At 45.0% G+C, this 53,014-nt stretch overlaps 1 protein-coding gene across 1 annotated transcript; it reads left to right on the top strand.

Moving 5' to 3' along the window:
* Positions 1-11,506: 11,506 nt before the first annotated feature.
* Positions 11,507-49,556, top strand: LOC147601451 (serine/threonine-protein kinase MARK1-like). The gene is made up of 15 exons (XM_086744670.1): positions 11,507-11,559; positions 11,713-11,812; positions 25,482-25,530; positions 26,582-26,647; positions 27,626-27,696; positions 28,722-28,778; positions 31,852-32,088; positions 32,178-32,297; positions 36,304-36,397; positions 36,977-37,095; positions 42,579-42,671; positions 43,223-43,323; positions 44,403-44,564; positions 45,368-45,622; positions 49,523-49,556. The coding sequence occupies exons 1-15, from the start codon at positions 11,507-11,509 to the stop codon at positions 49,554-49,556; spliced, it is 1,611 nt and encodes a 536-aa protein (XP_086600796.1).
* Positions 49,557-53,014: the final 3,458 nt, after the last annotated feature.

The following is a 53,014-nucleotide window of genomic DNA, read 5'->3' as shown; positions in this document are numbered from 1 at the left end:
GGTAACTACAGGCCGGTCAGCCTCACCTCTGTGCCTGGCAAGGTCATGGAGCAGATTGTCCTGGAAACCATGCTAAGGCACATGGAGAGCAAGGAGGTGGTTGGTGACAGCCAACATGGCTTCACCAAGGGCAGATCGTGCCTGACCAATTTGGTGGCCTTCTATGACGGGGTGACGGCATCGGTGGACAAGGGACGAGCAACTGACATCATCCACCTGGACTTGTGCAAAGCTTTTGACACTGTCCCGCACGACATCCTTCTCTCTAAACTAGAGAGACATGGGTTTGATGGACGGACCACTCGGTGGATAAGGAGTTGGCTGGATGGCCGCACTCAGAGAGTGGTGGTCAACGGCACAATGTCCATGTAGAGACCGGTCACGAGTGGCGTCCCGCAGGCGTCCGTGCTGGGCCCGGCCCTGTTCAACATCTTTGTCGGCGACATGGACAGTGGGATAGAGTGCACCCTCAGCAAGTTCGCCGACGACACCAAGTTGTGTGGTGCCGTTGACACGCTGGAAGGGAGGGATGCCATCCAGAGGGACCTTGACAGGCTGGAGAGGTGGGCCCATGCCAACCTCATGAAGTTCAACCAGGCCAAGTGCAAGGTCCTGCACCTGGGTCATGGCAATCCCAGGCACAAATACAGGCTGGGCAGGGAATGGATTGAGAGCAGCCCTGAGGAGAAGGACTTGGGAGTGCTGGTGGATGAGAAGCTTAACATGAACAGGCAATGCGCCCTTGCGGCCCAGAAGGCCAACTGCACATCAACAGCCTTTCATGAGCAGTTTCTCTCTCGCTCCCCCCACCCTCCGAGAGAATAGGGGGAGGAAAAACGGCTCAAGGTTTGAGATAAGGACAGGGAGAAATCCTTAAAGTTACCGTCATGGGCAAAACAGACTCGACTTGGGGAAAACTATTCATTTATTACTAAAACTAGCAGGAGAATGAGACAGGGAACAAGATAACTTCCCCCCACCCCTCCCTCTACCCGGGTTTAACGTTATCTGTACTACCTTCCCCTCCCGAGAAGCACAGGGGGGAAAAGAGAATGGGGGTCGCCGTTTCATGCCGCTGCTTCATCGTTGGCGGAAGAACTCCTCGCATTCCTCCCCTGCTCCTTCGTGGGGTCTATCCCATGGGCCACAATCCTTCGTGAAACTGCTCCGGCGTGGGTCATCTCTTCCATGGGGTGCAGTCCCTCTAGAACAGCTGCCCCAGCGGGCCCTCCACAGGTCACAGTCTCCTTCAGGCCTCCACCTGCTCCGGCGTGGGGTCCTCCACAGGCTGCAGGTGAATCTCTGCCCCTCCGTGGACTTCTATGGGCTGCAGGGGGACAACCTGCTCCACCATGGTCTTCACCACAGGTTGCAGGGGAATCTCGGCCAGGAGCCGCATTTCTCCTCCCCCTCCTTCTTCACTGACCTTGGCGTCTGCAGCCATTCCTCACAACAGGCTGGCAGATGCCTCTCAGCATCCTTTTTACATCTTATTCACTTCTCATCTCCTCTCCACTTCTTGCAGCCGGGCCGGGCAGAGTCGGGCCCAGTCGGCCACCTGGCAAGAGGCCAGAGGGTGAGGCCTGCAAGGCCCATAAGGCTCACGCCTCCCCCTCTCTGCCCCCGCTCAGCTGCTTCACATCTTCTCTCCCTACTTTTTTTTTCCCGTTTTTCCCCTTCTTAAATACATTATCGCAGAGGCGTTATCACGGGACATTCTGCTACCAATCGGCTCGACCTTGGCCAGCAGTGGGTCCGCCCTAGGCCTGGCCGAGTCCACTGAACAAAGGAGAGCGACTTCTAGCAGGTTCCTACAGAAGCTGCCACCTTAGGCCCCCCCCTCACTAAACAAAACCAGAACACTTCTTTAGGCTCCCACCTCAACCTTCTGGAGATTTAAATTAAAAATTAAATTAAATTTAAAACCTGACAATGGTAGCAGGCGCAGTGACACCTTTAATATAAAACAGGGGAAGAGATAGAGCACTTTCCTGGTAGCAACAGACCCGAGACTTGGCTCATGTCTTCCACCCTTCTGAGGACTGGCCAAGCTCTCCGTTGCACAGCTTTCTGGCCAGAACCGTGACAACGGTGAAACAAGGTCCCTGGGGCAGATAACTACGCTTAGCTGCAGGATTTACTTGCCAAAAGCTAAGGGCACATCCTGGGGAGAGACAGGTTCAAGGCTCTGTTCCTCAGTAAGATAAAAACCTGCAGTGAAGGATTAATTTGTCCCCTTATTACATCTGCTTACGTGAAATATTTGTATCTGCCATGAAGACGACCAGAGGGCTGGAGCGCCTCTCCTACAAGGACAGGCTGAGAGAGCTGGGGCTGTTCAGCCTGGAGAAGAGAAGGCTCCGGGGAGACCTTACAGTGGCCTTCCAGTACCTCAAGGGGGCTTCTAGGAAAAATGGGGAAAAACTCTTCAGCAGGGCCTGTTGTGATAAGACATGGGCTACTGATTTTAAAATAGAGGGAGGTAGATTTACACTACAGAGAAGGAAAAAAATTCTACAATGGTGATGATGGAACACTGGAACGGGTTGCCCAGAGAGGTGGTGGATGCCCCAGCCCTGGAAACATTCGAGGACAGGTTGGACAGGGCTCTGAGCAACCTGATCTGGTTGCAGGGGAGTTGCACCAGATGACTTTAAAGGTCTCTTCCAACCCAAACCATTCTAGGATTCTCAGTGTTGATAAAAACACCAACTAGTTTAATAGACGATACCAATCCTCCCTCTACAATTTGGCTTTTCTTGATCTGCCCCAGCTGCACGGGCACTGCTTAGGAGGTGCGAGCCCTCAACTGCAGCCCACCCAGCTGCAGAGCCACACGGCTGTCAGCCGCCCCCTGCCTCTGGGCGAAAAACTTGGCCTTTCCATGAAGGCTGTGCAGTACTTTCCCCTTGGAAAGTTTTCGGAGCCGAGGCCGGGACGCGACGCCGCTGGCCCGCCAGCCCTCGCCCGCCTGTCCCGGGCCGGTTTCCCTCAGGGCGGCGGGGGCCGGGTCGCCTCTTCCCGCCGCCGTCCCGGCCCGGGGAGGGGGCAGCGGCCGCCTCCGGCCTCCGGCCCCACCTGTGGCGCAGCGGCGGCGGAGGAATTGCCCGGCGGCACCATGACGGTGGGAGCGCGGCAGAAGTACGGGAAGGTGAGGGCATGGCCTCCCCCGCAGCCCAGGACCGGCCGCCGCCCCCCGGGGCAGCGGGGAGGGCGGGCGGCGGGGTCTCGGCAGCGGCTTCCTCGAGGGGCTCCTGGGGCACCTGAGGCGCCGGTGCTTGGGTCCGAGGAGGGGGCCGAGCCGGCTGGCGTGCTGGAGCCCTTGCCCGGGAGGAGGCGGTCCGGCTGGGGAAGGCGCGGCAGCGTTGTGTAACTGCTGTTTTGGCTCAAAATTGTTCTTTTGGTCTTCCTGTGTGGAAATTCCCGACTCCTGCAGTCCGGCGATTATTCCCACCCCACACCCCCCCGCCCCCGGAGGGCAGATGCCTTTAATTACAAAAGTGCTATTTGGAAGGATTTGATTCTTTTTCTGTTGTTCACGTCGCTTAAATACAGCTTAGATATGTCTTGTATATTTGTAGCAAAACATAGTTTTCTGTTAGCAGGAAAAATCTGTCTGGAATCTCTTTCCTACCGGAGAGGTAACAGATGTCAGTATGAGACCGGACTTTCTACTGCATTCTTTAAAAAAAAAAAAAGAAAGAAAAAGATTTTGTTAAGGATATGCTTGCTATGTCTGACATCCAGAAAATGCCAGTTAGCTTGGCAAAGTTACTTAATTTTGACATTCACAGAATTTACTGATGAGAGCATAGTCATGAGCTGCCTCACAAATACTACTGTTTCATGAAGAGATTAATAGAATATTTCATTCTTTCCTGATGGATTTGCTACTTCAGGTTTCCAGCAGAGTGATTTCCAAATCACAGTAAACATGCGTAACGTGAAGCAGTCTCAAGGCCGAAGAGCTTCCAACGTAGGCTTGATTTATACAGAGCAGCTTTGCGAGCGTGGTGATGCCGCAGCAGTTCACTGGTATAAGGGCGCTTCCAATAGCATTTAGGGCACAGGGTACTTCTTGAACACTGCATATTCCCTTTTCTGTTGGTCAGACAGAAGGTTTGCCAGTTTAGCTTTGGCAGTAAAGACCAACTCGTGAAGGCGTCGGTGAGGTGCGGGTAGGTAAGTTGTATATGGTGCAGGAAGGAGGAAAGAAGTCGCCAGTGCGAGATAGTGGGACAGGGGCAGATGTGGGAAGGGAGGGCTCTGCATCTCCTCCTCCGTCGCCAGGCTCTACCCCTGGGTTTGAGCTGCCTTTTTATTTTACCATCTGAACTCCCTTTGCGTAAGTTTTCATAGGAGCAAATACAGCAAAATTCAGCTGTGCAGTGGCATCGTGACAGCTGAAGGTCTTCATCTGCTAGTACCACTGTAATCCAGCTTTAAGAAATCCTAGGAATAAAATAGATACTGACTGGATTTCACCAGTTTCATTAGATTTAAAAATGTATGCTCTGTTTCAGTGTTTTCCATATTACAAGACATGATTTTGATCTAGTCCCACACAACCATAAAGTGTTACTACAAGGGAATTCTGATATTCCTGCCAGACTGACTGCAGTGTGTTAATTCCCCAGCCGTGACCAGCCATATGACCAAAAACTATCAAGAGTGAAATTAAAATTCGATCAAGTTTTTAGTTTCAATAACCTGTAGCAAGTTATCTCTAACGCAGTACACAGATGAGTTCTTAAATTTGTACAGACATGAAAGTGGGTCAAAACATTCTTATTTTGACCCAAAAAAAATTTGTTTTGACAAAAAGCAATGAAACTTCCGTAAAAGTATTCTCGGTGATTTACTGCCTTCTTGTTCAGCACCAGTTTTAACAGCTCACGTGCTTTTAAGAGTTACTTAGAACACTTGGTTACTCAGAATACTTAGAACCTGTGTGTGTGGGAAACACGTGCCTCTGCAAACTAGCTGTGAATTTAAACTAATTTTGTTCTTGACTATAAGCCCACATAAAAGCATTGCTTCCTGTGGAGTCTGCATCCATTCAGTTTAACTATACTCTGTGGGTGTGTATTTCTGTATAAAAATAGATAGCTAAATGTTGCTCCGTGCTCCAGCCCTTATCAGCTGTGGGAGAAGTTCACTCTCTGGGTCAGTGACGTTGGCTGTCAAAATGATTTTACATGAAGGTATTTTCTATCACCTCTCCTTTTTTTATCCCCTTCTCCCGTCTCTCTCCGCAGAATGTCTGCAAAGCTCTGCAGAAGGGAAGCCGCTACTTGGTGGTCGGCCCGCAAGGATTAGCGACAGCCTATTCTGCTCCCTTTGGGGTGGCAGCTCAGGTGGCATCCTTTGTCCGCTAAGCGCAGCTCCACGCGCCCCACTGGGGAGGATGTGAGGCCATTGCTGCTTTCTTAAGATTAAATCCGAGACTTGCATCTCAGAAACCCTCTGGGACAAACAGTCCCAGCCCCGAGCACCTCTGCCAGCCCCTTCCCCCGCACTGAGTGCTCTTCTCTGCAAAAACTTCCAGCGCTTTATAAAATCAGATGGAGTTGAAGAAATGCAAGGATGAGGAAATGATCTTGGATTAATTGAGCAGAAGTTTGTTCTCCGACATGAGTTGGTTTTCTGAAGCTTTGGGCTATGTGTGGAACGGAGCCAAGGACAGATGGAAAAGCAAGTAGGTGAGGGAGAGAGAAAGGAAGAATGAAGGGAAGTAGAGGATGAGGGGGCAGCTGGGGAGGTGATATCTGAGTCTGGCTACTGAGAGGAATTGTCAAAGCAGTGGAGGAAACAGATCAGGAAAAGGTAGTCTTTGGTTTTCTGGTGTCCTTTCTCTGCCCTGGGCCCCCAACAGGATTAAGAGTATGAGAATACTTAAAAATATACTCAGATATAAAAGGACTGTGGTCTGAGACATGGTGAGCTTTGCTGCATCACTATGGTTCATCTCAAACACTGGAAATCATGGGCCTTTAAATCTTGAGACTGATGTAAAAATCCAGAAAGAAAATGAAGTGGTTTTGTCTTCTGATTTTGGGGCATTAAATGTTCACTGTGATTAATATTTTCAGCTTTTCCTGTGCTCCTGTGCAAGCTGCATATACTTCTCTTACTGAGAACAGCGTTTATATCTCACATACTTGATTCTGAAAGCTGGGGCTGTAAGAACACCCAGTTCTGTGGTGTCCACCAGAAAAGAAAATGGATTACCAGCTGCATCTGAAAAAAACTACATACAGCATTTGGTATAAGACTGTACAACCATTTTGTATCAGAAGGGGCCAGATAACCTGCCAGCTCCGTCTTGATTTCCACATGTGGAAGTTGTAGCTAGAGAATGCGAACATCAGATGGCTCAGCTCAGTGGTGTGGATGGAACGGCTTCCACGTCACGCCTCCAGGGATAGAAGTCTTGTATTGATGACACAGGAGCATGGGCCTTCAAAATTCTGTGAGTTTTGGCTTTGTTTGTTTTTTCTATCAGTCTTTTGTGGTAGCAGTAAGGATTTCCCTGCTAGCACTCTTTCTGTATTCTAGATCTTTCTACTTTTTGATAGTGTTTTTGTAATCGAGGAGTTGACTTACGTTCTGGAAAAAAATGCTGTTCATTTGCCTTCTTTGCCTTTTTTTTGAATGAAGGCGTTTGCATGTCTTAGCTCGCCTGGTGCAACTTTAAGGGAATAACCTGATTGCCATCCATACGGAACAAGAATGATCTGTAAATGCTGTTTCTGTGTGAGCCTGAGAAAAGAAAAGCCTGATGCATGTTGGTGAGTCACCTTCTGCTGAGCAGTGTTGCTATAAAACAGCTGGTGATTCATGCCAGGCTGTTTTCCTTCCTCAGAATAAACTGATAGTTTTCTAGTAGAATAAGCATCCTACAGCTATTTGTAATAAGCTTTTATCAATCCACCAAAAAGATTTCTGAATATGTCAAAATCATCACTTTGTGGCAGTTTTTGTACTCCTTTTTGCAAGTTTTGAATGCTTTTGTGAATAGATTCTGAATGATCAGATACATGCAGCAAAGCCCATCAAAATCCTGACAACCAGGATTTTGTGCTAATAATAAAAAAATCCATTGCTGATCTATTCTGTTACCAACCCGACTACGCCGAGCAAGAGGATGATGATCAGCCGGGTCAGAGCAGAGAAAGGAGGCAGGCGCAGCACCTTCAGGGCGTCCCCTGTTGTTCGTAGAGTGCGCTCTGGGTCCCCCCTTCTCCCTGCTCCGAGCCACCTCTATCTACACCCTCAGCAGATTCAGTAGCAAAGTACTGACCAGACGTTGCTGCGTGCACGGCCAGCGCACGCAACAAGGCCCGTCAAATGTGCTCTGCAGGCTAAGAGCGGTTCTGTTTTGTAACGTAGCGTAGCGTACAGACTCTGCATCCATTAGCAGCGTTAATAGTGCCGATGCAGTTGTATTTATTTGCTTTGCAAGCCAATAGCCCAATTTATTTAGCGTAGCTAACGCCTGGGCACTTGCCACACCAGGTGCAAAGATTGCAGCAGCAATAATTTCACTTGGTTTCCAAAACTCTATATTATTTTGGCAATCAGATTCAAAGCTATGTATGCTTCGTTTAGGTCTTTTATGCTGTCTGGATTTTGATATGTTAGTGCTCGCGTGATTACACCATGCGATGTATAGGTCGGAAAGCATTTACAATCGTTACCCCTCTAATAACATTAGCTCCTGAATAGTTAAAAAAAATAAATAAATAGACAGAAGTCCATCTTCACTGATCCCAAAAGTTCCATCTCTTGTAGTTCAGCTGTCCGCACTCGCGGCTGCTGTTGTTTTACACAGAGTTGCCGTCCTACCGTTATCTGGCAGATTGCCCAAGCGTGTTCTGAAAGGCTTATTTGCAGATGATACAGACAGACAAGTGGTGTCCTGTCCTGTGGCATTAGCCATAGTTACCCACACGTTTGTACTTTCCGTGACTGATGTCCACGGAGCTGCCACACAGCTTGTGAACAATCCAACGAACGCAAGGCAGCTTGGAGCGCTGGTCGTAGCCATCGTGCAGGGATCCACTTGTTCACTGCTCCTGTAGAGACACAAGCATATCCTTTTCCCCACATCATAAGAGGGAATGGTCCTTCCCAATTACCTCTTTCCAGATTCTTAACCATCACCGGAGCTTGCCCTCTGATGGCGTCATGTACAGTAGATGATCCAAAATGTTTCTGTATTGGGGAAGAATTGTCACTCCAAGGATTTAGAAAATTGAGTACATACATTGCCTTTGCTAACTTTTCGTTTGCAGGTTTCCCTTCCATTCCCCCTTCTTGTTTTAACAGCATATTTTTAAGTGTACCATGGGCATGTTCACTGATGGTCTGTCCAGTGGCGTTTTGCAGGATACCGGTAACATGCTTGATGCCCCAGAGAGCAAGGATGGTTTGGACTGCGCGAGAAGCATATGCTGGCCCGTTATCTGTTTTAATAACATGCATGGGAACCCCCATGAAAGCAAACGCTGACGTCCAATGTTGGCAAACATCTCGAGCACGTTCTCCTGTATGAGCAGAGGCAAACAATAAGCTGGAATGGGTATCAATAGTTACATGTACATATTTGTGTCGGCCAAATGACGGGACATGAGTTATATCGGATTGCCATAATTCTTGAGAGCAGAAACCGCGCGGATTAACCCCACATAGAAGTGGCATAATTGTGTTCTGGCAACTGCTACAGGAATGCACAATTGCCTGAGCTTGTTCCCATGTCAGCTTAAATTGTCGATGAAGGGCTGTAGAGTTTTGGTGATAAAATTCGTGGGACAGCTTAGCCTGCATGAGTGCGTTTGAAACGAGGGCCGCATTAGTGAGAGCATCTGCTCTTCTGTTACCTTCTGTGATGGGTCCTGGAAGCGAAGTGTGAGCTCTCAGCTGTACAGTAAGGTAAGGATGCTCCCGCACATGTAATACCAACAATAGCTGTTGAAACCGATCATACAACAAAGGATTAATTTCCTTTAACATTGCCCATTCAGCACGTTGTATTACATTGACCACATAGGCAGAATCGGAGACAATACTGAGGAATTAATCTTTCCACTTATACAAAGCTCGTACCACCGCCGCAATTTCTACAATTTGGGTTGAACCTCCTACCAATTGTATGCCGTGATGCCACTCATCATTTTTCTTCCACACAATCACGGATTTGTGCGTTTTTCCTGATCCATCTGTAAATATTGTCAAGGCATTTTTTATGGGAGTGTGACTTAGATGAGTTGCTGGATACAACAGTAATTCTCCTAAAAACTGCAACATGGGCTGCTTAGGCCAATGAATGGAAATCTGTACCAAAACTGTTTGCAATGCCGCTTGTGCTTCTGGAGTTAGTCTCCTAGGAGAGGTTAAATCTGAGTCTCCTGTAAGTATTTGGAATGGTGGAGAAAGCAATTCAGTAGAGAGGCCTAGAACTGGGTGTACCCAGTTGATAGCTCCCAGCAATTTCTGCACATCGTTTAAGGTAAACACTGTTTGAGGGATTTTTAACTTCTGCGGCGCAATTGTTCTTTCCGTAATTTGCCAGCCGAGATACTCCTAGGGACATACCTTTTGAATTTTTTCTTGAGCAATAACCAATTTAAATCAGGATAATGCACCGGTGATATCATTAAGAACTCTGTCCACCGGAGAATCATTGGGTGCCGCAATTAAGATATCATTCATATAATGATAAATGAGGCGATTCTTATGCAAGCGCCTTACTGGTGCTATGGCCTGTGCGACGTACCATTGGCAGATGGTTGGACTATTTTTCATACCTTGCGGAAGTACCGTCCAGTGATATCGCTGATTGGATTCTCCCATATTGATTGAAGGCACAGAAAATGCGACTCGTGGAGCATCCTCAGGACGTAAAGGTATAGTGAAAAAACAATCTTTTAAATCAATAACGATAATATTCCAGTCTCGAGGTATAATGGAAGGAGATGGTAACCCCTGTTGCAAAGGTCCCATGTCCTCAGTTACAGAATTTACTGCCCTTAAATCCTGTAAGAGTCGCCATTCACCTGATTTTTTCTGTATTACAAACCCAGGTGTATTCCAGGAACTGTCTGTTGGCTGTATGTGTCCAAGTTGTAATTGCTCGTCAACTAACTCATTCAAATGTTGCAGCCTTTCTCTTGCTAAAGGCCACTGGTCGACTCAGATGGGAGTATCTGTTAACCATGTCCGTTTTTGGGTAAGCTGCCCCCACCCCACCGGATGAGCAGGGCCCCTGGCAGCGGCCGTGGCCCCGGGCACATAAGAAGAAGGAAAAAAAAGGCCTGAGGTGTGAGACAAGAACAGGGAGAGATCCTTACAGCTACCGTTACAGGCAAAACAAACTCGACCTGGGGAAACTTATTCATTTATTACTAAAACCAAAGCAGGATAATGAGAAAGAGAACAAGATAACCTCTCCCCACCCCTCCCTCTTCCCAGGCTTCACACTATCTCCACCTCCTTCCCCCGCCTCGCGCGGGACAGGGCGGGGGGGGCACGAAGAGGGAATGGGGGTTACGGTCAGTTCATCACATGTTGCTAGGACACCTACAATAATAACGAAATATAAGAATATATAGAAAATGAACAATGTACAATTTCTCACCGCTCGGTGTCCAAATGACCAATACTCTGTCTGTCTTTGGCCCAGCTTCCTGCACCTGCACGTGAACGAGACTTGGAAAGCCAGACAGTGTCCTTGGTCTCATTAACAACAACTCTGATCATCAGAGCGTTTTTATCAACGTTCTTCACATACAAAACCCAAAGCTACTGAGAGGAAAATTAACTCCATCCCTGCTAAAACCAAGACAGTACTCACCCCTTATTTCCTACCATTTACTGCATGCTTATATGCACACACACACAGACTGCTTATACCTGTCTAGGAAAGTTTTTACTTTCCTCCGGACTGTAATCTGTTTATTTCTCTGTTTGCACTGCCTGTCCGTTTCCACTTAAAGATCTTACAACTTAACGCTGCGCCTTGCACGCAACAATATCAACCTGGATGTATCACTTGTTCTAACGGGGTCGGCCTGCGACACCGCACACACCAGGACACTCAGCTATAGCACACATACCGATCAGCTGGAATAAGCTTACGTCCAGACCAGCACTGAGCAGTAACAAAAATATGACACCGTTGACACAAAGGACACACAAACACACACAACAAAGCACGACACCGTCGGCACAAAGGACACACACACAAACACGCCACCTCTACAACGACGAAGCTCCAAAGACTGAAGGCTCCTTTTCGGGATCTATGGGACCTGGATCAAAGGGATTTTCCAGCTCGCTGTTAGTCTTTGTTTCCACAGGCGGAGGAGCGGACGGGGTAACGGGTGCTGTTGGATCCCCTTTCTGCACGTGATTCTTTAAGGCTTCAAACATTACACGCCACGCCGGTAATAACCTTTGAGCAGCAGGGTCACCCCACGTTGCACAGTCCCATAGTTCAAGACTTATGGTGTCCCAGGTGCCCACCGTCTATCTGTTAGAGGTGTTAGCGTCTGATACGTGAGCGGACACCCAAACCAACAAACTCTTCAGGTCAGTGTTACTAACAGCACAGTTCTGTTCCTCTAACACTTTTGTTAGAATCATTAAAATTGATTTGTGTTCCTTTGAAGCAGTGCTTCTCGTCATTCCTAGCCGCATTACCTCCCTTAGTCGAGGTAACGGATACTGCGCAGACTTCCCCGGTTCGGCTAGGTCTCTTTTTGCAGCAGCGCTCCCCCTCATTCCCGGCTGCTTACCTCCCTTCCACGAGGTAACGAATTCGCTGCGCAGCCTTCCTACCAATCGGCCGGGCGTTCCCACTGGAATCACAGTCTTCTAATCTTCACTGCTTCTAACAAGTCCCTGTTTGGGCTCCATTTGTGTGGGAACGTAGTCACGGACTCCCGCTGCATGCTAAGCGAAAATCATTTATTGTTACAGCTTATGTGCTTCTATACCCTGCGATCGTCCAACCACCACCAGGTGTCCTTTATCTTGTTTTCCTGCTCTCGGAAAGTCCCTTGTTTCTCATTCCCGTGGCTTCTTGTTTCTCATTCTCATGGCTTCTGATACTCGAGAAGATATGAGAAAAATTATATTACACCCCCTACACACAGACAGAAATTATATCCATCTTCCAAACTTGGAACAAACAATAAATTCAAAAGATTCCTTCGTAGAGGGGAGGATAAAAGCATTCCTGTTCCCTCTTACAATCTTCAAGGAAACCAGAGTTCAGTGAGTCATGCACTAGAAATGAGCTCAGTGAAATTCATGGAGGGAAAAATCTCAGACAAATACTTGGTGATGACAGAATTAAAACCAGAGTCATTAATGATATATGCCTTTCAATGGAGCCAGAGCAATGAGATAAAAGGGATCTTTTTTGGTGAAGCTTTTCCTACATGGGGAATCATAAATACATACATGCAGTGTGGGTCGGTAGCTACTTTGTTCACTGTCCAGTCATCTAGGAAGATGAATTGAAAATTGTTTTTTTTCCCTTCAGTCAAATGTTAAAAACTTCAGTCTCTCTAAATTCACCAGGACAATACAGAAATGGTTGTTGCAGGCAAATGTTCAGCCCAGTATTAACTCATGCAGGCTAATGGCATTACAAGTTCTCCCCACGCTCCATAATTGTAATTGTCCAGGTGCGTGTAGGATCAGTCAGGCAGCTTTAGGAATCTGAATAGCCAGGGTAGGACCTGTGTGTCACCTGGGAGAGCAGGCAAACACCCAAGGAGAGGCTTTACTGGGAGGCAGCGCATTCACTCTGCAGCACAGGGACTAACGCACTTCTGCAGCTATGGTTTAGCAGCCATCATGGGGAGGATGGGACTCACCAGAGTCAGGAAAGTCCCCACTCTAATTCAGGCACAGCTGAAACAGCAATCTGAGCTTAGCTTAGAGTGCTAGGAAAGGAAGGAGCAAAACTTGCTTTTTGGGCAGCAGAAACAGGGGAATGCAGAAAGCATCAGGAGGCAAGTACAGATTGTGTGCTGGAGCTGGGGTCCAAGGCAGCTCCTGGGGTGGGGAGTCCTTCCAGTCTGCTGAGCTCTGTTCCTCCTGCGTTTGAAATTACATGTCCTGTCTTAAGTAGTTGTGATCTCTCCAGCAGAGGATGAGATTCAAAACCAAGAAGTGGCCGTGGTTCGTCCCCTTTCCTCCAGCAAAGCCTTCATATTGAATGTCTTTAGGGCATGGCAAGAACCTCAGGGCAAAGTGTAATGCACGATTAGCTGTTGAAGGGAGAGAGAAAAAAAAGCCAAAACCAAAAAAAAACCAAGAACAACGCTCCTATGACTTCAAATTTGAGGCACTTGCAACCAGGAGGCTGAGCATTCACCTGGGTAGCAAACACCGGAATGTGGAGATCCACCTGCCCAAAGAAGGGTCCAGACGAAGCCGGAGGCCAGCCCAGGGGAGGTCAGGAAGTGACAGAACAACGAGTCTGGCTGCCAAGGCTGGAAATCTGATTTTTTTCCCAGGAGACAGCACTAAAGGACAGTTGCCTTTCCACCGGCATCGTGCCATGCAGCGGACGCTTCGCTGGGGGCCGGGCTGCTCCTCAGGCAGCCTGCGCTGCCATCTCCGCTCGTCGCTCCCGGTTACCAGAAGCAAAGCGTTACTCTCAGCAAGGGTGAGGGTATCTGTCTTTTACCTCGCCACGCAGTGGGTAAATACAAGCTTTCTGCTCAGGATGGCAGAATCCCACTCACAGCCTCAGAGAGTCGCCCATGAAGTCCTTGCTCCGGCCTCCTGAGCACAGCAGGGTCAAGGCTGAATTCCCAGCGGGTTGCTCTGCGCTTTGCGCAGTCATGCCCTGAAAGCCTCCAGGGACAGACACTCCCCAGCCTCCTGAGGCAACCTCTTCTCATGCTTAATTATCATACCAGTGATTTTTTTCCCCTGGCTGGAAACTCCCCAGTTTCAGTTTATGACCATTGCCCCTGGCTGTCTGGCTGTGGATCTCAGTAGCCTGACTCCATCTTGTTGCCAGCTCCTTCTTAGGTATTGAAAAGCTGCTACTGAGTCCCTCCAAAGTCTTCCCTCCTCCAGCTGAACCAGCCCACAACTGTGAGCCTCTCCTCGTTGGTCACGCAGGATTCAGGAAGGAGCACCACCCTCTCCGAGCTCAGCCTAGTCTTTACCCCAGAAACGGCCTCGCAGACTGATACTACCTCCTACAAGGAGAAGGAAGGGGAGAATTTGATTCCTTTGCTTTCTTTTAATTCAATTATCTCCATTCATCTACAAGCTCTTTAGGCTCTCTACTGCTCCTTGAAGAAAAAGGATTTCCAAAGCACACTCTGTACAGGTAACTGCAGCAACTTGGTTCACATTTTGGGACCAATTTTGTTCTCAGAAGAAGCTCTACTAGAGCTTTATACTTTTGTGGGTCTGATGTGCCAGGCCATTTAATCCATACAGTCCAATAAACTCTGTTGTCCCTCTCCTCCACCTGGCTGGAGGCAGGGCCCCTCTAGTCCTGTTTATAATATTTTCTATTCACTTTCTGTGAATATGAATCAGAAGTTCCTTCCATAGGATCAGAGGTGAGATCAGCCCTTCTGCGCTGTCTGGGGAACTGCCCACTGGAGACTGGAGCAGCAAATTGCCTGGAAGAACCTCCCTTTGTGATTGTTTTACCTTGCAACTCACGTACCCGTGCCTCTAGGGCCGAGGTAGGCTTTCCATCCCACTTCCTCATATCCTCTCCTTGGTCATCTCGTCGGGTGGACCGTCTCCCTTGAGCAGGAGGAGGATGAGGTCTTCTTCTAATAGCTGAGATATTGGTCCGTGCAGGTGGGGAGCAAGAATCTTCGAGTTTCTGACACACCTCAGACAGTTTTTTCTAACAGTTTTTCAAACTGGCTTTCAGATTTCTCAGTCAGTCTTTCTATAGCCCGCATCGGGGAAGAGAGATTGTCTTCATATTGTCGGAGCTGGTTAGCCACTGCACGTACTGGTGGCATCTCACCATCTTTCCAACTCATGGCTGCCAATGAGTTGGCATACGATGATGGTGCACTCTGTACAAATTTCCACCACATGGGTCAGGTGCATTCAGTTTCATCTGGATCTACGGATGTTCGTGGGTCATCCAGGTTATGATAAATCAGCTCCCGAACAGCTAATTCCCTCAGAAACTGGATACCTCTCTCCATTTGCTTGGGTGGCATACAATATCTTCCTTAAAGAAATACCTGTCCCTCACACCTGACAGGAGTTGCCTCCAGAGGCTGCAGGCTGCTGACTCTCTTCCAATCGCCCTGTCAATGGCTGCTTCCCTAGACAGGGATCCCAGCTGCCTGGCTTCCCTGCCTTCTAATTCCAGGCTACTGGCCCACTGTCCCAGCATCAGAGCAAGCAGGTGACAAGTTACTCACCTTGATTAAGGCTGAAATCTTTTCGCATATCTCGCAGCTCACTCAGGGATAGGGATCAGGTGACTACCTCTCCTTCTGCCTCTCCCTGTTCATGTGACGGCCCTGGTTCATCATCCTCTTTCACCTTGCAAACTGATTTTTTGGTGTATTTCTTATGTACAGGGACAACTGATACTGGTGTGGATTGGTTTTTTGGTTTCTCTTTGGTACTGCTTGCCGAGGTTTGAGTAGCCACAGTGTCTGGCATGGGGGCCGAAGCAATCACAGTGCCCGTAGCAGGGGCTGGGGTAGCTGCGGTGCCTGCCGTAGCAGCTGAAGTAGCTGCAGCATTTGTAGCAGGACTTTGAGTAGCCACAGTGTCTGTTGCAGGGGTTGGAGGAGCCATAATACTTTTTAAAAATTGTTTAAACTTAAGATCTGAGATAGCTGCAAGAGACTTGTCACCATGAACACGGTGGTAGGGGTATCAAAAGGGTATTCAGCATTCTCAAAAGCTGTTGAAATTAGCTTGGCAAGGTGGGGAAAGCTGTAAACAGATGTTCCCCTACGGCCTGGCTTCCTGGAACAAAACAGCAGGTATAGTTCCAAACAACACCCACAAGATGGCTCCCAAAATACCCGGGTGGAGCTGCTTCTGCCTCCTCACTCTGCACACTGCCCGCTGCCATTCAGTACAGATAGGAAAATGGTCCTGTTACCAGCAATCTCACTAAACAAATCAGTGCCGCATAGCACAGCAGAACAATGCCTTTGATCCAACACACATCATTGATAAAGCGTGCACAAACACCGACAAACAGAAAATACGGCAAGTAGGGTGCTATCCAATACAGCTCTAAAAACAACTGCGAGAACAAATAAAACAACATTGTGACCAGCGATGACCAAACCGGCTTAATGAACACTCGTAACAAATCTGTTTTCAACACACTGTGTACAAACCTGTCCTTATCTCAACCCTTTGGGACTGACCGGGGCTTGAACCTTGGATCCTCAGACTAAGGTCTGATGATCTCACGACTGATCTAGTGAGGCCCCTTCGAGCTCCACGTTGAGCGCCAAAAAGACTGTCGTAGTTCAGCCCCGATCGGGACCAGACTACGCAGTCTCTCTCTCGCTCCCCCCACGCTCTGGGAGAACAGAGGGAGATAATATAAGAAAAACGGCTCGAGGTTTGAGATAAGGACAGGGAGAAATCCTTAAAGTTACCGTCACGGGCAAAACAGACTCGACTTGGGGAAAAATACTCATTTATTTCTAAAACTAGCAGGAGAATGAGACAGGGAACAAGATAACCTCCCCCACCCCTCCCTCTTCCCGGGCTTAACATTATCTCTACTACCTTCCCCCCTGCGAGCCGACACAGAGGGGAGAGGGAATGGGGGTTGCGGTCAGTTCATCACACGTTGTTTTATGCCGCTATATCATCGTCAGGGGAAGAACTCCTCGCATTCCTCCTCTGCTCCAGCTTGGGGTCCCTCCCATGGGCCACAGTCCTTCGTGAAACTGCTCCGGCGTGGGTCATCTCTTCCATGGGGTGCAGTCCCTCCAGAACAGCTGCTCCAGCGGGCCCTCCACAGGTCACAGCCTCCTTCAGGCCTCCACCTGCTCCGACGTGGAGTCCTCCACAGGCTGCAGGTGGATCTCTGCCTCTCCGTGGACCTCCATGGGCTGCAGGGGGACAACCTGCTCCACCATGGTCTTCACCACAGGTTGCAGGGGAATCTTGGCCAGGAGCCGCATTTCTCCTCCCCCTCCTTCTTCACTAACCTTGGCATCTGCAGCTGTTCCTCACAACAGGCTGGCAGATGCCTCTCAGGATCCTTTTTACATCTTATTCACTTCTCATCTCCTCTCCACTTCTTGCGGCCAGGCGGGCCGAGTTCGGCCCAGTCGGCTGCCCGGCAGGAGGCCAGAGGGTGAGGCCTGCAAGGCCCATGAGGCCTGCACCTCCCCTCTCTACCCCTGCTCAGCTGCTTCACATCTTCTCTCCTTCCCTCTTTTTTTTTTTTCTGTTTTCCCCTTCTTCAATACGTTATCGCAGAGGCGTTATCACAGGACATTCTGCTACCGATTGGCTCGGCCTTGGCCAGCAGCAGGTCCGCCCTAGGCCCAGTCGAGTCCACTGAACAAAGGAGAGCGACTTCTAGCAGGTTCCTACAGAAGCTGCCACCTTAGGACCCCCTCACCCAACAAAACCAGAACATAGATAAGAAAGTTACTGGAGTTGTTATGTCTGTAATAGTAGAAGAATGAGGTAGTAGAAAATTACTAGAAGGTAGTGAAACTTAGTTTTGCTTAGCAATCATGAATATGTGTAATGTGTGATCAGTAATTTTATTGGCTAAGCATGTGTGTGGCATAACTGGGTGGTTGCTATCCTTGGTCAAAATCGGAATTGTGATTATACTACGCATTATACTAGGTATAACCATTATCATTCCACGCTTGGTCACCTGCCTACAAAAAAAATGATACAGTGAATGCTACATCAGTTATTGACAGCAGAAAACCAAAAAGGGGGAAATGTGGAGGCAGAAAGTGCAACGCAGCTGTTTGACATTGACAAATTTAGGCTATGTCCTTGAACTCCGCCTGCTCAATAACAAAAAGCAGCAACTAGAACAAGACGAGGAAATACCTAAGGCAAAAATAGTAAAGACAACCCAAAAACTATAACCAATCCAAATGAAGCATAAGGCGCGCGAACAGTATATTGCTACCAATCAAATTAGATAATTACGTGTGTGCGCTTCGCGTGTAACTTAGAGTATAAAAGACTAATGCTGACTAACAATAAAGGTCTCTGGAACACCATTCACGGAGTCGGTGTTCTTACTGCCACATATATACTTTTTCCCTCACTGTGTGTGCATGTTTGTTTCTTGAGTTTTTCTGAGCTGAGTCTTGCATATTATCCTGTTTCAGTGGAGTAGGTTACTTTGGTTTGGGTTTTTTGTTTTTTTTTAATAACAAGATTTCTGTTGTGCATTCCAAATCTAGTATGCATTTCAGTGCTAATAAGAAATTATGAAAAGAAACATGTGTGCCTAGATTCAGTTTCTTTAATTCCCTCTCCAAAGCACTTTTTCATGTTTCTAAGAGATATTAGAAATAAGAGTAGAAAGTGCTGTACTAATGTTTTGATTGACACCAGAGGTGCTTTAGTAATTGTAGTACAATGCAACGCGTATATGTGGCAAGAGTAAGCTGTGGTTTTTTGGAGATGCGAGTTTTACCTGGAAGAGGAGTGAATCCCCTTCTTCTAGCAGCAGCTGATGGATCAGACGCTATCATTTTGTGTGGTTCAGAGTTGCACCATGCTTCATACCTGCAAAGCTGGTCCTCTGGGTGCTCTTGATATGTGATGCAGAACAAGCTGATCTGAACATTTCTGTTGGTTTCTACATTGAGGTTTACCAAGATATTTCAAGAAGTTGGACTCTTCTAGTTTAGTTTGATTGTTGCTTCGGCAAAAGAAAAAGGCTTGTTTGAAGGGGTTTGCTAGAAGCTCCTAAGTCCTACAGGAATAGTTATGGACAGCAAGCAGTCAAAACATGAAAACAGCTGGACATCCAGGAAAACACTGCTCATCTCTCTTCCCTTTCCTTCCCCGGTATTGTGAATCAAAGCTGTTGCCGATCAGATCCCTTTTATGAGACGGTCTTCTAAACCCTTCAGACTCCCTCTGGTCGCGGTCAGTTCATCACACATTGTTTTATGCCGCTATATCATCATCGGGGGAAGATCTCCTCGCATTCCTCCTCTGCTCCAGCTTGCGGTCCCTCCCACGGGCCACAGTCCTTCTTGAGACTGCTCCGGCATGGGTCATTTCTTCCACGGGGTGCAGTCCCTCCAGAACAGCTGCCCTAGCGGGCCCTCCTTCAGGGGAGGGCCACAGCCTCCTTCAGGCCTCCACCTGCTCCAATGTGGGGTCCTCCACGGGCTGCAGGTGGATCTCTGCCCCTTCGTGGACCTCCATGGGCTGCAGGGGGACAACCTGCTCCACCATGGTCTTCACCATGGGCTGCAGGGGAATCTTGGCCAGGAGCCACATTACTCCTCCCCCTCCTTCTTCACTGACCTTGGCATCTGCAGCCGTTCCTCACAGCAGGCTGGCAGATGCCTCTCAGGATCCTTTTTACATCTTATTCACTTCTCATCTCCTCTCCACTTCTTGCAGCCGGGCCGGGCCGAGTTCGGCCCAGTCGGCTGCCCGGCAGGAGGCCAGAGGGTGAGGCCTGCAAGGCCCACAAGGCTCACGCCTCCCCCTCTCTGCCCCCGCTCAGCTGCTTCACATCTTTCTTCTCTTCTTGTGTTTTCCCCTACTTAAATACGTTATCGCAGAGGCGATATCACAGGACATTCTTCTACCAATTGGCTCGGCCTTGGCCAGCAGTGGGTCCGCCCTAGGACCGGCCGAGTCCACTGAACAAAGGGGAGCGACTTCTAGCAGTTTCCTAGAGAAGCTACCACCTTAGGCCCCCCCCTCACTAACAAAACCAGAACAACAGGTCAGCAAAACTTTCAGGCCTTCGATCACTTTATTATTGTTAATCAAACAAGACAAATATGTAGTGATCTTAGGCACAGGGTTGTTCACAAAACCATCCCCTTTCCGTTCACTGTCATATAAAGGATACCAAGTGCAAGTAGATTTTGCCATAGTACTTGCTACTGACCTAATTAAGTACAATGAGTTGGGGTATCATAGCTTCTCATACACCGTTCTGTTTTGTAAACAGAAATATTTGGGCATATACTTCTGTTGCGGACAGTGTCATACAATCTGGATCTGTAGTTAGCCATGAGTGTGAAAGCAGAGAAAGTGTTTAGTTTGTTCTTAGCCACTCTCCAATGTTATTTATGCCACGTAGGATGGACAGGGTACTTTGCAGGCATCCTTGTTTTAACTTAGACCATCAGATGTTGGAAGATGACACAAGTAAGCTGATCTTGTGAATTTTTAATTTTGCATCCTTATGCATGCAATGTGATAGGCTTAAGATATATTACACTTCTTACTTCAGAACCTCTACCTCTTCAAATAGATAAACAATGTTGAATTAAGGGCTCAGCCTTTTATTTTGTTTACAATCTGTTCAGTATGTAGTTCTCATCTTACTTAGTGAGCACCTGTTTAGAAGACAGAGCTGTCTTTTTTTGTGAACTTGCTGTCTTGATAGTAACACACTAGTACAGCTTAGCTTTTTCCACTGTCGGGATCGTAATTTGCTCCCAAATGTAAGTATTTGGATTTCGTCGTAACTAGAGTTTATATCAAAATAGCAGTTCTATTTTCTGCATATCTGCTACATCGAAAGTGTCGTCTTGTACTGGCTTCACTAAGGATGTTTCTGCAATAGCATTCTGTTGCTCTTCTGGGAACTGCTAGTGGAGCAAAAGGTGTTGGTTTTTTTTTTTCTTAATAGATTTGATCAGCAAGTGGCATTTTGGATATTCCCTTTTTAGGGGTCAGCTGGCTTCTTTTCAATCTTTAAATATGTGTAAAGCTTCAGACCTAGGTTCTTTCTGTTGTTGAGAAGAGCAGAACAGAAGTAAAGAAGTAGTGGAAGGTTTGGAAGAATTTCAGTTGATTGAAAACAATGCTTTTTTTGCAACATCCCTTCTCAGTAATGATGTACAAACTAGAGAAGCATTCAAGCACATCTTTCAAAGCAAGAGCGAGCCTTGGTTAACTGAAGATTTTCAGTTTGGTTGTAGTGACTTAAAATAGTAAATCTTCAATGTAGATGTCAGCCTGGCAGCAAGTAGAAGTGTTAGCAATGGTGTGGCAGAGGATCTTTGTACTTTCTGCAGTCTGTGCCCTGCAAAACGAAACTGGGAAAGCAGAAGTCAAATTTTCAAGCCTTGTGCTTCTGCCATAGGTACAGGTTTTTCAGATTGAGTATGGTGCTGGCTATAAGTGAAGCTAGTGAGGCTACAACCAGTATGCAACAAGGAGATTCTTGTTTGTGAGCTTTTTTGAACAATAGCACTTTGTTAAAAATGAAGAGAGGTCCTCTAAATATGTGGTGGGGTAGGGGAAGAGAAGTCGAGGAGCACTTACACCTTATAAGAGAGCAGCACGCTGCTGGTCAAGAAAATAGAGGTGTCTGTGAATTCTGAAGGCGCTATTTTTTATCAGTAAAGTAGATCATTATATAATCCTACAGCTCACCTTGTCATGAAAGGAGAACTAATTTCACTGTCTGTCTAGATTTCTATAAAATTAACAAACTTGGCTTTGTAGGAAATAACTATGGTCTGTTGCTTTAATACGTTTCTTCCTTTGTGCATAGTGGTATCCTGGGTGTTACTGAGTGGGGTACAGGCTATTCTTTGAAGATATCTCTGTTTCTAAATACATAGTTATTGACATAACTAGTGTTAATGACCAGCATGCTTCTGCAAGGGGAAAGTCAGGGTGGGGAGAAGATTGATGCCAAAGTAGTGCTCCATGGAATGAGGAGTTGCAATGTAATGTAATACTTGGATACTGTTAACGCTTGGATTCAAGTGTTATCAAGTGTTCAATGTGCATTTCTACTGGACCAAATACAATCCTGAATATACACCAGGATTCCAGAGAACAGTTTGTTTGCCTAATTTCCATCCTGCTCCCGCTCTGCCATTTTGACCATCTGTATTGAAATAAGGTTCCCTGCTCTTTCTCTCCACTCCACATTTGAGACACCCTTACACATGCCTTTGGGCTGTATGGGCCAGGAATCACAAGGTGTCGTGTGGCTGTGTTTGCGGTCTCTACACAGTGCTGTTCCGTTATTTCAGTTCTTTCAGCCTTTCAAACAATTTTTCTCTCCTTGCGTTGGAAGCTGTCACTCCAAGCAGCTTTAGCAAAGCTGCTTGACTTGGTTACGTAGCAGTATTATGGAATACGTAAGTGACATCTGCCTAATTTGCAAGATGCCTATACCTGAGTTACTTCAGAAAAAGATCTGAAAATGTTGGTTTCCAGGTAAACAACTGCTGGAAACTTGTCAGAAGCCGATTACAAGTGCAAAACACTAACTCTGAGGAATGTGGGTCTCCCCATGAAGAAGACAACCTTGTGTGCTGTAGTTTCAGTAGTGGGCAGGCAGTTGGGAGGGAGTTTTGCATGGAATACAATCACTTAGGGATTCTTAATATTTTTCTGAGCAAGCCATTTAGTCAGCAACTATCTGCAGGTAGATTCCAAGATTTCAACGATTCTTTCAATTCTTACTCTGCAGATTTCTCTCTTTCTCTGTTTTCATGTGTTAGTAAGAAGGCTGACACCATCGCTTCTGTAAAATAAAATAGCCAGCTTCCAGTCAGCTTAACATGATTTGTGTGGATGAGCATCACCGAAGCTGCTTCCGTCATGTCCAGTTCTTGCTCTAAGCATGCAATCACATTTCAACCAACATTAAAAGTGCCTTTGATTAAAAATCCCCAAACAAGCAAGAAGGGCATCTCAGAGCCACTAGCCAGTAAGAAAATAGCCAGATTCATCTTGTGACTTTCGGTTCATTTAGAATTTGCCTTAGAATAGCTGCTTGCTTTCAAAAGATTGAAACTAACTACTTCCTCTTGATACACTCACGGTGACTACCAGGACTGTGTACCTGCTTGTAGATGAGAACATATGCTTCAGTTTTCTGAAAAATATCTATTTATCAGGATATAGAATACAAGATGATTTAAAACTCTTTATTGGCATCCGTATGGAATAAACCTAAGCCCATACTTTGTGTCTTCCTGGTATCTTCTCTTCAGAACCCCATCAAGTAAATGTTTATTTCATGTAACAAAGTATCTGCATCAGGCTGGAGGTCAGTAATGTTCTGTCTGCAGGAAAATAGACTTTTCTGTTTCCTAATCGGCTTTTTCCTTTATAGAAGAAAAAATGACATGTGGAACAAAATGTCATGTCACTGTGAAATCAATTTGACTCTTAAACCAATTAGTAAACTCCTAAATCCTGTGAGAATATTGAATAGAATAATGCAAATTTTTTTAACAATATCTATGTGCTTCACATTACATGTAAAATTGTGTTTCGTAATGATTTTTTTTTCTATAAAGGAAATAATTTGAAATCTAGAAGTCTAGTGTTTTAATCCTGCTTATGAAGACATGCGTTCATTGCTGTAACTTTTGCACCAGCATTAATACTGTTAAGTTATGAAATATCTTTCCAATCTTCTGGCAGGAATTGCAAATTTCCACATAGCTGCTTAGAAGTTCTTCTGAAGCTGTACCATCTATTGGTTTAGCTTTGTTAGCTTCTGACTAACTGATACTGATCTAGCTGAGAAACTTTCTTGTGCAACAAATTCGAATACTTCAAAAAACAAACAAACCAACCAAACCAAAAAAAAGGCAAAAATAACAGCCTGGTATGATTTTTTTTCATAGGAGTAACTGACTTTAGCAAATGTTCTTGTTTCCTTATGAAGCTAATTCTAGTGCATAGTATTTCATACCCATGTGTTACATCTTGAACACAAGCAAACTGCATCACACTGGTCATGATTTCTCAGAGAAATGCTTTTATAGTCTTTGCTTCCTTCTGAAATTGTTTGAATGGCAATTTTAAGGCAAGTGGATAGTAACTAGCTTGAAATACTTAAATAACGTAAATACAGAACTGCAGTAATGTGACTTGATCAAAAGCTGAATTTCAAAAAGATGTTGCTCTGTAATTTTAACTTGCAGAATAAATGCAGAATTTTAGAAATGTTATGACTAAATTGCACAAACGGAGTAAAAAAAAAATCAGTGTTGTCTAAGCAAAATAATTTTAATTTCTGTTCTCTTGTAGCCTCAGCCATCATAAAAGAAAAAGTAAAGTGCTACTCTTTCAGGAGGTGTTTGGTCTCTGGCTTGCATAGTTGTGCCCTCTTGCAAAGGCAGTACCTGAACAAACGGGACTAATTTTGAAAATGGAGGGAGAGATGTCCTCTGAGACATCGGACAAGCGTAACAGCAACAATGCACTTCTGCATTGAGCCAAGATTCTCTATAAGGAGGATGGTAGCGCTAAGATGTTTCCGAAGTGTCTAAGCATTACGTTGAAGCCAGTGAGCTTTTCTTCCTTCACTTCAGCATCCTAATTCAGCCCAATACGGGACTAAAGTAAATAGATTTGACAAGGGGGAGATGCTGTTCACTTGAAGTGAAACAGGGCAAGCTTATTAGTCTTGACAGCCTGAAGCAGACTAACAGAACTATGTAGTCATTTTGGATTCCTTTCCTTTGCCTTCTTCCCTTTGAGCCCCTACGTTCGTCTTGCTTTGCCTCGTACACTTAATCAATAAACCCATGAACGCTAGACATTTCAGAGTGGAGATCTCTTGTTTCTGATTTAAAAAAAAACCGGTAAACGCACCATTGTCTTAAGGATGTGCACTTAGTGCTATAAGTTTGTCCAGTTGTTTTTAATCGTGTGACTCAGGATCGTAGAGTAGACTTTAATCAATCATAAACCTTCAGACCTTGCTGCGGGGAGAGCAGACATCACTTTTCTCACAGCTCCCAAATTTTACACTGGGTCACAAACAGCAAACTGACCTGCTTCCCCTCTGTGGAGCGGCAGGACTGGGGGATGTCAGGACTCCTTGTGTCTAATTCCATTTTAACATCTGTGTGTTCCACTTTCTGTGGTACTACACCTTGTATTTGCACCCACAGTTCTGTTTGTTTTCAGGGTAGTTAGATGAGCTTGCCAGCACCAAAGAAACCAGAGCAAAGCGATAACAAAAACTTGTGTGAACAATCTGCTGGTTTTGGTCAATATGAAACTCCAGAAAGGGCTGTAAAACGTCTCTGTGTCTGTTTGTATAAAGCTTAAAAATTAGTCTGGTTTTGATATGTAGTCGGTAGTGGTTATTTTTATACAATCTGTGAGGCGTATATTTTCTGGAATTTACTGTACTCTATTTATCTATAGTTTATGCTAATGCTATTTTCTGTGGCTTATGCTGCCGCTTTTTGCCATCTAAAATTGGATATCTTGCCTAATAAACGCACTCTAAGAAAATTGTCTTGCTTCCTTGACAGTTGGTTCGAGAAGTAAGAATAATGAAGACACTGAATCATCCCAATATTGGTAGGAGCCCTGCATTTCTGCAAACTTCTTTTTTTTTTTTTTATTATACTGTTTACATTTTGCTGTCTTTAGCTTTATTTGAGTGTACTTTACTGCTATGCTTTTGTTCATTAAACTTTTTTGAGATAATAGGAGAGAGAACATTCAGTAAATGCTTCATTGTCTCACCTCCTTTATTGACTCTACTTGAAATGAGAGTTTTCCTCTGAGGAGATAAACTGCTCGGTCCAAGAAAGCCTTAACACAAAGTAGGAGATGCTGAGCGCTCCGATCTGTTGGGGGTCCCAACTTGCCTCTTCCATTGAAATTGCTCTTGAGGCCAAAAAGCATGAGTTTCCTAGGTGAAAGTCTAGCAAGCCCATTAGTTCAGTCTAGGAAAGACTCCTGCTGACTGATATTTCCAGAAAATTAGAATTACAAAGGATGTCATTTTCCCTTTCTGCTTTAGTTCTTTCACCTCCCCCACAGCTTCAGGGCCCTACTTTGTGATGACAATTCTTCTGGCTGAGGAGGGCTGGACAGTCTTGTTCCAGAGACAGTTTATGGTCCTGAATCGGCCAGAGGGCTTGTTGCACACGAGGTATGGATGAGGTGTACAAGTTATTAGATGCTAGGCACTCCCTTCTCATCCCTTGACCTGTTTGTTGCCTTTCCAGCATTCTTAGCTTCTGCTGGTTTTTGTTTTCTTGGGGGTGGTGGTGGGGGTGTGTTTGTTTTAAATGAGTGGTTACTATTACAATCTGAGGAAAGTCTTTCAGAGACAATGTTTCTGGTATCCACTCGGTTTTTAGTGGGTTGGAATCTCAAATTTCCGACCGGGAGCAGTTTAGTAGTGAAACAGGGAAGGTTTGTATGATCTTAAAGATGTCTGTGTCAAATTAAACACTAATTTCAGCATGAACTTGTTTGTACAGTGTGCATCAACTTCTGAGGAAATTGTGAATTAATGTGCTTTATTATCGACTGTGATTTAGAAATTATTTTTGCTTTTTTTTCCCTTCAAAAGAATGCTAACCTGCTGCAATCTCTCTCTCATTCATTTTTCTTGCAGTAAAATTATTTGAAGTTATTGAAACTGAAAAGACATTGTATTTGGTAATGGAATATGCCAGTGGGGGTAAGTGGATTCTCAATTCTGCTTTAAGGATAAACTGAAATACGGAAAGCCATGCAGGTTCCATGCCTAGGAACGATTCAAGGATTTTATGGTTCACGGATTATTCCAATCTGGCCTTCACAACAGTCCTAACGGACCTCCCAGGGCAGACTTTCTTGCTTGCATCACATTCTGTAGAGAAACCGCTTAGGTTTGTGCTTAAGGGTAGTTACTGATTTGAGGTTTCTGCTGGAATATCAGGAGATAATCTGGTGCTGATTCTGTAACAGCTTGACTCAGTATTTATCTGCTCTATTTAGGCAAGCACTGGTGCCTCATTTTATCTTGAGGATGTGGGCCAAAGCACTTAGGGAGGCAGGTCCAGGGGATGGGAATAAGGAACACGGGAAAAGGGACCAGCAGGATCCTAAGAGTGAGAAGGAGAGTGGGTGCCTGCTTGAGAAACTGCTTAGCATCTGAATAGGAAATGTTTGTGGGAAGAGATTCCAGCACAGGGCTAGTGACAGCTAGGAAAGGCTGCTTGTCAGACAGTGCAAAGGCGAGGATCTGAAAGGCAGCTTTATTAGAAAGAGAACAAGAAGGGAAAAACAGAACTAATACAGATACTGTTAAGTGAAGCCACTAGAGATGCGCGAAACAAACCTGGTACATAAGTAGTTACGTGTTTCCCGGTGTGTCTTCTATGCAATATGAATGTTTTTTTACGACTGAAGTAATTTTTTTTGTTTATTTCACAACATTTTAAGTAAATTTATTTTTGAAAATGAAGAAGCCTTTGTATGAAGGGTACAAGTTTTGTATTTCTTGACTATTACATGTCTAAAAATGAACTCCAATGCAAACAGTAAAAGGGAATTTTTCCTTTCCCTTCCAGGTGGGGGGTGGGGGGTGTTGTTCTCAAACATTATGTAATTGTGCATGACAGTCAAAAATAAAACCTGGGCAATAAGAGTGATGTTTTGTCCTTGTCGTGGCCAGGACCATTATTTGACTACCTCGTTGCACATGGAAGAGTGAAAGAGAAAGAGGCTCGTGCAAAATTCAGGCAGGTATGAAATGAACATTCACTCTTTCTTTTGTTTCTATTTATGGTGTTTTCAGATAGACATGAGTGTGAAGATACTTCCTTTACTTTAAAAAAAAATATTCGTTGTTGTGATAATGTTTATTAGGGATACAGTGGAAAAAATCCCTGAAGAGAAAACTATCTGCTTCCTACATCCTATCTAAAAATAGTAAGACTGTTTTACATTCTTTTTTTAGTGGATGTTCCTAAGAGCTACATTTTTTATTGTGACTCACTTGAGATTTTAATCCTTTTCTGAATATTTTAGAATTTAACAGATGTTCTGTCTAGAGATGTTGGTATGATGGCATGCATTGCAGTGTCATGTCACACTGTTTTGTCTGAAGGGTATTCTGGGACAGGTTTTTATATTCTTATTGCAAACCTTCTCATCTTAATCTTTTTCTTAATCTATTTTTAGTGATTATTTTGTGAAAAGCTTTAATTAGATAAATAAACCAAATTTGGTATTTTTCAGAATGAATGTATGTAAGTAACATGTAAAGAAACTGCTTTTAACTTGCTGTTTCGGACTTGGTTTTTGTTCTACATATGTGAAAGATGTATATGAAAATGTTGAATGAACTATTATGTGAGGGATGAATTGCAGAGGTATGCTGCAAGTATTTCAGAAGATAAAATCTGGGATGGTACACCCGGCTCTTGGCTTGGGGGGTGGAATCATTTCCTTTTACAGTTGTTGCTATAACTGTAGCAATAGTTCTATTACATAGCGATCTGCCTTTAAAAGAGATGTTTTGCCTGTTACCTTGAGAAATATTTTTTAAAACTGTTTTAGTAAGAAAATGAGCTGCTTTTAGAGACTTTTTAGTTTTAGTATTTGAGCTTGAATGAAACCTAGATTAATATTTTCTAGAATGAAAGCTTTATTTATTAATTTATTATGTTCTACTGAATCATATCAGGAGTCCAAATTACTAAATTATATACAAAAACTTATACTGAGATTTGAAATGAAATATTTATCTGGTCACCTTGCTGTTTCAGATTGTATCTGCTGTGCAGTACTGTCATCAGAAATGCATAGTTCATCGGGATCTTAAGGTAGGCTGTTACTTATTTTTAATTTTGCTGTTGACAGTATAGACTTAATTCTATATACTTGTCCTTGTCACTGTCTCTGAATGCCTCAAACACGTGAATGAGGGAACTATCACTTGTATTTTATTCTCAGTTTTCTGAAGCGCAATAATAATGGAGCTTGTCTGTTGGAACAAGGAAGAGACAAGAATAGAACATGTGTTAGTTTCATAAGAAATATGTTGGGTTTTTAATCCATTTGAACTTCTGGTTTATACTGTGATTAATTCAGGCAGAAAAATAAATCGAAGGTGAGCAGAAATTAGTCTGAATTCCTTGTTTTGATGCTTGCTAGTAATCTATCTATCTAAACATACCAAACCCTGTTAAAGAGTTCAGCAATTGCAGGTACAACCTAAGCCTTCGGTCTGAAGTTGTCTTCACGCCATGTTTAGGTATCATAGGACTTGGACACAAGATCTTCACCCGCTTAAAAGTTGGCTTGTGCTCTGGCTGCTGATGTCTTTGTACGTTTACAAGGAAAACATTGGTGTAGGTTACTAATCTACCTAAATACTCGTGAAAAGCTGAAGGCTGAATAATTCCTAAGGGCTCTTTTTTAACCAGTATCTTTTGTCTTAACTTTCTTATAATACACTGCAGCATGCTCTCAGCCTCTTTCTTTCAAATCTGTTCCCTAATACCGGTCGATCTGCCAGGTCCTGCATGTGCATGTGGTGCTGGATAATACATGCTTTTCTGCTGAGTCCTCCCTGCCCCGGGACCATTCTCTTCTGATGATGGAGGTGCCTGGCCAGCACTCTGAAGTCAGAATGCAAGGAAGGAAAGGGCTGGATCTCATTGAAATCTTGACTAAAAAAAAATTCCTCCCCGTCTTTTGGGGTGGTTTGGAGCCCATGAATGTTTTGTCAAGCTCCCTGGAGCTTACTGCAGCCACTGTTGTTGAGCTTTCCAGAAGGCTGCACCTAGGGACCTATTGGCTTTGCTGGACAAGCTGTGTTCACAGGTTGTCTTTGCCCTGTACTTGGCTGGGAGTAGGGAGCCACCCACCTTCTTGTGCTTAGCTGGCACTGGCTTGCTCAGCCCAGCTATATTACTGAGTCTCGCTGCACGAACCCCTGCAGTTCTTCAGCAGCCTGCATCTTGCTCTTTGTCCCAGAGCCCATTACAGTCACCACCACTCATTCATTTCCTAGTTCCTTAGCGCACATACAGCTCACTGCATGGCTCAAATGGCTATCCAGAACTGCTTTGCAGTGTTTGCACGGGATGCCTTTTACCATCTGTCACAAGTACTCTGCTGCTGATCTCCGTCCTATTTGCAAGACAGGCAGGCAAGCTCCAAAATAACTTGTTTGCTTTTCTCTCTCCATCTTCTTTTGGAAGGAGTTGTGCTAGACTCATTTGAAAAGTTCAGCGTTAGGTGTGATTGAGAGCCAGTCAGCCTAGTCAGTGAAAAATACATTCCCCAAAGAAAAAAGGGCCAAACATTATGGCTCTGAGGCAATGTTCTCCCTTCTTCTCTTTCCAAACGTTATGTGTCATCTCTGTCTCACTTAAAACTCTTCTCATGGAGCTGCAGAGAAGAAAGAAGCAACTTACTTAAACGGCCTCCTTTTAATTTTCTGTTATTATGAACAGCTTGCGTAGAAAGGGCTATAACCAATTCCAACGTTGCTCATCCTGCGATGCACAAAACTTATCTTACCTTTTCAGGGACTCTTAATACTTTTTGCTCCGAACGTGTAACCAACAAGAGCATAGTCTTTCTGTCTGGCATATTAAAAAGAGGGGTGTGGTGTTTCTGCTTGAAGTTAAGGAACCTAAAAGCATGGGGTGCTTGGGTAGCAGAGTACGGTTGAACTAGTTAGACTATTGTAATCGCAGAGCAGCTGCCCTGACAGTAATGTTTTCACCACAAGGAAAAGGAAGTCTTTGTGCAGTGATGTAGAAGGCTGTCAAATCTGGAAGATATCTCTGTGCGTCTGTCTGCAGGCACATCAGCTGGAACCAGCTGAGATTACAGGTCATGAATTTGGAAAATAAAGTGTTTTCCAGGATAGTTAGTTTGTGAAAATGGCCTGTATTTTACTCCTGATAAAGGCTAAATTCTGTTGCACAGCTATTGGCTTGATCTACTGCTAGTTCATTGTCTCCTGTTCTGTTTACTGAGTGCCAGCGAAATTATTAAAAACAAAACCAACAAACACACACAAACAAAATCATGTTTATCCTTTTAATCAAAGCAGCTAAGAAATTCATTGCTGCCTCTCTGATCCTGAACTAAGGCTGTTTTGGTTTTTTTGGGGGGGCTCAATTCTGAGCACAGCATCCAAGGAGAGATGTCCATGTTTGCTGTAAAAATGATGTTTGGCAATTATGTGAATCATTGCTCTGGCTAATGCCTGTCCTCCTGTGGAAACGGAATGATTCCTGCACTGCTCAGTGCTGCTCCTGTGTTGCTGATATGCAGACCAGGAGCCAGCACCCAGTTAGACGAGTAAACATTGCCAAGTTCTGCTGCACTCCTTGCACAACATCCTTCCATTTTGAGAAATGCACTTTATTTTTTTTTAGTAATTTATTCATATTTCTCTAGCCTCGCTCTTTTAATCTTCTGACCTCCCTGTAATACAAGATAAGATATTGTTTACTGACTCTCCACGTAACTGAATACTTGCATCTGTGCATATGTGATGCATTATATTCACAGGATGATTGCTGCACAGGCATTAATATAATATTCTTAGGTGTATAATACATGCATTTTCTCCATACATAATGCAATACTTGAATGTTAAACACCTTGGTGGTGTTTTTTGCTCAAGCAAACACTAGGGAGATAATCTTTTGTTACAGAATGCTAACATATAGCACATAGCTTGCAGCTTTTCATCTTGTAAGCAGAAGAGATCTTCTTTTAAAGTCGTCAGTCCCTTCTAACGCTAGCCCACCAAAATGGTAGATGATGTCTGGGATTAGATTTATGTTTACATTGGGGTTTTTAAATTTTTTTTATTTTTTACATAAATTTATTGTTTTACATTGTCCTTTTCCTCTTTTATTTTTTTCTTAGCCAGAAAACCTTCTACTTGATGCAGACATGAACATTAAAATTGCAGACTTCGGACTTAGCGAGGAATTTACAGTCGGCAATAAACTGGACATGTTTTGCGGAAGCCCATCTTATGCTGCTCCTGAAATTTTCCAAGGAAAGAAATACAATGGTCCTGAAGTGGATGTGTGGAGCCTTGGGGTGATTTTGTATGAACTAGTAAGCGGATCATTGCCATTTCATAGTCAGAGTCTACAGGTACAGTTAAAATATGAAAGCTTGGCTTTTAATTTCTTTAAATCTTGTACGTCATTAGTGCATTTACCTTTTAAAACTTTCTTTTAAAGGAACTGAGGGAGCAAGTACTGAGGGGCAAGTACCACATTCCATTCTATATGTCCACAGACTGTGAAAATCTACTTAAGAAGCTACTAGTACTAAATCCAACAAAACGAGGCAGCTTGGAGGTAAGCAATTTCATCTTGGAATGAACGAATTTTCAGATTAAGACAGGACAAAATACAATAATTGCTTAAAATGTCTTTATTTTTCACGATAGGTACTTTCTTTCTGGTTTTGGTTAAAATAAAATAATGAGGAAATGTCCAAGAAACAGTGCAGCTTGCAAATAGAAAGTGTTAATAAAGGGAAGTCTAACCTTAATTGCAGCTGACCAAAGACTGTCATTTTAGGAGCATTTCAAAGTGCAAACTGCTCCCACTTGTTTCGGTCAGATGATGGAGCTAGTTCAAAATGTGTAGAAAGCAGGACAAGATTGTAAATAGCTTCTGCTTGGAGTTTTTTTTTTAAAAACAAAACCAGCAGCAGGAAGTCCCACAAGCATTTTTGACTTGACTTCCCACTTCCCACATGACTTCTTAAAAAGGATAGATAAAAGAATCACAACTGTGATAGAAAGCTATGTGGGTTTTTTGTTTGTTTTAATGCCATAATGCAGATAAACACCAAGAACTCTTTGAATGAGAAATTAATAATTACTAGTTATTGCTGTTCAGTCTTTTCTTCCCCCCCTTTCTGTTTCTGAATAGCTGGAAAATTAACCTACGTAATAATACCTCAGCTGAAATCTGTTTTGAGGATTTCTACTGAGTTATGATTTTGTTGTTGGTGTTAGTAAATTAGGGTTTCTTTTCATGGGATGCAAAGAATATCTGTGCATAACTTGTAAGGTGTCTAAAAGGTTCAGTGTTTTTAAGGGGCTGTTTTGTTCAGGATTGCTGTATTGGCACGTACTTGCTGGATAACTCTGGAGCTGATACTCAGCACACTTGGTGTAGAGTTCACTCTAAATGCTGCTCTGTTCTATTTTGTGAGTTCTGTAACAAAGAGAGGCTTTTAAAAATAGCATCTACTTACCATAGAGATGAAAGTAGAGCAGAAGATAAATAGAATGGGTTTCAAATAGTATTTGCATGAGTTAATCACCAGTGACTTTTGTTTCATCTTCCTATGCATACTTGTGCAGCAGTGGATAGTGTTGCAGAGAATACATCCCATTTAAGCAGCTTTTTATTTGTAGGGACATGACTTATGCTTCCTGGCATGGATGCTAGCTGTGTGAGGAAGCATGCATTTACTGAGCTCTGTCTGGATGCAACTTATTTCAGGCTGATGCTGGTTTGTGACTTGTTATCAATAGTTCTAACTTGAATAAGATCTGTGCTGAAGAGAGTAGTGAATGGTGGCTTCTACTTTACATTAATTACTTGATATTCATTATCTTGTATTTATGACTGTCCAGGAGACATAATAAGAGCATAGTCACTCGAAGATGGTGAAAGATTGCTTTTTTTCCTTTATCGTGTTTAGGAAAATCCATTTTCCTTTTATTGAACTTTCCTCTGGGTTTTCAGCAGTTTCTCTTCAGATCCAATTTCACTTTTATTCTAGATATTGTAGTGTTACCTAGTTCTTCCAAAAGTCCTTCCTGTCCCTGGAGAGAAGTGTTGGATAGCAGCCTCATGGGAACGGCATAGTTGTCAGATTCTGTGGAAGAGAGCAAGTAGATGTTATATGTGACGGCAGGTCTTGAGCCAGTACCAAAATACTGATGGTAACAGGCACTGATCACCATGCTAATCTGAGGGAGAGAGACATCACAAACTTTCAGAAATGAATGCTCCTGAAATCACGTTTGTTGAATTAGAAAACTATGGTACATGGTTTGGAAATAAATTAATATTTCCTCAGTCTGAGCACTTCTAAAAATACATATTTGGAATGAACGTATATATTTATTAGAAGTTTCTAAAAGTGGAAGGACAATGTCATCTTAGGTGGGGAGGATTTATTTTTTTTTGTGCTTTGTCTTTTAATTATTTGCTGAGTACCAGCCATACGCCCGCTCAGTTCCCATGCATGTTTTTCCGAGACCATCCAATAGCATGTTGGTCAGCACCGTATGGGTTAGGCTGAGCACTCTTCCTCTGGTAAGGACCAGGCAAATTTTTATTAAAATGGTTTGTCTAGACTTTTTCATGGTTGCAGCAGAGAGAAAACATTTTAGGAGCAAGAGAATGTTTTTGTAAAACAGTGAATCTTTGCAGGAAGAGATGGGAAAAATGCGTTGTCAGAAATTCTGTGGATTTCTCTTAACTATCGCAATTTCAACAAATTCCTCCTCCACCCCCCAGTTTTCAATTCTTTGCAAAGCAACACTGTGTGAAATTGCCACAGAGCAGATTTATGCTTACAAAGAGTAATAAAGCAAATAATTTTGAGACAGATAGGTCTTGAGCCAGGACAGATTTTTATCAGATAGTTTTCATGAAAATTGTGGGAAACCTCATCAATATCTAGTGGGCTGACTTTTAAGAAACACAGTTTGGGTCAGATCGTTAAATATCCTGACCGAGGCTGCTGCTCTTTAATCAGCTGACTGGAAGCGCAGCTGAACTTACACAGATGTAATATTGATCCTGGAACTGGATCATTTGTGTCACTTCAAAATGCTTGACTGTAAGAGCCTGTTTAAGAGTTGTGCAATAACTCAGTACGCCTATGAGATCATGTATTTAAAAACAGAAGCAGCAAAAGTTCAGGTATTGAACGGATGGATACCCAGAGCAGATTACATGGAACTATAGATCCACCTACTGAAGAGGCATGAAAAACCCTAAGTGGGAATTCTTGGGTTTGCATATTAATTCAAGAAGGATCAAGAAAGGGAGAAAAGATTTGAGCAGTGTGATTCCTGTCATCCAAACACCTCATCGTGCTTAAACTTCAGATTTAATGAACAGTATTTTTTTAATTGGAATTGCAGATATTGCATATAGCAATACATGTTCACAATCTCTTCCCCGTTTTCCCCCTCAAATGCCAAAAAATCGGTTCTGTGATAGAATTTTGAACAAATCTTTAAGTCTTATTGTCAGCAAAATGTTAACTGGCCCAAGTACAAAGTTCTGTATTGTTCTTTGAAGGATACAGCTATTTGGATCTGTAATTTGGCAGCAGCACTACCTACAAAGAACTTGGTTATATCAATGGAAAATTGAGTCTTTTGCTCTTTGTGAGAAATAACTGAATTCAGTGTTTGCGAGGCATCTTTGTAGCCTGTGGGAAACTTGACTTGCTGGCACTTGTTTTGCTCTTCTGTCAACCTAGTGAGCAATATTAGCATCTGTCCCTAAAGAGGCATGTGTGCCTGTTACTGTAGGAGGGAAAATTATTTTAGCTGTTTAAAAATAAATAAATAACTAAATAAATATGCCCTTAAGGAGCAATTGTGGTGGTGGTGGTTAGGGATTCCAGCTGATCAGTCTTCCAGGGATATAAAAGATCCAGGCTACAGCAGAAGGAAATTTTCCAAGAAATGCAGGAGAAATTGTTAAAGTAAATATCTGCATGGCACAGAGAGAGTTAAGAAGCATTTCTCCCTCCAGCCAAGCTGTGAACATATTTAGGTCAAGGGCAGTGAGAAGATCCATAGGAAAAAATGACCAGTTGGCATCACGATCTTGTAACAAATGACTGTAAGAAGCATCAGCACGCTCCTGAAATATTCCTTAGTTTCTAAACACTTCCTTTGTTATTATTTGGAGGAGTTATTTATTGTGATAGAGTTGGTGTTGCAGAAATATCTAGAGATCTTAACCAAGATAAGGGCATGAGTGTCAGGCACTCGGCAAGATAAGATTAAGAGGGAATGGAAGTGAAGGGTACAAAATGAAAGATTCTTGTGTTTGGACCTGCAGGCTTTTTCTCTCAGTAGTTCTTCTGATATTTTGGGCAAGGGTGACTACTAGGGGAGGACGAACTGATGTAAAGAAAAGGACGTGAAAGATAAAAGAAGAAACTATAAGATGTGAGGGGGTGAAAAGGTGTGAGGGAAAGAGCAGCATTCAGATTATTATGAATTTTGAAGTTGTTTTTCCTCTGACCTGCTAGCACAGATTTAATTGGGTATGGTAAATGGCATATTGACCTAAAGCTCATTTCTTTTCTTAGCAAATTATGAAGGATCGGTGGATGAATGTTGGCCATGAAGAAGAAGAACTAAAGCCTGAGCCTGAACCAGATTTTATTGACACTAAGACAATAGGTAAGACTTTTACAAGGATGTTGCAGCTGATATATGCAGGCAATTTTATCTTGTAAGTCAAACGAAACTCTTACTGAATTGGAGATACAGTCTCATCGTACAAGTAAAATGTTTTATTTTTATTTAAATGAGAAATTTCATTACAGTGCTGTCCTTATAACTACTGTTGTGACTTGACTGAGCTGACATGAGTCTACAAGCACAGCAAGAGACAAATAAGATTACAGAATTCAACAGGCAGAAGGAAACAGATTTTGTTGTGAGGGCAACAATTTTTATCCACCATGGTCAGAGAAAGATACTCCGTTGGCCCTAGTTTCTGTTTGCCAGTGTTTTACTTGTTTGTTGAATCACGTTGAACTATGTTGAATAACATAGTTGAGAGTTTTCAAGAAGAAAATAGCAATGAAAGAGGGGAGTTGTAGGCTTTTTGATCTGCACAGCAAAGATGATGCTGGTTGAGTTGAATCCTAGTTACCCGTTACATTCTAAGGATTTTTTTCTCTGTTTGCTGTTCTTCAGTTGTCAATAAACCCAAGCACTTAATTTGCTAATGTATCTAGCTCTCTTTACTTCTAGACATTATGGTCAAAATGGGCTTTTCAAGAGAAGAAACCCACGAATCTTTAGTGAACAAAAAGTACGATGAAGTCATGGCTACTTATCTGCTTCTAGGTAGAAAACCGCCTGAAGTAAGTGCTACCTAATTTACATCTTTGATTTTGGCCTTTACCTCTGGCTGGGTTGAATATTCTGGTTGTTGATGTTTTATGAACTGTTTTGTAACATCTTTTTTTTAAAGAAAAATTGTGATTGGTAATTTATAATTATTAATTTCGTCTATTTGGCTTTCTGAAACCACTTCATTTTGGACTTCAGAAATGGGGTGAGGTGCAGAGGAACCAACCTGCTTGTTTCCTTGTGTGTGTGCCTCTTGGTGTTATGAGTTACAACCTCGTTCTTGTATTAAGAAATGATTCATTTACTCGTTCTTCTGTTATATCATTCGTAGTTTTGTAAACCGCTATCATATTACTGCTTCAGACATCTTTGTTCCAAATAGGAGTCTGTCTCTCCTAATGTGAAAGCATCTACTTTGCCTTGAGGAAGTTCATGTGCAGCAGTGTCCATGTTTAGGATACACAATGAGGAAATATTGGTGTTAGAGAAGGCAGGATTTCTTAAAAACATATTTATCACCTTCACTCGTATCAGTGTGGCTTAAGAGAGTTGATTTCAAAAACAATTACTGCAGTTGTTAATCTTCCTGGCAAAAATGGCTTTGAAACAGTTTATTCAGGAGTCTCTGTGGGGTGATAATAATGCCAAAAAGCTGTAGATGAGGGAGACCTAAACACACAGTAAATCCTGCAGAGTTCATGGTGTCCTACAGTACCCAAGTGTAGTGTATTTGAAATCTTTTGCCAGCATGCATTGCTACGTAATATTAGCACTTTGAAAACCTCTACCACCCCAATTGAGCACTGTATGTCATATACTGAAAGCAAGTCCTCAGCAGCTAATCTGTGCGTGGTAAGGGGAGGAGCAGAATGATTGTAGGTATTCTATGAAGTGTGTGCAAACTGAAATTAGTAACACAAAGTCAGTCATAGAATCACAGAATCATACAATGGTTTGGGTTGGAAGGGATCTTTAAAGGTGTCGTAGTTCAGCCCCGATCGGGACCAGACTACGCAGTCTCTCTCTCACTCCCCCCACCCTCCAAGAGAATAGGGGGAGATAATGTAAGGAAAAACGGCTCGAGGTTTGAAATAAGCACAGGGAGAAAATCATTAAAGTTACCGTTACGGGCAAAACTATTCATTTATAACTACAAACAGCAGGATAATGAGGCAGAGAACAAGATAACCTCCCTCCACCCCTCCCTCTTCCCAAGCTTAACATTATCTCTACTACCTTCCCCCCCTGCCGAGCGGCACAGGGGGGAAGAGGGAATGGGGGTTGTGGTCAGTTCATCACGCGTTGTTTTACGCCGCTGCTTCATGGTCAGGGGAAGAACTCCTCGCATTCCTCCCCTGCTCCGTTATGGGGTGCCACGCATACGCCACAGTCCTTCGTGAAACTGCTCCGGCATGGGTCATCTCTTCCACGGAGTTCAGTCTCTCCAGAACGGCTGTCCCAGCGGGCCCTCCACAGGTCACAGCCTCCTTCAGGCATCCACCTCCCCTGGTGTGGGGTCCTTCATGGGCTCCAAGTGGATCTCTGCTCCTCCGTGGACCTCCATGGGCTGCAGGGGGACAACCTGCTCCACCATGGTCGTCACCACAGGCTTGCAGGGGAATCTTGGCCAGGAGCCGCATTACTCCTCCCCCTCCAACTCACCTTGGCATCTGCAGCCGTTCCTCTCACAAGAAAAGTTCTCCACAACAGGCTGGCAGACGCCTCTCAGAATCTCTTCACATCATCCAGCTCATCTCCTCTCCACTTCTTGCAGCCGGGCCGGGCAGAGTCGGGCCCAGTCGGCCACCTGGCAAGAGGCCAGAGGGTGAGGCCTGCAAGGCCCATGAGGCCTGCACCTCCCCCTCTGTGCCTCTGCCCCCACTCAGCTTCTTCACATCTTCTCTTCTTTTTTTTTTTTTTTTTTTTCTGTTTTCCCCTTCTTAAATGCGTTATCGCAAAGGCGTTATCACGGAACATTCTGCTACCAATCGGCTCGGCCTTGGCCAGCAGCGGGTCCGCCCTAGGCCCGGCCGAGTCCACTGAACAAAGGGGAGCGACTTCTAGCAGTTTGCTACAAAAGCTACCACCTTACGCCCCCCCTCACTAAACAAAACCACAACAAAAGGTCATCTAGTCCACCCCCCCTGCAAGGAGTAGGGACATCTCCAACCACATCATGTTGCTCAGAGCCACGTCCAGCCTGGCCTTGAATGTTTCCAGGGATGGAGCATCTACCACCTCTCTGGACAACCTTGTTCCAGTGTTCCACCACCCTCAGTGTAAAAAAATTCTTCCTTCTGTCCAGTCTGAATCTGCCTCCTTCTATTTTAAAATCATTACCCCCTGTCCTGTGGCAACCGGCCCTGCTGAAGTTTCTCCCCATCTTTCTTATAAGCCCCCTTGAGGTACTGTAAGGCTGCTCTAAGGTCTCCCTGGCACATTCTCTTCTCCAGGCTGAACAGCCCCAACTCTCTCAGCCTGTCCTCATAGGAGAGGTGTTCCAGCCCTCTAATCATCTTTGTGGCCTCCTCTGGACTCGTTCCAACAGGTCCATGTCCTTCTTATGTTGAGGGCTCCAGAGGTGGATGCAGTACTGCAGGTGGAGTCACACAAGAGCAGAGTAGAGGGGCAGAATTGCCTCCCTCGACCTGCTGGCCACGCTTCTTTTGATGCAGCCCAGGATGCGGCTGGCTTTCTGGGCTGCAAGCACACATTGCTGGCTCGTGTTGAGCTTCTTGTCCACCTGCACTCCCAAGTCCTTCTCCTTAGGGCTGCTCTCGATCCATACACTACCCAGCCTGTATTTGTGCTTGGGATTGCCCCAACCCATGTGCAGGACCTTGCACTCGGTCTGGTTGAACGTCATGAGATTTGCACAGGCCCACCTCTCCGGCTTGCCAAGGTCCCTCTGGATGGCATCCCTTCCCTCCAGCATGTCGACCACACTACACAGCTTGGTGTTGCCAGTGAACTTGCTGAGGGTGCACCTATGCCACTCTCCGTGTCACCGACAAAGATGTTAAACAGAGTCGATCCCAATACCGACCCCTGAGGAATGCCACTTGTCACTGGTCTCTATTTGGACATCAAGCCGTTGACCACAACTCTTTGAGTGCAGCCAGCCAGCCAATTCCTTATCATCAAGTGGTCCGTCTGTCAAATCCATGTCTCTCCAGTTTAGAGACATGGACATTGTGTGGGACGGTGTCAAATGCATTGCACAAGTCCAGGTAGGTGATGTCCATTGCTCGTCCCTTATCCACCAATGCTGTAACCTTGTTACAAAAAAGTCATTGAGTACCTCAGCCTTCTCCATGTCCTGGGTAACCAGGTCTCCCATTTCCTTCCAGAGAGGGCCCCCATTCTGCCTGGTCTTCCTTTTGTCCCCGACATACCTCAAGAAGCTTTTCTTGTTGTCCTTGATGTCCCTGGCCACATTTAGGACTGTCAGGCCTTCCTAACCTGATCCCTGGCCACTTGGACAATCTCTCTGTATTCTTCACAGGCTACCTGTCCTTGCTTACAGCCTCTGTAGGCCTCCTTTTTGTTTTTCATTTGGTCCAGGTGCTCCTTGTTCATCCATGCAGGCCATCTGGTGGTTTTGCCCGACTTCCTCTTTGTTGGGATGCATCGCTCCTGAGCTTGGAGGAGCTGATCCTCGAATATTAACCAGCTTTCTTGGGCCCCTCTTCCCTCCAGGGCTTTATCCCATGGTACTCTGCCCAGCAGATCCCTGAAGAGGCCAAAGTCTGCTCTCCTGAAGTCCAGGGTAGAAAGCTTGCTGCGTGCCCTCCTTGTTGCCCTAGGGATCTGGAACTCCACCATTTCATGGTCACTGCAGCCAAGGCTGCCCTTGAGCTCCACATTCCCCACCAGCCCCTTCTTGTTGGTGAAAGCAAGGTCCAGCATAGCACCTCTCCTCGTTGGCTCCTCTGTCACTTGCAGGAGGAAGTTGTCATCCACACATTCCAGGAATCTTCCGGATTGCCTGTGCCCTGCTGTGTTGTTCTTCCAACAGATGTCAGGGTGGTTGAAGTCCCCCGTGAGAAATAGGGCTTGTGACTGTGAGGCTGCTCCTGTCTGTCTATAGAGGGCCTCATCCTCTCGGTCCTCCTGGGCACGTGGCCTGTAGCAGAACTCCACTGTAATGTTGCCTGTCCCTGCCCTTCTTCGAATCCTGACCCATAAGCTCTCTGTCAGCTCCTCATCCCTCCCCAGGCGGAGCTCCATACGCTCCAGCTGGTTGTTGACATAGAGGGTGACACTCCCTCCTCATCTCCCCTGCCTGCCCTTCCTAAAGAGTCTATATCCCTCCGTCGCAGTGCTCCAGCCACAGGAGCCATCCCACCACGACTTTGTGATGCCAACAAGGTCGTAGCCCCGCAGGCGTGCACACTCTTTGTTCCTCATGTTATGTGCATTAGCATAGAGGGACTTGAGCTGGGTCCCCAGTGAAGCCAACTTACTGGCTGGAGCAGCTGGAATTCCCTTCAGCTGCATTTTAGGTGCTCTCCTGCTGACCTGCGATCCTTCTGCAAGTTCTGGGCACGTGTTGCTGGCACTGGTGCCATAGTGACAGTGGTGGGATGGATTGTGGTTCCTCTCCCCAAGCAATGGTAGTTCAAAGCCCTCTTAATGAGTCGGCAAGTCTCTGGCTGAAGATGCTCTGTCAGGTGGACCCCATCAGCCCCCAGTAGACCAAGTTTCTCAAAGGGAGTCCCATGGTCTAAGTAGCTGAAGCCCTGGCTGTGGCACCATTCCTGTAGCCATTTGTTGATTTGCTGGATTTGACTGGCTCTTTCAGGCCCCTTCCTTTTGACCAGGAGGATCAAGGGGTCTAGCCTGCACCCTAGAGTCCTTAACCATTGCTCCCAGGGCTCTGTAATCCTTCTTGACAGTTCTCAGGCTGCTCCTGGCTGTATCACTGGTGCCCACGTGAAACAGCGGCAGCGGATAACAGTCAGTGGGCTGTATGAGGTTTGGTAGTCTCTTGGTAACATCCCTGATACGAGCCCCCAGTAAGCAGCACACCTCTCTAGAGAGCGCGTTGGAGTGGCAAATGGGTGCCTCCGTACCTCTCAGAAAAAAATCACCCACTACTATCCCCCATCGCCTTTTCTTAGTTGCACTGGTCGTTATGTGGGGAGCAGGGTCGGGCTTGCCTTGCTCAGCTCCAGCATCTCTCCTGATGCGCTGGGTCGTTCCTCTTCAGTTTTCAGAGCTGTGAAGCGATTCTGCAGGGGCACCACAGGTTTCAGGGGAAGTCTCTTCCTCCTGCTGGCCCTTGCCTTTGCAAGCTCCCATTCTGCTGTATCATTGGCTCCCCTCCCTTCTGCATGTGTTGGTGGGGGAGTTTTTGGCTGTTTGGCCAGGGGCTGTGGTTCTGGTGCAGACTGCGCTTGGAACCAGCTATCCAACTCCTTCTCAGCCTCCCTGATGCTACATAGCCTTCTCACCGCCTCCTGCAGCTCCTCCACCTGAGCAAACTTTCTGCGGGCAGGGCTGCCGCCTGTCCCTGCCCCAGGAGAAATGTCCAGGCGCTTCCTGCAGCCTGAGGTCTGCACTGCAGCCTCTCCCTTCAGCAGCTCCATCTGTGTGGAGGCAGTCCCATCAGTATTTCTTGCTGCAAGACCTAGTTGCCATTTTATCTGCATCATAGTTTCTGGGTTGAGTGACACAGATCAATAATCTTTTCATTTTTCTCTTGAAAAAATGGCTGGAGCTCTAGTTGGCAACTTCATCTGCACAGGGAAGCCTTTCAGCCAGTCAGATAGATGTATTCCCTGGGATGCCAGTTTGTTCTTTGATCCCAGAGGCAAAGAATTCCGTAACACAGTATGTGGGAATTGGAGAATAATACTTAGTAAAGCAAGTGTCAGAAAAATTAAACTTTCCTACGTTTACTTTTAGCATACTCTCAACGGTACGGTAATGAGATGGTGAATGAGCTCTTGGGAAAAAAATAGCTGATGATATAAATGATTTGTGTCAACAAGATTAACCTAGTACATTTGAAGACATTAAGGATACACATCAATGGCTGAAACTCTACTTGTATTTGCTTCCAATGCTTACATTTTTGTACAACATAATACACAGTAGGATAAAGTATTTCATTTAATTTTAGTCTTCGTTTTCTTCTAGAGTAATGTATTTTCTGGTAGTGGAATGACAAGGAGGAACACTGATGTTTGTGAACGTTCTTCAGATCGCTGTTCTGCAATACAGAATGGGAAGGACAACAGGTATTCTTCAAATTTTCTGGCTTATTAATTTTGGTATAAGAACGGAAGCATAGAAGAAACAGGCTGTGCAATTAGTCAATACCATTATGAAGCATGGTGCGAAATGCATAAAGTCTGACTAGGTTTTCGTCTTCTCTTCCACCACAATTTCTATGTTTGTGATGAAATTAATAACTAAATGTGTAGATCTGCCTTGTACTCTTTTTATGGAATCACATAAAAATGGAATGTGCTTGGGTTGTCGTCCAGCACCGAGTTCAGTAACTGTGCTCACAGCTAAGTAGGCAGTTCTACTGTGGAGACCTTCAGGTGGAGCGCCTTAGCAGTGTAGCCTGATTCTTTTTCATTTCTCCTAGTAATCACTCCAAAAGCTGAAATTGTTCACACTCATCGATCATTTTCGATATCAGGTTTTGGCCTATAATAGTATTTTAGTAGTGCTGGAAACCACTTGGTACCTGTAAATGGGATGAGAATTACACTCAGTTTAGTATGTTTTGTGAAATACTGTTGTATTTAACACTGCCACAATTACGTTTTTGAAAAATACGTTCTTTGTTCATCTTTGGTGTTAGTTAAACCCTTTACCAGACTGAAAAATACAACATTGGCTTTAATGGGCAGTACTGAAAACTGGATTTTTTTTTTTTTTTACCTAAAGCAGTAAATCTTATTCTGAGAGTCTATTTAATCAGTCTATTTCAATCTTGTGAATTTCTGTTTCAGTACTTTTTACTGTTTCCACGTGTAATCTTTCTTCACTACTTTGAATAATATGTCTTTATACTTCATTACTTTGAATAGAAGTCTCTAATCTTGGGAGGAATGAAAAGGCCTAATGTAACATATATGCTGATTTGATTTATGGATGAACATAATTTTCTCAGAATTCTATATTCTTTACATTAGCTGACCAAGGCAGCCTGGTCACTCCGTCTTCTGCTTATTTAAACAGCACTTCCCGTGTTCTAAAAGAAAAAAATAGTTGTCATTTTCCCTGTCTACTAGGGGTTTTTACACTAACCCTTCTCTTCCCTTTTCATTTGTCCATCCCTCCTGCCTTGCTGCCACTGTAAAAGCCTAACAGAAACGCCTGCGAGTAGCCCATCTTCTGCAGGCTCTGCAGTAGCTTCTGCTGTACCAACACGGCCTCGGCATCAAAAGTCTACGTCTGCCTCTGGTCGTCCCATAAAAGTTACACTGCCAGCCATCAAAGATGGCACTGAAGGTTACCGACCAAGGTAATAACTTTATTATTGTTCCTTTAATGCTGTGCACTTTTAAAATCTTGTTGTTCCGTTCATTCTATACTTCAATATGTTGGTAGTCTGTTCAAAGCTGTCATGTTGCATTCTGTTTCAGAACAGTAGCTTACTCAAGTAGTGTGAGTATTACAGAGTATTTAGGCCTGATTCTGTTCATCACACATGCCTGCATACAGTTAAAGAAGTTCCTTGACTGCCTCCCTCTGGAAGCTTCTGGAAAACTTAAGTAGTTAAAAATGTTAACAAATTTAGACAGGCCCATACAACATAGACCACCAGAAATTCAAATGAAATACTGAAATGTTAACCTCTTGGTTTTGGAGATTGCTAGGCTCATTTCTGTCCAAAAGCACTATAGTAGAGCTGCTCTTACTATTAACTGCCCAAATAGCTTTATACATTTATTTGTGCCAGATGATTACTATTTAAGAAATATCTGTTAAGTTTTTGGAGTGCTTGTCTGTTAAAGGTTTTATTTCTCCAGAGGAGGGCTGGGAACACTTTCAGATCATACTACAGACTTTCCCACCTTTTTTCCTTTGTCCTATTATCTGTGTATACTTTGCAAACTGCTCTTAATATTGAGATAATTTGATTTTACATAAAAATATCTCTTGATTACTTCCAACTATGAATCATAAAGACAAATCAGTAGCAGATTCAGATTTAAAAAAAAAAAATCAAGAGCAGGGTTTCTTTTGCTATCTTTGAGAAATGGTTGTCATGTAGGAGGGTTTCTAGCATAGTCTTTCTCTGTATTTATGCTTCTGTTTTCCCAGCAGTGCAGCTCAAAGAGCGCCCGCTGCTCCCCCGTCCGCTCACAGTATGAGCACTACCCCTCCAGACCGAACCCGCTTTCCTCGGGGCAGTTCAAGTCGAAGCACTTCCCATGGAGAGCAGCTAAGGGAGTGGCGTGATGCCACTTACAATGGACCGCCCGCCTCACCATCACATGAAACCGGTGCTTTTGCACATGCTAGAAGAGGAATGTCAACCGGTATAATAAGCAAGATAACTTCCAAGTTTGTTCGCAGGTTAGTACCTCGATTTTTAAGAGAGGAAAACCAACCAACCAACCAAAGCCCAGCCTGTAACTAGGGCCGTAATTGGGAAGTCATTGAGAATTTCTAGTTAAATGTAAATTTAGTTAGAATGGTGCTTCCTGTGTGTGCTCCTTCCAGAACCTGCCTTGTTTTACTTGTCTGTGTATATTGTAACCATTGTGTTTGACCAGCTATTCTGCTTCTTTATCTTAAAGGAGCAAGAGAACGCTACTCAAAAGGGTTTTTTTTGCTCATGCCTTACAGCTAAAATACAAAGGTGCTACAATTAACTACAAATCAAATTAACTTAAATACTGAAAGTGATGACTTTAAAAGTGAGTCATTATTTAAAGTTAGCAATATTTTACTTTTTTAACTGGGTGCAGTTTGTTGCAAGGGCTATATTTACAATGATTTGATTGCTGTGCTTAGAGGGAGTAGGTACTAACAAATGATCTCAGGGAATTCTAAAATCTACGTATAAATGTGTCCATACTGCATTATTGATAGTTTTACAACAGAATTGTATCTTGGAAACCTCTATTTTCTTTGCAGAATCATGCTGTTATGTACTGAATTCTATCAATTGTGTGAGGTTTTGTTTTTTTTTTAAAAAAAAAGACAACCCAAACAACAAAAACTAGGATAAATTCACAGCTAGATTAAGCTAGTAGTTGCAAATTCCTAAGTAAAGTATCATTAATTGCATAAGGTGGTATTACAAGGGGAAAGAAGAGAGAAAGCTAGAAATGTAGTGATGTTCCTCATAAAATTGATGGAACCTGATGAGCTGCTAGTGTGTCAGTGTGTGTCTAAGTCATACCTCCTATGATGACCTGGAGAAAAAAAAAAAAAAAAGTAGGTGAATGCTTTTCTTTTTTCAGAAACCTGAGGATGCAGGACTATGATCCTCTATTATTGGTATCTCCAGCACTTACATAATTGCAGGGAGATTATTTTTTTTAAAACCAGAGAGCAAATTAACTTACAACAAAGTTAGTCAGTCAACTGTGTTGTCAGTGTAGATTTCCAAAAGAGAAAGCCGTTATTTAAAAAAAAAAAAACAAAGGCAGCACATTCTTAACACGATACATTGTATAACAGACAATGCATTTTATTTACATTGGCCCTTTTCAATTCAAAGTCTGTTAGCTGTCGAATTCTTGACCTGGAAAGGGAAAAGAGATTAATCAAATGTTCAAATACATGAAGTGTGAAGTTGCTTTTAGCTCTTGCTTTCATTCTCTAGCTTCCTTTACTTCTTGTCATCCTACAGTGTCTGTTTTGGGCTAAGAGTCGTTTGAGATCTTATCCCTGCCATGCTCTGTCTCTTAATATCAATGTGGTTCTCTGGGGATCACACTGAAAGTTAAATTAAAGATGCTTGTTTTGACTCCTCTCGGAATAGCAAAAGTTTTATAGACTATCAAAATGAGAACAGCACCTTTCCCCAGTGAGGGATGGGGAGTCATCAGACATCTTAAGTACCTGGGACGAGAACAGAAATAGTTGGCTGTGGAATTACTGTCAAATAATTAGTGCTGTTTCTCAGAATGCTTTCTCCAATGGAATAAATAATCTGTTCAGTAAGGAAGCATCAGAATAAGAACATTCATTGGAAACTAGTCCCTTGAAATTTTGTGCAAGTCATTGCATCAAGACGCACTTTGCATCTCCATGTCCCTCTTACTTCTGCAAAAAAGCTGCTGTCTGTGTACTCCACTGTTTGAGAAACAAGCGATTTACGACCAAAGTACAGCACAACATTTTCCCTCATCAGTTAAACAATGTTATTTTAAGGTCTTTTTACACAGAGAGGGGTCAAAAATGCATCATAAGTGCAAAAGGGGGGAAGGTGGAAAAGAGGGGAGGGAATTAACTGAAGACTTGTGAATCGCAGGGTGGGGTTTCTTCCTCTGCTGCTTTTATAGTAGGATTTCTGCTTCAGGACTGTGTCCCTCAACTTCAGTTTTGTTGGTGTATGGCACGCTCCAGATCGTGAACTCAGCAGAGCTTCCGTCATGCTTTTTCATAGATTCCACTTTCTTTGGAGCAGGATGGAGTACCGTGTGTCTGCTGCAGTTACCATTGCACATGTCATCAGAACGTTTTAGAGCAGGGGTTTCCAAACTTGCCTTGCTTGCGTGCCACCACTGGGCGCTGCACTGAAGCGCACATCAGTGTAGGAGATGGTGCACAACTGTTCCAACAGGATCCGTCTAACGCTTGGAATTAGCTTGCGCGTAACTAGTGATGTGTCAGTCACAGCTTAGAAACCCCTGTAGAAGGGGTGGCCATGAAGCGTAGAATGGTTAGGGTTGGAAGGGACCTTCAAAGGTCATCTAGTCCAACCCCCCTGCAAGGAGCAGGGACAGCCCCAACTAGATCAGGTTGCTCAGAGCCTCATCCAGCCTGGCCTTGAACGTTTCCAGAGATGGGGCCTCCACCACCTCTCTGGGCAACCTGTTCCAGTGTTCTATAACTCGCATCGTAAACAATTTTTTCCTAATTTCTAATCTAAATCTACCCCCCTCTATTTTAAAACCATTACCTCTCCTCCTATCGCAACAGGCCCTACTAAACAGCCTTTCCCCATCTTTCTTGTAGGCCCCCTTGAGGTACTGGAAGACCACTACCAGGTCTCCCCGGAGCCTCCTCTTCTGCAGGCTGAACAGCCCCAACTCTCTCAGCCTGTCCTCATAGGAAAGGTGCTCCAGCCCTCTCATCATCTTCGTGGCCCTCCTCTGGACCTTCTCCAACTGGTCCATGTCCTTCTTGTGTTGGGGGCTCCAGAACTGGATGCAGTACTCCAGGTGGGGTCTCACCAGGGCAGAGTAGAGGGGGAGAATCACCTCCCTCGACCTGCTGGCCACACTTCTCTTGATGAAGCCCAGGATGTGGTTGGCCTTCTGGGCCGCAAGGGCGCATTGCCTGCTCATGTTGAGCTTCTCATCCACCAGCACTCCCAAGTCCTTCTCCCCAGGGCTGCTCTCAATCCATTCCCCGCCCAGCCTGTATTTGTGCCTGGGATTGCCATGACCCAGGTGCAGGACCTTGCACTTGGCCTGGTTGAACTTCATGAGGTTGGCACGGGCCCACCTCTCCAGCCTGTCAAGGTCCCTCTGGATGGCATCCCTCCCTTCCAGCGTGTCGACGGCACCACACAACTTGGTGTCGTCGGCAAACTTGCTGAGGGTGCACTCTATCCCACTGTCCATGTCGCCGACAAAGATGTTGAACAGGGCCGGGCCCAGCACGGACCCCTGAGGGACGCCACTCGTGACCGGTCTCCACATGGACATTGAGCCGTTGACCACCACTCTCTGAGTGCGGCCATCCAGCCAACTCCTTATCCACCGAGTGGTCCGTCCATCAAACCCATGTCTCTCTAGTTTAGAGAGAAGGATGTCGTGTGGGACAGTGTCAAAAGCTTTGCTTGGACAAAGACTTGCCAGGCTCGTCCGGAGGGCTTTAAACTAGTGTTGCTGGGGGAGGGGGAGCACAGTTCAGCCCACTACTGTCAGCATGGCGCCACTGCCAGCACCGAGGGTCCAGAAGCTGAGGAAGGATCACAGAAAAGTGCAAATGAACCTAAACTGCGGTCCAATAGCACCCCTGTCGCTCCAGCCAGCAAGTCGGCTTTGTTGGGGGCCCAGCTGAAGTGTCTCTATACCAATGCATGCAGCATGAGGAAATTGGCACTTTAAAAAATAAAAATTAAAAAAAAAAGCTGTGGTAAACTCTGTAACCCTAAGTGAGGAGGCTGCAAGTGTAGTTCATGTGCCATTGTCTCATGGCCTCTTGACTGAGATGGACTTTACATACTGTGCTGTGATGTAGCTTTCCTATGTAACAGTTATGTTCGGAAATGGACGTCTATTGTTGCCTTAGAAAAACGGTGGTGTTTGGAAAGAAAGAACTGTAGCCCCTTTGCTTTTTTTTTATTTGATGTTCACTGAAACAAAATCTGATACAAGTCATCTTGATTCACTGGTGCACTCTATTAAAACTTACTTGAACAGTTCTCATACTAAAATACTTGGGTTTTGCCCTTTCCAAAAGCACAGTAATTACTGCAGGCAGCAAAATAGTCTGAAGGTGTACAGAGTTCATCTTCTACGTTGTGCAAATTCAGGATTAGCATCGTGTCGGTTCTGCGGTCCTTCCAAATGAAGTAGATCCCTTTTCATGCAGTCCAATTTACAACATTAAAATTTATATAGGTCAATGAAAAGACTATAAACATTCACTCCTGCTTCTGTGGATGAAAAATAATGCTTGAGAACCAAGGGGTGTCACTAATGCCATACAGTTACGATGATGCTAAAATTCCACGAGCTGTTAGACGTGAGACTTCTGATACCCTAAGAGGTACCCTGCACCTCTTAATCGCAGAACATGTTGTGGTTCCCCTGCTGCCACACAAATGGAGAGAGTAAATCTCAATTGAGAGATGTACTCTCAGAGGGTTTGATAGCTGAACTCGAAAATGAAACAATCGTGTGAGGTACAAAGCCAGCCTGTGGGGAAAGGCCCCGCCTGAGAAGACAGATTATCTTTCACTATCTTTGCACGTCTCCTTTAGAGGCAAAGTATACAGTCAGCAGTGGATCTATAAATAGAAAACCTAGACGTAAATGCTTCTCAAAGCCCCAGAAAAATATTTTATGCATATTTTTTTCTTTAAAATTTTTCAAGGTAGCTCAGGGTTAACAAGATTAAAGATCCCATTCATCTGCTGCTTACAGATTTTTGGTGCTTTTATTTCTTGATGCTGCTACTTAATCAGCACCAAGCAATTCCCTCATCCTTCCAGCTATCTAAGCAAGTAGCACATCAAAATCTACAGCAATGTATCAAAGCATGCAAAATTTAATGCCCATACCTTACTGCTTGTCGTAGTTCAACCCTGATCGGCACCAGACTACACAGTCTCTCTCTCTCGCTCGCCCCACCCTCCGAGAGAATAGGGGGAGGAAAAACGGCTCAAGGTTTGAGATAAGGACAGGGAGAAATCCTTAAAGTTACCGTCACGGGCAAAACAGACTCGACTTGGGGAAAACTATTCATTTATTACTAAAACTAGCAGGAGAATGAGACAGGGAACAAGATAACCTCCCCCCACCCCTCCATCTACCCAGGTTTAACGTTATCTGTACTACCTTCCCCTCCCGAGCAGCACAGGGGGGAAAAGGGAATGGGGGTCGCGGTTTCATGCCGCTGCTTCATCGTTGGCGGAAGAACTCCTCGCATTCCTCCCCTGCTCCTTCGTGGGGTCTATCCCATGGGCCACAATCCTTCGTGAAACTGCTCCGGCGTGGGTCATCTCTTCCATGGGGTGCAGTCCCTCCAGAACAGCTGCCCCAGCGGGCCCTCCACAGGTCACAGCCTCCTTCAGGCCTCCACCTGCTCCGGCGTGGGGTCCTCCACAGGCTGCAGGTGAATCTGCCCCTCCGTGGACTTCTATGGGCTGCAGGGGGACAACCTGCTCCACCATGGTCTTCACCACAGGCTGCAGGGGAATCTCAGCCAGGAGCCGTATTTCTCCTCCCCCTCCTTCTTCACTGACCTTGGCGTCTGCAGCCATTCCTCACAACAGGCTGGCAGATGCCTCTCAGCATCCTTTTTACATCTTATTCACTTCTCATCTCCTCTCCACTTCTTGCGGCCGGGCCAGGCTGAGTTGGGCCCAGTCAGCTGCCCGGCAGGAGGCCAGAGGGTGAGGCCTGCAAGGCCCATAAGGCTCACGCCTCCCCCTCTCTGCTCAGCTGCTTCACATCTTCTCTCCCTACTTTTTTTTCCCGTTTTTCCCCTTCTTAAATACATTATCGCAGAGGCGTTATCACGGGACATTCTGCTACCAATCGGCTCGACCTTGGCCAGCAGTGGGTCCGCCCTAGGCCTGGCCGAGTCCACTGAACAAAGGGGAGCGACTTCTAGCAGGTTCCTACAGAAGCTGCCACCTTAGGCCCCCCCCTCACTAAACAAAACCAGAACACTTCTTTAGGCTCCCACCTCAACCTTCTGGAGATTTAAATTAAAAATTAAATTAAATTTAAAACCTGACAATGGTAGCAGGCGCAGTGACACCTTTAATATAAAACAGGGGAAGAGATAGAGCACTTTCCTGGTAGCAACAGACCCGAGACTTGGCTCATGTCTTCCACCCTTCTGAGGACTGGCCAAGCTCTCCGTTGCACAGCTTTCTGGCCAGAACCGTGACAACGGTGAAACAAGGTCCCTGGGGCAGATAACTACGCTTAGCTGCAGGATTTACTTGCCAAAAGCTAAGGGCACATCCTGGGGAGAGACAGGTTCAAGGCTCTGTTCCTCAGTAAGATAAAAACCTGCAGTGAAGGATTAATTTGTCCCCTTATTACATCTGCTTACGTGAAATATTTGTATCTGCCATGAAGACGACCAGAGGGCTGGAGCACCTCTCCTACAAGGACAGGCTGAGAGAGCTGGGGCTGTTCAGCCTGGAGAAGAGAAGGCTCCGGGGAGACCTTACAGTGGCCTTCCAGTACCTCAAGGGGGCTTCTAGGAAAAATGGGGAAAAACTCTTCAGCAGGGCCTGTTGTGATAAGACATGGGCTACTGATTTTAAAATAGAGGGAGGTAGATTTACACTACAGAGAAGGAAAAAAATTCTACAATGGTGATGATGGAACACTGGAACGGGTTGCCCAGAGAGGTGGTGGATGCCCCAGCCCTGGAAACATTCGAGGACAGGTTGGACAGGGCTCTGAGCAACCTGATCTGGTTGCAGGGGAGTTGCACTAGATGACTTTAAAGGTCTCTTCCAACCCAAACCATTCTAGGATTCTCAGTGTTGATAAAAACACCAACTAGTTTAATAGACGATACCAATCCTCCCTCTACAATTTGGCTTTTCTTGATCTGCCCCAGCTGCACGGGCACTGCTTAGGAGGTGCGAGCCCTCAACTGCAGCCCACCCAGCTGCAGAGCCACACGGCTGTCAGCCGCCCCCTGCCTCTGGGCGAAAAACTTGGCCTTTCCATGAAGGCTGTGCAGTACTTTCCCCTTGGAAAGTTTTCGGAGCCGAGGCCGGGACGCGACGCCGCTGGCCCGCCAGCCCTCGCCCGCCTGTCCCGGGCCGGTTTCCCTCAGGGCGGCGGGGGCCGGGTCGCCTCTTCCCGCCGCCGTCCCGGCCCGGGGAGGGGGCAGCGGCCGCCTCCGGCCTCCGGCCCCACCTGTGGCGCAGCGGCGGCGGAGGAATTGCCCGGCGGCACCATGACGGTGGGAGCGCGGCAGAAGTACGGGAAGGTGAGGGCATGGCCTCCCCCGCAGCCCAGGACCGGCCGCCGCCCCCCGGGGCAGCGGGGAGGGCGGGCGGCGGGGTCTCGGCAGCGGCTTCCTCGA

This window comes from Chlamydotis macqueenii, chromosome 3 (genome assembly GCF_036417535.1).
Source record: "Chlamydotis macqueenii isolate bChlMac1 chromosome 3, bChlMac1.mat, whole genome shotgun sequence".
Lineage (NCBI taxonomy): Eukaryota > Metazoa > Chordata > Aves > Otidiformes > Otididae > Chlamydotis > Chlamydotis macqueenii.
This window is presented reverse-complemented; position numbering and strand designations above follow the sequence as displayed.

Bases quoted from the DNA above. Each gene is read 5' to 3' on its own strand.
- LOC147601451 (XM_086744670.1), top strand. From the start codon at position 11,507: ATGGTGTCCCAGGTGCCCACCGTCTATCTGTTAGAGGTGTTAGCGTCT. The intron at 37,096-42,578 runs GCTACCTAATTT...TTCTGCGGGCAG, and splicing joins GAAAACCGCCTGAAGTAAGT to GGCTGCCGCCTGTCCCTGCC. The intron at 42,672-43,222 runs GTGTGGAGGCAG...GTTTTCTTCTAG, and splicing joins TCCCTTCAGCAGCTCCATCT to AGTAATGTATTTTCTGGTAG.